This window comes from Alligator mississippiensis, chromosome 15 (assembly GCF_030867095.1).
Source record: "Alligator mississippiensis isolate rAllMis1 chromosome 15, rAllMis1, whole genome shotgun sequence".
NCBI classification, from domain to species: domain Eukaryota; kingdom Metazoa; phylum Chordata; order Crocodylia; family Alligatoridae; genus Alligator; species Alligator mississippiensis.
Genome location: NC_081838.1, coordinates 15622588 through 15675200, shown reverse-complemented (window position 1 = coordinate 15675200; position 52613 = coordinate 15622588). Strand labels below are relative to the sequence as shown.

The window sequence follows — 52613 nt, the reverse complement described above, 5'->3', positions numbered from 1 at the left end:
TACCCTTGGGGTGTCTCACTTCTGGAGGCCATGCTGCTGGAACCACATATAAGGGGTGCGCACCCCAGTACTCCTCAATCCGCTCGGCTTCTCCGTTTGCTCTCACTGGGGACTTTGGTAAGTCTCTGTTGTGTTATTGGAAGCTCATGCTGTGGCTGGGGTTATTGGGTCACTACGTTCTGTGGGAACAGCCTGCTAGATCAAAAGTGTGTTTTGCTTCAGGTTATTTTGTTAATGGCAGTGCTAGGCGTGGAGCCGGGATTTCATTCCTCCTCCTTGGAGTGCTTCATTTTCCGAAAGGGGTTTGAAGTCGTCATGTTGCCTCTGCAGAGATGTTCCCCACTGCAACCTCCTAAGCGTCCTACCTCCAAGGGGTTTTTCTTAATCCTATTAAATCAAGAAATTAATTAAATGAGTAAGTGGGAGTTCCTGGGTAGGGCTCGGGACAGGATAGAGGGTTGGATGGGAGAACAATCTGGGAGGAGACGGCTGCAATGGCTGAAGGGCAAAGGAGTAAGAGACGCCTGGAAGAAAGTCAAGGCAGGGAGAACAGCTGGAAAAGGGAGGGTAGGAGGAGATGGCATCTTTGGACCAAGTATTCACTGGTGAAAATCAGCATAGCTCTTTTGAGTTTAATGGGACTCATTAACAACCACCAAGAGTTGCACAGGAGAGTTAACTGAACTCCTGGCAAGCATGCGTGTAGCCTGCTAAGGTTGGGGGAGCTGCAGCAGGGACACCATGTCTGTACAAGCAGAGCCAGTGGAGCCAATGCAGCTAGAACAAGAGGGGGAAAGAAGTGTTTGTGTCGCAGCACATGCATGGCTGCTGATTCATTAAACAGAGAGGCAAAAGGACGCACGGTTGGAGCCATTTGCAAGGCTGACCTGAAGTTTCCCTGGAGCAGTTCTGCGGGACTTGCTCACTCTATCCTATTGTGATAAGACTGTATCCCTGAAGCTGTGGGGGGGAGGCTAATTTTGGTTTCTAACAGAAAACCTTGGAATCCAAAATGATTATTTTTTTTTTTAAAGACATTTTCTCTTTGTCTTGCCCCTGCTCCTACTTTCAGGTTACTTTTCCTGATGTGTAGCCCATGTTGCTCTGGTGTCATCTGAGGCTGGAAATTTGTAACACAAAGTTTTGTGCTTAGTGTCTTGCAACCTCTGAGATCCTCTCTCTCTTTCAGGGTTGCCTCCATCACAGGAAGATGTCTTTCCAGCATCAGTGCAAACAGCCCTGCCTGCCACCCCTGATTTGTGGGCAGACGGTTCCTTCTCAACCGTGCGTGGCCCCCTGTAGTACCGTGTATGTGGATCCGTGCCCCCCGGGCTGTGTGAACCCATGTCCTCCCCAGTGCGTGGATCCGTGCCCCCCGGGCTGTGTGAAGCCGTGTCCTCCTCAGTGCGTGGATCCATGCCCACCGGTCTGTGTGAACCCATGTCCTCCTCAGTGCGTGGATCCATGCCTCCCGAAATGCCCACCCTCACAGCAGTGCTGCGCCCAAACCAAGCTGTGTTAGTGCTCCTGGAGTCATCGATGCCTATAGAAAAGAGTGACAGACCTACCTGGGATGCATTGAGCCTTCCCCAACTCTGCCTATCTCATGCTCTCCTTGCTTTAGGAATTATTTCTGTGAATATTTCCATTCCCCATCTTGTGCATAGTTTCTGCCATTAATATCTAGAGAAACAAGGGTCTTTCTTTGCATTGTGTCATTGGGAGGTGGCTCATGCTTGGAAGATGTCCTGTAATGCTTGGTTTGGGGTTAGAAAAAATCTTCCTCAGCTCTTCTTCTTTCTCACCTTGCCCTGTAATGTAGATGTGCAACAATAAAAGCTACAACACATGGCATCATGTTTCCTTGTGTTATCTTCTCTTTGTCCTTCTCAGAACCTCAGACCCAGACCCTCTTTCCTTGACTTTGTTCAGAAAAGGGCCCTTCTTTAGAAAGCAGCAGCTGGTGCCCAAAATAGACAAGGAGCTTTCTCTTAGCAAGGAAGGATGGAGGCAGCAAAGACTGAAACTAGCCTGTGGGCTTCCCCTGTGTTATGCAAGTTTGCATTCCCTCTTTTGTATCTCCTTTCATACGATCCTCTGGTTACAGTCTCAGAACTCCTCTGGGCCCAGCCAAGTGACTGGAGCCCTCCAAGCCTGGACCAGAGATCTCCTGGTACCACAAGTACCATGCAATGAAATTCATAGATTGTAAGGTTGGAAGGGACCTCGGGGGATAATTGGGTCCAGCCCCCTGCACCAGGCAGGAAAGATAACTGGGGTCAGGTGGCCCTAGTGAGGTGACCATCTAGTTTCCTCTTGAAGATTTCCAGGGTAAGCAATTGCACCATCTCTGGAGGGAGCTTATTTTGCAATCTAGACACCCTAGCTGTAAAGAAATTTTTCCTAATTTTGAGCCTGAAATGGTCTTCCAGGAGTTTGTGGCCATTGCTCCTGGTTTTCCCCAAAGGTGCCCTGGTGAACAAATGCTCACTGAGCTCTTCATGTACACCCCTGATGTAAGCCACTATCAAGTTCCCTCTCAGCCTTCTCTTTTTTAGGTTGAAGAGTCCCAGGTCCCTCAGCCTTTCCTTGTATGGCTTGCCGTGCAGGTCTCTGATCACATGGGTGGCTCTTCTCTGGACTCTCTCAAGCTTTATCACATCCTTGTTGAAGTGCGGCACTCAGTACTGGAGGCAGTACTCCAGCTGCGGTCTCACCAGTGCCGAGTAGAGTGGAAGAAGCACTTCCCAGGCTATTATTTGCCCTGTTAGCTACAGCATCGCACTGCCAGCTCATATTCCTGCTGTGGTCTACTATTACTCCCAGGTTCCTTTCATTCGTGGTGCTGGTCAGTTTGGCGTTGCCGAGCCTGTAGGTGTGTCGGGGGGGTTTTGTCTGTCGGTTGGAGCACTTTACATTTCTCAGCGTTGAACTTCATTTGATTCCAATCCGCCCAACTTGCCAGCCTGTCTAGGTCCACCTGTATCTGTAGCCTATCTTCAAGTATGACTATGCTTCCCCATAACTTGGTGTTGTCTGTGAATTTGGTCAGTGAGCTCTTCACCCCCACATCCAAATCATTGATAAAGATGTTGAAAAGCACTGGACCAAGCGCTGACCCCTGCGAGACACTGCTGGCTACTTCTCACCAAGATGACACAGATCCATTCATTAGGACTCTCTGGGTCCTATACAGACAGCTTCCTACACACCTGTTGATCAGTTAAGCCCGCAGTCCTCCAATTTTCTCATGAGAATATTGTGGGATACCAGATCAAAGGCTTTTTGGAAGTCAAGGTATACCATGTCAACCCCCTTTCCCTTATCTAGGTGGTGAGTTACTTGACCGTAAAAAGATGAGGTTGGTAAGACGAGACCTGCCTGTGATGAAGCCATGCTGGCTGTCATTCAGAATCCTACTTTCTGCAAGTTTATTGCATATAGACTTCTTGATGAATTTTTCCAGGATCTTCCCTGGGATAGAAGTTAAGCTGATAGTTACCTGGGTCCTTCCTCCTCCCTTTCTTAAGATGGGCACATCATTTGGCCCTCTTCCAGTCCTCAGGGACCTCTCTGGAGCACCAGGAGTTTTGGAAAAGTTTCGCCAGCAGTCCTGTGATGACTTCACTCAGCTCTTTCAGCACCCTTGGATGAAGTTCATCCGGCCTGCTGACTTGTATATGTCTAATTTTTTCAAATGAGCACACACCAGTTCTACAGTAATAGTAGGAAAGCAGCCATTCCTAACCCTGCTCGTTCTGTATCCACTCTGGCATGATTTTGCCCTTGGCCCGGTGAAGGACCAAAGCAAAGTAGTCATTCAGCAGTTCAGCTGCTGATACAATCTAGCTGTTTGAGCCACTGCTGATGCATCACCCTTCCTCCTAGAATTGAAATGACAGGGATTAATAATATATTTCACAATCACTACCGGGCTGACATATCTTTATTTGAAAGCTTAAAATGGAACAAAAACAGCCCTTCATTTTTTTTTTCTTTACCTGGTCATGATTTAAGACATCCAAGGACTCTCTTGTGACATATTCTAGTTTCCTAGATGTTGCTGTTGTTCAGGTGAAGCTGTGTGGGGTTTGATAAAAGACTTGGGTCAAAGCACAGTGTCGTCTTTTGCTGTAATACAGGATAAAGTGAGACAGCAGGAGACACCAGCTGTATTCTGCAGTTATCCCATACTTAAAGATCATCATCCCCACATTGAGTTCAGCCTCTCCTCTTTGTTCTTTCCTTTAAACATAAGAATTGATATTAAAAAAATTACAAAGCAGAGATAAGGTTCATTCCCTACATCACCACTTCTCTTCCTTTGCATCCCCTCCTATGTTTTATCAATCCTTAGGGTTTTATGAGGTGGAACCAGGGATCGTGGCAGCTCCCACCACCGTGGGGATCCTCTGGGAAGTGCTACGCCAAACATCTGCCCTGGTGGTCTTGAATCGTGGAAGCAGAAGCCAGCAGACAGTGCTATCCTACAACCCCTCCTTTCCATCTCTTCACAACCACCTGCAAGAAACTCTTAAAAAATATGAGTTGCATCTCCCTCTGGTGGTGGCAATGACCTGGGAGTGGGATAATCTGATGTCTCCAGCTAACAAGCACACTATTTTATGACAAATGGTGGAAACCTGGGTTGTGATGCCATGGTCCTTCAGTTCTACCCTGATGAGATGTGTTTCCTGAGTGTTTGCTTCTCTGTGGGTGCACAATCCCCTCTCTACTCCCAGTTATATGCTTCATGCTTTGAATCCACACAGATTTTGGCATCTGAAGCAGTTCCCATTTTCCCTCTGGTCCGATTCCCCTGCTGGAAAGAGGATGCATCCCAAATCATTGCTCCTCATCTAACCAGGAACACAGTGTGGAGACAGAGTATTTCTTGACTAGCTAGAGAGATATAGGAATAAAACTATCAGGAGTCAGCCAGTGCCATGAAGAACTTTTATTTCAACATGGTTGCACTTAACAGGTATGAAGGAAACACTATGGAATGATTCAAGGTCACATATCCCCATATCCACATCCAGCCTGAAGGGGGAATGCCAGGAAGTTAAGATAGAAAGTCAATTAAAATATACACAGATTTTAAGATGTCACTTAGAACAAATTAATGTAGGGTTCAAGAGCAGAGCTATGAAACCACCACAGAAACACTTTAGGAAGCAAGGAGAGAAGAGAAGCAGATGTGAAAGAAGCTGAAGGGACATGCTGGGACTTGCTGGCTTGCTCTTTGTTTCTTGGCGATGGATGCTGCCATGGTGGGTTGGGGCATTACCCTTCACTTCTGTGGAGGTCACTGTTGCTGAGGACACTGTGGTGGAGGGCACTTCTGGTCCGGACACTGTGGTGGAGGGCACTTCTGGTCAGGCCACTGCGGGAGAGGGCACTTCTGGTCAGGCCACTGAGGTGGAGGACACTTCGATGGAGGGCACTTTGGTAGAGGACACTGCGGTGGAGGACACTTCTGGGGAGGAATCACTGGTGGAGGACACACAACCTGCTTGCATTGCTGCTGGTTGGGGTAAGACATGGTTCTTCAATTCAGAAATGCCTGAAAAGGAAAGAAAGCACAGCACTGGTGAGCCATCACCATCCTCCATCATGCTGCCCTTTCATGTAGCCACACAAAGACACAAGTAAGCAACCCATCCACCATACCACCTTGTCCATGTTAGATTAAACCTGGTGCTGAAGCTGGCTACTGGGCTCTAGGTCCTTTCTCAGTAAAGCACCATCAAAACTGATGAGACTGAAGCTCACATGTGCAAAATGAAAGTATTCAAAAGCCCAGGAACATTGGTTCAAATGCCTTCCCTGGAAAAGGAAAGGGGCTTGAGCACATGCCGAAGGCGGAGCACATCCATAAGTGAATGCTAGGCAGGGTTCTGTCCTTTAGCTCCTTTCCAAGAGGGCTGTGCCTTTGACTGATGGCCCAGACTGCAAACCCAGCTGAACCCCACAAGCACAAGCTTGGGTAGCATTTTCTCTCCATCTCACATGTCCTGACAAGTGAGATGGACAGAAAACAAACAGCCCTTCCTGTAATTTTTATAGGAATAAGGTTAGAAGAAAGTCTGAGCAATCACTGGCAGCATGAATGCGAGAGAGACTTACCTGTCAAGCGAACAGGAGGGAGTGGATGTGGAGTCAAGTGGATAAGGAGGCGCAGGGAGGGAAAGCTTTCATAGGCCTTCTGGCCCCGTCACCAGTATATGATGCCATTGATGAATCAGATGGTGATACCGGGCAGCTCTCACCCACATCCACTCCACCAGCACTTCCTTATTTCCTTGTTTGCATCATACTATGCCCGAAAAAAGTCCAGCCCACTTTTCCTGGTGGTATCCTGACATGTATCATTGATCTCCTCCCTGCCTGTCCTGTTTTGAAGGAAGAAGAGATTTAAAGAGGACTTGCTCATAGTGGCTGCTCCGAATACTCCTGGTTTCATTTCTGCAGGACTTTTGCAGGGTGTTGTAACCAGGCACTTGTGCCCTCCTGGCTTTGGTTTCACCTTTGACCCCTCTTTCCTTGTCCTGCACGCAGTCCCCTGCATGGAGCCCTGGCTGGTGGGAGAGGGGGCCAAATCCCAGCCCACCCTTAACCGCCCCTGTGCAGCCAGAGGAAACAGTTGCGCCCCTGGGGAAGCTTCATGCACACCTGACTGAAGAACTAAGGAATTAGACTTATTTTGTGTTGAGAAGAGAAGACTGATGGAGTTTGGGGGGGGGTGGGGGGGCGGTTATAGCAGCCTTCAACTCCCTGTAGGTTGTCTCCAAAGAGGACGGAGTTGGTAGCATCTCAGTGGTGGCAGATGACAGAACAAGGTGCAATGGACACCCGTAGCAGCAAGGGAGGTGGAGGTTAGATATTAGGAAGAAGTTTCTCACGAGGAGGGTGCTGAAGCACTGGAATGGGTTACCCAGACAGGTGGTGGCATCTCCATCCTTTGGAGGCTTTTCAAACATTGATAGAGAAAACCTTAGCTCCTGTTTCGCCCCTTCCTGCTTCATTTTCAATCTAACCCACCATCACCTGTAGACATGCACCTCTAGTGCTTCCTCAGGGGCATAGGAGCATTTCCTCTGGCTGCACAGGGGAGCTAAGGGTGGGCTGAGCGGGGAATGACAGAGCAGGACACAAAGTGGGGACAAGACTCTCAAGTCCATATTTCCACCCGTCATCACCAGCGGTGGAAGTGGGCAGCACTGCTTTGACTTCCATGGGGCTGTGCAAGTCCCACTCACTGGGATTTCCCCTCCTGTCCTGCCAGGCAGGGCTCCATGCTAGAGGCCATGTGTGGGACAAGGAAAGAGGGGCCAAAAGCTGAACCACAGCCAGGAGGGCACGAGCACCTGGTTACAACACCCTGCAAACAGCTTGTGGAAACACAGCCATGAGTTATTCATGGCAATCACTATGAGCAAATCCTATTTAAATATCTTCTTCCTTTAGGGCAGGATACTCAGGGAGGGGAAAAATGACACATATCAGGATACCAGAAGAAAAAATCAGGCAAAGCATGATGCAAACAAGGAATTCAGGAAGTGTTGGTGGAGGGGAGGCGCATGAGAGGCGCTGGTGTCTCTATCAGACTCATGAAGGGCATCATAGCCTTGTGGTGGGGGTAGAGGACCTGTAAAAGCTATCCCTCCCAGTGCCTTCCCATCCGCTTGACTCCACATGTACTCTCTCCTGTTTGCTTGACAGGTAAGTCACTTGCATTCGTGCGGCTGGCAATCAGTGTCTTTCTTCTGCACTAATTCCTATAACATTTACATGAAGGGCTGCTTGTTATTGTTTTTAAAGCCATGTCAGCATGTGTGAGATGGAGAGAAGATTCTTCCAATTTCGTATTTCCTAGATATTAGGGCTGGAAGGGACCTCGGTAGATCATCGAGTCCAGCCCCCTGCCCAAAGGGCAGGAAGTCAGCTGGGGTCACATGATCCCAGCAAGATAAGCATCCAGTTTGCTCTTGAAGGTGTTCATTGTAGGCGCTTGAACCACCTCCGGTGGCAGGCTGTTCCAGGCCTTGGGGGCTCGGACAGTAAAGAAATTCATCCTTATGCTCAGCCTGAAACGGTCTTGTAGTAGTTTATGACCATTTGACTTAGTCATCATCCCTAGGGGCTTTCTGGTGAACAAACGTTCCCCCAGATACTGGTGGTCACCCCTGATAAACTTATAGGTGGACACCAGATCACCCCTGAGCCTGCGCTTTTCCAGGCTAAAGAGCCCCAGGGCTCTCAGCCTGTCATCGTAGGGTCTGCTTCCCTGACCTCTGATCATGCGCGTGGCTCTTCTCTGGACTCTCTCAAGCTTCTCCACATCCTTTTTGAATTGTGGAGCCCAAAACTGGACGCAGTACTCCAGCTGCGGCCTCGCCAAGGCCAAGTACAAGGGGAGAATGACGTCCCTGGATTTGCTCGAGAAGCATCTATGGAAGCAAGCCAGTGTTTTGGTCGCTTTACTAGCCGCAGCATCGCACTGCAGGCTCATGTTCATCTTGTGGTCAATGATGATCACCAAGTCTCTTTCTTGCGTAGTGCTAGCCAACATAGCACTGCCGAGCCTATAAGGATGCTGTTTGTTTTTCTTCCCAAGGTGGAGAACCTTGCATTTATCAGTGTTGAACACCATCAGATTCTCGTCCACCCACTTGCTGAGCCTGTCCAGGTCAGCCTGGATCATCCGCCTGTCTTCTGGTGTGGATGCTTTGCCCCAAAGTTTGGTGTCATCGGCGAACTTGGCCAGTCCGCTTCTGACTCCAGTGTCCACATCATTAATGAAGATGTTGAACAGCATGGGTCCAAGGACAGAGCCCTGGGGGACCCCACTGGTTACAGCGCACCATGATGAGTGACTTCCATCAATTACTACCCTCTGGGTCCGACCACGGAGCCAATTTTATAGCCAGTGGATCGTGGAGGAACCAAGGCGACAATTGGCCAGTTTCTCCAAGAGGTGATCATGGGAAACCAGATTGAAGGCTTTTTTGAAGTCGAGATATATGACATCAATCTCTTCTCCCTTGTTCAGGTGATAGGTCACCTGGTTGTAGAAGGAAATGAGATTGGTCAAGCAAGACCTACCTGCAACAAACCCGTGCTGGCTATCCCTTAAGATGTTGGTGTTGGCCAGTCCATTAAGGATGGCCTCCTTAATAAACTTTTCTAAGCTCTTCCCCGGGATAGAAGTCAGGCTGATGGGCCTATAGTTAGCCGGATCCACTTTCCTCCCTTTCTTGAAGATAGGCACCACGTTGGCCTTCTTCCAGTCTTCGGGCACTACACCAGAGCGCCAAGAGTTTTCAAAGATCCGCGCTAGAGGCTGGGCTATGATGCTCGCCAGCTCCTTGAGTACCCTGGGGTGAAGATTGTCAGGGCCGACTGACTTGAAGGTATCCAGCTTCTCAAGATGTTCCTTCACGAGGTCAGCATTAATGGAGGGCAGGGGATCACCCTCACCCGGACTTCCCTGTCCCGTAGCGGGCATGGGCGTCCCATGGGACTGATGAAAGACCGATGCAAAGTACCTATTTAATAGGTTGGCTGTTTCCTGGGCGTCAGTTATCAGTTGCCCCATCTGGTTCAGCAGGGGTCCAATGTTGCCCCAGCTTTCCCTCCGGCTCCCCACATATTTGAAAAAGGACTTTTTATTGTCCTTGATGCTCAAAGCTAGCTGGAGTTCAGTTGCAGCCTTGGCTTTCCTGGTCTGCTCCCTACAGGACCGGACCAGTGCAGAATAATCCTCCTTGGAGGTGACTCCCAACTCCCATTCTTTGTAGGCCTTTCTTTTTAGCCTCAGGAGGTCTGTGAGGTCCCTGGAGAGCCAGGGGGGCTGCTGTGCCCTCTTGCTGCCTTTCCTCCGAGATGGAATAGACTTAGTTTGTGCATTGAGGATCGCTCCCTTAAGCAGCAACTACTCTTCTTAAACTCCCCTCTCCTTGTGGTCACGGTCCCTTAGGGCCTCACTGACAAGCCTCCTGAGCTTGTCAAAGTCGGCTTTCCTGAAGTCAAGGGCTTGCGTGTTGCTGACCGACTTGCCAGCTTTTCAGCGGATGGTGAAGGCAATCAGCTCGTGGTCGCTGTCACCCAGCTTCCCATCGATCACTAGGTCGCCCACTAGGTCATCCCCAGTAGCCAGAACCTGGTTGAGCAGCGCTTTGCCTTTCGTTGGCCCATAGATTTCTTGAGTCAGGTAGAGGTCATCCACGCATGAGAGGAAGCTTTGCGACCACTCAGATTTTGCAGAGCGATCCTCCCACGAGATGTCTGGGTAATTGAAGTCAACCATGACAGCCATGAGCTTGAGCTCATGAGTTTTCAACTAACTTTGCACTCTAGGCCATCAGTGCCAGGGCACAGGTCTCTTGGAAAGCAAGTAAAGGACTAAAACCCTGCCTATCATATCACTTATGAACATGCTCTACCTTCTGCACGTGCTCAAGCCACTCCCCTCTTCCAGGGAAGGCGTTTGAACATATGTTCATGTGCTTTTGAATCCTTGCACTCTGCACATGTGCTTCTGTCTCATCAAATTCGATGGTGATTTCCTCCGAAAAGGCTCAGAGCCCAGTAGCCAGGAGCAATAGCAGGTTTAATCTAGCATGGAGAAGGTGCTATGGCGAATGGATTGCTTGTTTTTGTCTTTGTTTGTCTACATGGAAGAGCAGCATCGTAGAGGAGGGCAATTGCTCATCAGTGCTGTGCTCTTTTTCCCATCCAGGCATCTCTGAATTGAAGAACTATGTCCTACCCCAACCAGCAGCAGTGCCAGAAGGTCGTTCATCCTCCACCTGTGATTCCTCCCCAGAAGTGTCCTCCACCGGTGATTCCCCCACAGAAATGCCCACCCCCCCAGATTCCTCCACCCAAGTGCCCCGTGCCTGACTTCCCCCCGCATAAGTGCTCTCCACCCCAATGGCCTCAGCAGCAGTGCCCTCCGCAGAAGTGAAGACTGATGTCCCAACCCACTGCAGCTGTATCGACATCCGGGAAAGCAAGAGCAAGCCAGCAAGTCCCTGTGTGCAGCTTCTTTCACATCGCTTGCTCTTCCCCCTTGTTTCCCAGGCTGTTCATGTGACAATTTCCCAGATCTTCTCTTGTACCCACGTGCCATCCTGTTCTAAGTAGTTCCTTGAATCTGTGTAGGTGGCAATAGACTTCACAATTAAGTCTCCTAGCATTCTCATTCTTGAAGGAGCTGGGTGTGGAAATACAGGGCCAGGCTTTAAATTATTTCCCAGGGTTTCCCACCTATCTTGCATTGTGAGTTCAGTCCAATAAAAGTTTCCCCTCGTGGCATCTGCTGACTCCTGGTGTCTCTCTAAACCTACAGATCCACGGTGTCCTCTCCATTGCCCCCTCCAGCACAGGCTTCCCTTAGCTGCTCTGCACAAGGCAGTGACTGGAGCCTCATGACCATGGTGCAGTGTGCACGGGGCAGAGGGCATCTGAATGCTGAAGCAGAGGAAATGTTTTGTCCAAGGCTGTTGCAGGAGCACATGCCAGGTGCTGAATGAAGAGTGCTGGTCTCCCAGGCAGAGCCAGGGACCTTAGCACATCTGGCTCCTTCACCTCTGGCACCTACTGCTCTCCCTGTCTGGCACTTCCATTCACCAACATTTTCCGTTCCCCACATTCAGTAAAGGAGATTTGTCTGAAAAGGCCAAAAAGGACATCTGCTCCCTCCCCTGAATCACTGCAGCCACACATCAAGCTCTCTTATCCTGGTGGCTAGTTGAGGAGTGCTAGGACAAGGAATCAGTGCACGTGGAGACTCATGGCCTCTGCACTGGGGAGCTCAGTAGAGGCAGAGAGTGGGAGATGAGGACACTGCTCGTGGCCTGTGCCCCTGCAAGGCCTGGGAAGCTGTGGGGTAAAGATGCCTAGATGGTGTATCAGAACGCCCCCTTTCTACATTTCCCTTCTGGACATTGATATAACACAAGCCCCTTCTTGCCTGCAATTCTACCTCCCTTCCCCCACGCACACAATTAGTGCATTTCTTTTTCTTCTCAGTATTGGCAGATACCTAGCACACTCATTGCATGGGTGTGGCAAGGCTCAGAGCAAGCCAGAAAGCTGAAGTGGCTTTCTGTAGGGGAAACCTAGAAACTACATCCACATATCAACTAAACTCAGTGTCCCTAAAGAAAACAAAAGAACTAAAATATCCACTGCAAAGACTGTCAATATATCCTGTGCTAAGCTAACTCACTTACTGTCCCCAGTAGCCTTTGATCCTCACTACCTCACATTGCATTTTGATATTTCTTCTGTCTCATCTTTACCATGGCTTTTTATATTTTATACTTTTAAAATTTTAAGGAATGCACTCCCTGTAGAATGAAGTTCCACCCTGGACCACTGTTAAAACTTCATTGACATTGTAATTTTAAAGTGATAAAATCTGTTATATTGGCTGGTCCCTTGGTTGAATGCAAGTGAATGATGGTCATCAGTAGACAAGAGCCCAGCACAATGAACTTCATTTTAAGCCGATCAAGCTAAAGAACTGATTCCTGGAAGTGAGCACCTACCCAGCTGACTATTCCTGCAACCCTTAACAATACCATTGTTTATGAATCAAAATCACAAACTGACTCCCAAAACTGCCCTACCAGCAGGCAAGACCCCTATGACTAACAGCTGTCAGATACTACTCAAGACCCACGTGGCACAACCACCTCTGTATTGGGTAGCCAAGGTAATGCTGGGGGATCAGACAAGTCTGCCAGAAAGGGATAAAAGGCAGTGAAGTGTGACCCTCAGTGGTGCCCTCTCATCCAGCACCTGACCTACCGAGACAGAAGGACAAGCAGATGACCCCCTTCTGGAGAAGACATTGCCTTGAAGGAAGCTGACCCCAAACAGCAGACTCCAGGGCCTCGGGTAGGTAGATACACTGACACCAGTGCTCTCACAATCACTATAGCAGCTACTATACACTATGCTACATGGGTTTGAATGAGTGAGTGTATGTGTGTGTGTGTGCTAAGGTGACCAGTACCACCCATAACTGAAAGTTTGCATTTATGGTTTTATAGGTAACTTCACATGCTGTCCAATAAACTAGAATTTATGATGATCCTGTGAGTTGGTCCTTTCTAGCCAAAAATGGCACAACCTTATTAAACCCATTGCCCAGGTGCGTGGGCTGTGGCACATCAGGAAGGGGCAGGAAGCTGAGCAGGAGGTTGTGCAGGAGAGGGAGTTTGTAGTGGCAGTCAGGCAGGATCCTGGGGGTAATTTATGGCGCACTCACCTAAAAGGCTGCCCTACTGCTCCAGGGTCCCCTCTTCTATGCTCTTCTCTTATATCCTTTTAGGCCTAGTGATTTGTTTAGCCATGTTTGACCATTTTCTTTACTCGCTGACCAACTCAATTGTCACACCTGCAAAGATTCACACTATGGTTATTCAGAAACAAGCTTTGGCCCTTCTGCCTAGCAGCATGCCTGCAGCTTACCCTAGGCCCCTTGGAAATGGTTAAGGGTGGCAACAACCCCCTGCTCCAAGCAGGACCAGCCCCAACTACATCATCCCAGCATTTATTTAGCCAGGTCTTAAAAACCTCCAAGGATGGGGATGCCCCCACCTCTCAGGTTTCAGTGCTTTACTACAATCTTCATGGAAAAGTTCTTCCTAATAACCAACCTCTACTTCTGTTGCTGCAACTGGAGCCCATTGCTCCTTGTCCTGTCATCTGCCACTGTTGGCTACAAATGTCCAACTCGGGATCCTTAAAATTCTAGTTTATTAGGCAGATTGAAACACTGTAATGAGTTAAATCATAAACCTTGGGGCTGGTCCCCCCCCCAGACACACACATGCACACACATACACACACACACAGTAGCAAGCTACAGAGTCAGGTATACCTATCCTACAAGTGCTGGAATCTGCTGTCGATGGCCAGTCGAGGCTTCTTTCAGCGTGGTGTTATCCTCCAGAAGGGGGTTGACGACTGGTCCTTCTGGCTGGACAGGTCTGGTTGAGTTGGAGGTCAAGAGGGCACCGCTGAGGGTCACTTTTCACTTCTTTTTATCTGTCCTTGGCAGACTTTGGTGACTCCCCAGTTTTCAGGTTTGCCCAATCCAGGGGTCATTGACCCTTGTGGGACTTCCCCTCCCCCCCCCCTCGGTGGCTACTGGATGGCATCTGTCAGCCCCAGGGGTACTCCGCATGAACGTGCAGGTTTGGGAGTCCGTTGATGAAATTTGAATAGGGATCTGGGAGTGGTCGATGTGGAGATATTCAACCCAAAAGTTGGTCCCCGGCGTTGATTAACTCATGCCAGGGCTTCTAGCCCTTGATCAGTGACTTTTAGCGATTTCCCGGTTGTTACATTGTCTTCTATTGAGTTCTTCCCTTGGTTGATCTGCAGCTTCCAGGTGATAAAAGCTGTCTGCTACTATGTTACACATTCAATCACCTTACACATTCAATCACTGATTCACTCGCTCTTTCAGGGGCCAGCCTGATACAGGGAAGGCAGTTTGATTCCTGCCCTTGCTAACATTGTTAAAATGTATAATTTACTTATGAAACTAAACACATTCAGTTGAAAGTTGAAAAGTGAGGAGTATAATATATAAGCTACCAATGCCATGGCACACAAACAGATAAAAATACCAAAATACAAGGGGAGATACAAAATGCGCGCACACAAATTTTAAAACACAATTCCTTATCCTAAAGTGAAAGAGAGAGGAAGGAAGAAAAGGTAGAAAAAGAGAAACATATCCAAAGAGGGGAGAGCAAATGCAGGCAAGAGGAAAAGGGGGCTTTCTGCTACACCACCACTGAGATCAGTCCAGCTCCATCCTCTTTGAAGCCACCCTGCAGGGAGGTGGAGGCTGCTATTCAATCCCCCTCAGTCTTCTCTTCTCCAGACTAAAGCCCAGTTCCCTCAGCCTTTCCTCATAAGTCATGTCCCCCCACACCCACAACCATTTTACCACCCTCCACTTGACTATCTCGAAAATATCCACATCCTTTCTGTTGTGGGTGGCCCAGGCCTGGACCAAACTCTTCCCTGCTGACAATCTGCATCACCTGCTGAGCTCAGAGCAATGCTGTTGGCAGCGACGGCTGAGAGAGGATGGGAGAATGTATCTGCATGCAAGACCCCAGGTTGCAGGGCTGGGGACTGGCATCTGGAGTGGGGAAGAGACATAAGCAGTGGCCAGGGGTGCTGAGGTGCCCTGTGACAGTGGGGCAGCCATTTGGTGGGTGGCCCACAAATTACTACCCCCTGTGTCCTGCCCGAGAGCCACTCCAATCCCCCTCCCCTGCCTCATCTCCTGCTTAGCTTCCTGCCCCTCCCTGATGTGCCACAGCCCACGCATGCACCACAGCTTGGCCATCCTTGCCCTGAACCTGGGGAATGAGTTCAATGAGGCCGTGCCATCTGGGCCTGGTGCAGGACCCTCTATCTCCTGCATTTACGTGCCCTCAGCACCATGCACATAGCACCGTGGTCACGAGGCTTCAGTCACTGCCTTGTGCAGAACAGCTGAAGGGAGCCTATGCTGGAGGGGGCAGTGGAGAGGACACCGTGGATCTGTAGGTTTAGAGACACACCAGGAATCAGCAGATGCCATGAAGGAAAACTTTTATTGGACAAAGCTCACAATGTAAGATAGGAGGGAAACACTGGAGAATAAATTAAGGATTGGTCTGTATCTCCGTATCCAGCTTCTTCCAGAAGGAGAATGCCAGGAGACTGAATTGCAAAGTCCGTTGCCACCTACGCAGATTCAAGGCACCACTTAGAACAGGATTGATGCTGGGTACAAGAGCAGAGCTTGGAAGTGGTTGCAGGAACAGCCTGGGAAAAAAGGGGAGAAGAGCAAGGGATGTGAAAGAAACTGCATTCAGGGACTTGCTGACTTGCTCTTGCTTTCCCGGATGTTGATGTTGCCGCGGTGGGTTGGGGCATCAGCCATCACTTCTGTGGAGGTCACTGTTGCTGAGGACACTGCGGTGGAGGGCACTTCTGATCAGGACATTGGGGTGGAGGGCACTTCTGGTCAGGCCACTGCGGTGGAGGGCACTTCGATGGAGGGCACTTCTGGTCAGGACACTGGGGTGGAGGGCACTTCTGGTCAGGCCACTGGGGTGGAGGGCACTTTGATGGAGGGCACTTTGGTAGAGGACACTGCGGTGGAGTACATTTCTGGGGAGGAATCAATGGTGGAGGACACACAACCTGCTTGCATTGCTGCTGGTTGGAGTAAGACATGGTTCTTCAACTCAGAAATGCCTGGAAGGGAAAGACAGCACAGCACCGGTGAGTCACCACCATCCTCCATCATGCTGCCCTTTCAAGTAGCCACACAAAGACACAAATAAGCAACCCATCCACCATACCACCTTGTCCATGTTAGATTAAACCTGGTGCTGAAGCTGGCTGCTGGGCTCTAGGTCCTTTCTCAGCAAAGCACCATCAAAACTGATGAGACTGAAGCTCACATGTGCAAAATGAAAGTATTCAAAAGCCCAGGAACATTGGTTCAAACGCCTTCCCTGGAAGAGGGAAGGGGCTTGAGCACATGCTGAAGGCAGAGCACACCCAAAAGTGAATGCTAGGCAGAGTTCTGTCCTTTAGCTCCTTTCCAAGAGGGCTGTGCCTTTGACTGACGGCCCAGACTGCAAATCCAGCTAAAACCCGCAAGTACAAGCATGGGTAGCATTTTCTCTCTATCCCACATGTGCTGACATGGGTTTAGACAGAGGAACAAACAGTCCTCCCTGTAATTTTTATAGGATTAAGTTTAGAAGTAACTCCGAGCAATCGCTGGCAGCCTGAATGCAAGAGAGACTTACCTGTCAAGCGAACAGGAGGGAGTGGATGTGGAGTCAAGTGGATAAGGAGGCGCTGGGAGGGAGAGCTTTTATAGGCCTTCTGGCCCCGTCACCAGTATATGATGCCCTTGGTGAATCAGATGGTGATACCGGGCAGCTCTCATCCACATCCACTCCACCAGCACTTCCTTATTTCCTTGTTTGCATCATAATATGCCCGAAGAAAGTCCAGCCCACTTTTCCTTGTGGTATCCTGATATGTATCATTGATCTTCCCCCTGCCTGTCCTGTTTTGAAGGACTTGCTCATAGTGGCTGCTATGAATAACTCATGGTTTCATTTCTGCAGGCTTTTTGCAGGGTGTTGGAACCAGGCACTCATGCCCTCCTGGCTTTGGTTTCACCTTTGACCCCTCTTTCCTTGTCCTGCATGAAGTCCCCTGCATGGAGCTCTGGCTGGTGGGACAGGGGGCCAAATCCCAGCCCACCCTTCACCGCCCCTGTGTAGCCAGAGTAAACAGTTGTGTCCCTGGGGAAGCTTCATGCACACCTGACTGAAGATTTAGGGAATTAGACTTATTTTGTCTTGAGAAGAGAAGAGCGAGGGAGGGGGTTTATAGCAGCCTTCAACTCTCTGCAGGTTGTCTCCAAAGAGGATGGAGTTGGTGGCATCTCAGTGGTGGCAGATGACAGAACAAGGTGCAATGGTCACCAGTGGCAGCAAGGGAGGTGGAGGTTAGATATTAAGAAGAAGTTTCTCATGTGGACGGTGCTGAAGCACTGGAACGGGTTACCCAGACAGGTGGTGGCATCTCCATCCTTTGGAGGCTTTGAAAAACCTTGATACACAAACCCTTGGCTCCTGTTTCTCTCCTTCCTGCTTCATTTTCAATCTAACCACACCAGCACCTGCAGACATGTACCTCTAGTGCCTCAGGTGTGCACAATGCTTCCTCAGGGGCATAGGAGCATTTCCTCTGGCTGCACAGGCGAGCTAAGGGTGGGCTGAGCGGGGAACAACAGAGCAGGCCAGAAACTGGAGACAAGACTCTCAAGGCCATATTTCCACCCCTCCTCACCAGCGGTGGAAGTGGGCAGTACTGCTTTGACTTCCATGGGGCTGCGCCAGTCCCACTCACTGGGATTTGGCCTCCTGTCCTGCCAGGCAGGGCTCCATGCCAGAGGCCATGTGTGGGACAAGGAAAGAGGGGCCAAAAGCTGAACCACAGCCAGGAGGGCATGAGCACCTGGTTACAACACCCTGCAAACATCTTGTGGAAACACAGCCATGAGTTGTTCATGGCAGTCACTATGAGCAAATCCTATCTAAATCTCTTCTTCCTTTACAGCAGGATACTCAAGGAGGGGTACAATGATACATGTCAGTATACCAGAAGAAAAATCGGGCAAAGCATGATGCAAACAAGGAATTAGGAAGTGTTGGTGGAGGGGAGGCGCGTGAGAGGCGCTGGTGTCTCTCTAAACCACAAATCCACGGTGTCCTCTCCACTGCCCCCTCCAGCACAGGCTCCCCTGAGCTGCTCTGCACAAGGCAGTGACTGGAGCCTTGCGACCACGGTGCAGTGTGCACGGGGCAGAGGGCATCTGAATGCAGAAGCAGAGGGAGGGTCTTGCCCAAGACTGTCACAGGAGTGTGTGAGGTGCTGAATTAAGATTGCTGGTCTCCCAGGCAGAGCCAGGGACCTTAGCACATCTGGCTCCTTCACCTCTGGCACCTACTGCTCTCCCTGTCTGGCACTTCCATTCACCAACATTTTCTGTTCCCCACATTCAGTAAAGGAGGTTTGTCCCAAAAGGCCAACGAGGTCATCTGCTCCCTCCACTGCATCACTGCAGCCACAAAGCAAGCGCTCTTATCCTGGCATCCAGCTGAGGAGTGCTAGGACAAGGAATCAGTGCACGTGGAGACTCATGGCCTCAGCACTGGGGAGCTCAGTAGAGGCAGAGAGTGGGAGATGAGGACACTGCTCGTGGCCTGTGCCCCTGCAAGGCCTGGGAAACTGGGGGGGTAAAGATGTCCAGGTGGTGTATCAGAACGCCCCCTTTGTACGTTTCCCTTCTGGACATTGATATAACAGAAGCCCCTTCCTGCCTGCAATCCTGCCTCCACCCCCCCCCCCACGCACACAATTTGTGCATTTCTTTTTCTTCTCAGTATTGGCAGATACCTAGCACACTCATTGCATGGGGGTGGCAAGGCTCAGAGCAAGCCAGAAAGCTGAAGTGGCTTTCTGTAGGGGAAACCTAGAAACTACATCCACATATCAACTAAACTCAGTGTCCCTAAAGAAAACAAAAGAACTAAAATATCCACTGCAAAGACTGTCAATATATCCTGTGCTAAGCTAACTCACTTACTGTCCCCAGTAGCCTTTGATCCTCACTACCTCACATTGCATTTTGATATTTCAACTGTCTCATCTTTACCATGGCTTTTTATATTTTATACTTTTAAAGTTTTATGGAATGCACTCCCTGTAGAATGAAGTTCCACCCTGGACCACTGTTAAAACTGCATTGACATTGTAACAGTAAAGTGATACAATGTGTTATATTGGGTGGTCCCATGAGTGAATGCGAGTGAATGATGGTCATCAGTAGACAAAAGCCCAGCTCCAGGAAGTCCATGTTAAACCAATCAAGCTAAAGAACTGATTCCTGGAAGTGAGCACCTACCCAGCTGACTATTCCTGCAACCCTTAACAATACCATTGTTTATGAATGAAAATCACAAACTGACTCCCAAAATGCCCTAAAAGCAGGCAAGACCCCTATGAGTAACAGCTGCCAGGTACTACTCAAGACCCACATGGGACAAGAATCTGTGTATTGGGTAACCAAGGTGATGCTGGGGGATCAGACAAGTCTACCAGAAAGGGATAAAAGGCAGTGAAGCGTGACCCTCAGTGGTGCCCTCTCATCCAGCACCTGACCTACCGAGACAGAAGGACAAGCAGACAACCCCCTTCTGGAGAAGACATTGCCTTGAAGGAAGCTGACCACAAACAGCAGACTCCAGGGCCTCGGGCAGGTAGATATACCGACACCAGTGCTCTCACAATCACTACAGCAGCTACTATACACTATGCTACATGGGTTTGAATGAGTGAGCGAATGTGTGTGTGTGCGCTAAGGTGACCAGTACCACCCATAACTGAAAGATTGCATTTATGATTTTATTGGTAACTTCACATGCCGTTCAATAAACTAGAATTTATGAAGATCCTGTGATTTGGTCCTTTGTAGCCAACAATGGCACAACCTCATTAAACCCATTGCCCAGGTGTAGGGCAAGGATGGCCAAACTGTGGCGCGTGCGTGGGCTGTGGCACATCAGGGAGGGGCAGGAAGCTGAGCAGGAGGTTGTGCAGGAGAGGGAGTTTGTAGTGGCAGTCAGGCAGGATCCTGGGGGTAATTTATGGCGCACCCACCTGAAAGGCTGCCCTACTGCTCCAGGGTCCCCTCTTCTATGCTCTTCTCTTATATCCTTTTAGGACTAGTGATTTGTTTAGCTGTGTTTGAACATTTTCTTTACTTGCTGATCAACTCAGTTGTCACATCTGGAAAGATTCACACTATGGTTATTCAGAAAGAAGCTTTGGCCCTTTTGCCTAGCAGCATGCCTGCAGCTTACCCTAGGCCCCTTGGAAATGGTTAAGGGTGGCAACAACTCCCTGCTCCAAGCAGGACCAGCCCCAACTACATCATCCCAGCAAGGGCTTTGCTTAGCCAGGTCTTAAAAACCTCCAAGGATGGAGAATTCACCACCTCTCTGGTTCCAGTGCTTTACTACTATCTTCATGAAAAAAATTCTTCCTAATAACCAACCTCAGCAATAGCCACCCTGCAGGGAGGTGAAGGCTGCTATTCAATCCCCCTCAGTCTTCTCTTCTCCAGACTAAAGCCCAGTTCCCTCAGCCTTTCCTCATAAGTCATGTCCCCCCACACCCACAACCATTTTACCACCCTCCACTTGAATATCTCAAAATTATCCACATCCTTTCTGTTGTGGGTGGCCCAGGCCTGGACCAAACTCTTCCCTGCTGATGATCTGCATCACCTGCTGAGCTCAGAGCAATGCTGTTGGCAGCGACGGCTGAGAGAGGATGGGAGAGTGTCTCTGCATGCAAGACCCCAGGTTGCAGGGCTGGGGACTGGCATCTGGAGTGGGGAGAGAGTCCATGGAGAGACATAAGCAGTGGCCAGGGGTGCTGAGGTGCCCTGTGACAGTGGGGCAGCCATTTGGTGGGTGGCTCACTAATTACTACCCCCTGTGTCCTGCCCGAGTGCCACTCCAATTCCCCTCCCCTGCCTCATCTCCTGCTTAGCTTCGTGCCCCTCCCTGATGTGCCACATCCCAGGCATGCACCACAGCTTGGCCATCCTTGCCCTGAACCTGGGGAATGAGTTCAATGAGGCCGTGTCATCTGGGCCTGGTGCAGGACCCTCCCTCTCCTGCATTTACGTGCCCTCAGCACCATGCACATAGCACCTTGGTCACGAGGCTCCAGTCACTGCCTTGTGCAGAGCAGCTGAAGGGAGCCTATGCTGGAGGGGGCAGTGGAGAGGACACCGTGGATCTGCAGGTTTAGAGACACACCAGGAATCAGCAGATGCCATGAAGGAAAACTTTTATTGGACGAAGCTCACAATGTAAGATAGGAGGGAAACACTGGAAAATAATTTAAAGACTGGTCCTGTATCTCCGTATCCAGCTTCTTACCAGAAAGAAAATGCCAGGAGACTGAATCGCAAAGTCAGTTGGCACCGGCACAGATTCAAGGCACCACTTAGAACAGGATCGTTGCTGGGTACAAGAGCAGAGCTTGGAAATGGTTGCAGGAACAGCCTGGGAAACAAGGGGAGAAGAGCAAGGGATGTGAAAGAAACTGCATTCAGGGACTTGCTGACTTGCTCTTGCTTTCCCAGATGTTGATGTTGCCGCGGTGGGTTGGGGCATCAGCCATCACTTCTGTGGAGGTCACTGTTGCTGAGGACACTGCGGTGGAGGGCACTTCTGGTCAGGCCACTGCGGTGGAGGGCACTTCGATGGAGGGCACTTCTGGTCAGGACACTGGGGTGGAGGGCACTTCTGGTCAGGCCACTGGGGTGGAGGGCACTTTGATGGAGGGCACTTTGGTAGAGGACACTGCGGTGGAGTACATTTCTGGGGAGGAATCAATGGTGGAGGACACACAACCTGCTTGCATTGCTGCTGGTTGGGGTAAGACATGGTTCTTCAACTCAGAAATGCCTGGAAGGGAAAGAAAGCACAGCACTGATGAGTCACCACCATCCTCCATCATGCTGCCCTTTCAAGTAGCCACACAAAGACACAAATAAGCAACCCATCCACCCTACCACCTTGTCCATGTTAGATTAAACCTGGTGCTGAAGCTGGCTACTGGGCTCTAGGTCCTTTGCCAGCAAAGCACCATCAAAACTGATGAGACTGAAGCTCACATGTGCAAAATGCAAATATTCAAAAGCCCGGGAACATTGGTTCAAACGGCTTTCCTGGAAGAGGGAAGGGGCTTGAGCACATGCCGAAGGCAGAGCACACCCAGAAGTGAATGCTAGGCAGGGTTCTGTCCTTTAGCTCCTTTCCAAGAGGGCTGTGCCTTTGACTGACGGCCCAGACTGCAAATCCAGCTAAAACCCGCAAGTACAAGCATGGGTAGCATTTTCTCTCTATCCCACATGTGCTGACATGGGTTTAGACAGAGGAACAAACAGTCCTCCCTGTAATTTTTATAGGATTAAGTTTAGAAGTAACTCCGAGCAATCGCTGGCAGCCTGAATGCAAGAGAGACTTACCTGTCAAGCGAACAGGAGGGAGTGGATGTGGAGTCAAGTGGATAAGGAGGCGCTGGGAGGGAGAGCTTTTATAGGCCTTCTGGCCCCGTCACCAGTATATGATGCCCTTGGTGAATCAGATGGTGATACCGGGCAGCTCTCATCCACATCCACTCCACCAGCACTTCCTTATTTCCTTGTTTGCATCATAATATGCCCGAAGAAAGTCCAGCCCACTTTTCCTTGTGGTATCCTGATATGTATCATTGATCTTCCCCCTGCCTGTCCTGTTTTGAAGGACTTGCTCATAGTGGCTGCTATGAATAACTCATGGTTTCATTTCTGCAGGCTTTTTGCAGGGTGTTGGAACCAGGCACTCATGCCCTCCTGGCTTTGGTTTCACCTTTGACCCCTCTTTCCTTGTCCTGCATGAAGTCCCCTGCATGGAGCTCTGGCTGGTGGGACAGGGGGCCAAATCCCAGCCCACCCTTCACCGCCCCTGTGTAGCCAGAGTAAAAAGTTGTGTCCCTGGGGAAGCTTCATGCACACCTGACTGAAGATTTAGGGAATTAGACTTATTTTGTCTTGAGAAGAGAAGAGCGAGGGAGGGGGTTTATAGCAGCCTTCAACTCTCTGCAGGTTGTCTCCAAAGAGGATGGAGTTGGTGGCATCTCAGTGGTGGCAGATGACAGAACAAGGTGCAATGGTCACCAGTGGCAGCAAGGGAGGTGGAGGTTAGATATTAAGAAGAAGTTTCTCATGTGGACGGTGCTGAAGCACTGGAACGGGTTACCCAGACAGGTGGTGGCATCTCCATCCTTTGGAGGCTTTGAAAAACCTTGATACACAAACCCTTGGCTCCTGTTTCTCTCCTTCCTGCTTCATTTTCAATCTAACCGCACCAGCACCTGCAGACATGTACCTCTAGTGCCTCAGGTGTGCACAATGCTTCCTCAGGGGCATAGGAGCATTTCCTCTGGCTGCACAGGCGAGCTAAGGGTGGGCTGAGCGGGGAACAACAGAGCAGGCCAGAAACTGGGGACAAGACTCTCAAGGCCATATTTCCACCCCTCCTCACCAGCGGTGGAAGTGGGCAGCACTGCTTTGACTTCCATGGGGCTGCGCCAGTCCCACTCACTGGGATTTGGCCTCCTGTCCTGCCAGGCAGGGCTCCATGCCAGAGGCCATGTGTGGGACAAGGAAAGAGGGGCCAAAAGCTGAACCACAGCCAGGAGGGCATGAGCACCTGGTTACAACACCCTGCAAACATCTTGTGGAAACACAGCCATGAGTTGTTCATGGCAGTCACTATGAGCAAATCCTATTTAAATCTCTTCTTCCTTTACAGCAGGATACTCAAGGAGGGGTACAATGATACATGTCAGTATACCAGAAGAAAAAATCGGACAAAGCATGATGCAAACAAGGAATTAGGAAGTGTTGGTGGAGGGGAGGGGAGGCGCGTGAGAGGCGCTGGTGTCTCTCTAAACCACAAATCCACGGTGTCCTCTCCACTGCCCCCTCCAGGACAAGCTACCCTGAGCTGCTCTGCACTAGGCAGTGACTGGAGCCTTGCGACCACGGTGCAGTGTGCACGGGGCAGAGGGCATCTGAATGCAGAAGCAGAGGGAGGGTCTTGCCCAAGACTGTCACAGGAGTGTGTGAGGTGCTGAATCAAGAATGCTGGTCTCCCAGGCAGAGCCAGGGACCTTAGCACATCTGGCTCCTTCACCTCTGGCACCTACTGCTCTCCCTGTCTGGCACTTCCATTCACCAACATTTTCTGTTCCCCACATTCAGTAAAGGAGGTTTGTCCCAAAAGGCCAACGAGGTCATCTTCTCCCTCCACTGCATCACTGCAGCCACACAGCAAGCGCTCTTATCCTGGCATCCAGCTGAGGAGTGCTAGGACAAGGAATCAGTGCACGTGGAGACTCATGGCCTCAGCACTGGGGAGCTCAGTATAGGCAGAGAGTGGGAGATGAGGACAGTGCTCGTGGCCTGTGCCCCTGCAAGGCCTGGGAAACTGGGGGGTAAAGATGTCCAGGTGGTGTATCAGAACGCCCCCTTTGTACGTTTCCCTTCTGGACATTGATATAACAGAAGCCCCTTCCTGCCTGCAATCCCGCCTCCACCCCCCCCCCTCACGCACACAATTTGTGCATTTCTTTTTCTTCTCAGTATTGGCAGATACCTAGCACACTCATTGCATGGGTGTGGCAAGGCTCAGAGCAAGCCAGAAAGCTGAAGTGGCTTTCTGTAGGGGAAACCTAGAAACTACATCCACATATCAACTAAACTCAGTGTCCCTAAAGAAAACAAAAGAACTAAAATATCCACTGCAAAGACTGTCAATATATCCTGTGCTAAGCTAACTCACTTACTGTCCCCAGTAGCCTTTGATCCTCACTACCTCACATTGCATTTTGATATTTCAACTGTCTCATCTTTACCATGGCTTTTTATATTTTATACTTTTAAAGTTTTATGGAATGCACTCCCTGTAGAATGAAGTTCCACCCTGGACCACTGTTAAAACTGCATTGACATTGTAAGAGTAAAGTGATACAATGTGTTATACTGGGTGGTCCCATGAGTGAATGCGAGTGAATGATGGTCATCAGTAGACAAAAGCCCAGCTCCAGGAAGTCCATGTTAAACCAATCAAGCTAAAGAACTGATTCCTGGAAGTGAGCACCTACCCAGCTGACTATTCCTGCAACCCTTAACAATACCATTGTTTATGAATGAAAATCACAAACTGACTCCCAACATGCCCTAAAAGCAGGCAAGACCCCTATGAGTAACAGCTGCCAGGTACTACTCAAGACCCACATGGGACAAGAATCTGTGTATTGGGTAACCAAGGTGATGCTGGGGGATCAGACAAGTCTACCAGAAAGGGATAAAAGGCAGTGAAGCGTGACCCTCAGTGGTGCCCTCTCATCCAGCACCTGACCTACCGAGACAGAAGGACAAGCAGACAACCCCCTTCTGGAGAAGACATTGCCTTGAAGGAAGCTGACCACAAACAGCAGACTCCAGGGCCTCGGGCAGGTAGATATACCGACACCAGTGCTCTCACAATCACTACAGCAGCTACTATACACTATGCTACATGGGTTTGAATGAGTGAGCGAATGTGTGTGTGCGCGCTAAGGTGACCAGTACCACCCATAACTGAAAGATTGCATTTATGATTTTATTGGTAACTTCACATGCCGTTCAATAAACTAGAATTTATGAAGATCCTGTGATTTGGTCCTTTGTAGCCAACAATGGCACAACCTCATTAAACCCATTGCCCAGGTGTAGGGCAAGGATGGCCAAACTGTGGCGCGTGCGTGGGCTGTGGCACGTCAGGGAGGGGCAGGAAGCTGAGCAGGAGGTTGTGCAGGAGAGGGAGTTTGTAGTGGCAGTCAGGCAGGATCCTGGGGGTAATTTATGGCGCACCCACCTGAAAGGCTGCCCTACTGCTCCAGGGTCCCCTCTTCTATGCTCTTCTCTTATATCCTTTTAGGACTAGTGATTTGTTTAGCTGTGTTTGAACATTTTCTTTACTTGCTGATCAACTCAGTTGTCACATCTGGAAAGATTCACACTATGGTTATTCAGAAAGAAGCTTTGGCCCTTTTGCCTAGCAGCATGCCTGCAGCTTACCCTAGGCCCCTTGGAAATGGTTAAGGGTGGCAACAACTCCCTGCTCCAAGCAGGACCAGCCCCAACTACATCATCCCAGCAAGGGCTTTGCTTAGCCAGGTCTTAAAAACCTCCAAGGATGGAGAATTCACCACCTCTCTGGTTCCAGTGCTTAACTACTATCTTCATGAAAAAAATTCTTCCTAATAACCAAGCTCAGCAATAGCCACCCTGCAGGGAGGTGAAGGCTGCTATTCAATCCCCCTCAGTCTTCTCTTCTCCAGACTAAAGCCCAGTTCCCTCAGCCTTTCCTTGTAAGTCATGTCCCCCAGCCCCACAACCATTTTTCCACCCTCCATTGGACTCTCGAAATTATCCACATCCTTTCTGTTGTGGGAGGCCCAGGCCTGGACCAAACTCTTCCCTGCTGACAATCTGCATCACCTGCTGAGTTCAGAGCAATGCTGTTGGCAGCGACGGCTGAGAGAGGATGGGAGAGTGTCTCTGCATGCAAGGCCCCAGGTTGCAGGGCTGGGGATGGCATCTGGAGTGGGGAGAGAGTCCGTGGAGAGACATAAGCAGTGGCCAGGGGTGCTGAGGTGCCCTGTGACAGTGGGGCAGCCATTTGGTGGGTGGCCCACAAATTACTACCCCCTGTGTCCTGCCTGAGTGCCACTCCCATCCCCCTTCCCTACCTGACCTCCTACTCAGCTTCCTGCCCCTTCCTGATCTGCCACAGCGCAGGCATGCACCACAGCTTGGCCATCCTTGCCCTGAACCTGGGGAATGAGTTCAATGAGGCCGTGTCATCTGGGCCTGGTGCAGGACCCTCCCTCTCCTGCATTTACGTGCCCTCAGCACCATGCACATAGCACCTTGGTCACGAGGCTCCAGTCACTGCCTTGTGCAGAGCAGCTGAAGGGAGCCTATGCTGGAGGGGGCAGTGGAGAGGACACCGTGGATCTGCAGGTTTAGAGACACACCAGGAATCAGCAGATGCCATGAAGGAAAACTTTTATTGGACGAAGCTCACAATGTAAGATAGGAGGGAAACACTGGAAAATAATTTAAAGACTGGTCCTGTATCTCCGTATCCAGCTTCTTACCAGAAAGAAAATGCCAGGAGACTGAATCGCAAAGTCAGTTGGCACCGGCACAGATTCAAGGCACCACTTAGAACAGGATCGTTGCTGGGTACAAGAGCAGAGCTTGGAAATGGTTGCAGGAACAGCCTGGGAAACAAGGGGAGAAGAGCAAGGGATGTGAAAGAAACTGCATTCAGGGACTTGCTGACTTGCTCTTGCTTTCCCAGATGTTGATGTTGCCGCGGTGGGTTGGGGCATCAGCCATCACTTCTGTGGAGGTCACTGTTGCTGAGGACACTGCGGTGGAGGGCACTTCTGGTCAGGCCACTGCGGTGGAGGGCACTTCGATGGAGGGCACTTCTGGTCAGGACACTGGGGTGGAGGGCACTTCTGGTCAGGCCACTGCGGTGGAGGGCACTTCGATGGAGGGCACTTCTGGTCAGGACACTGGGGTGGAGGGCACTTCTGGTCAGGCCACTGGGGTGGAGGGCACTTTGATGGAGGGCACTTTGGTAGAGGACACTGCGGTGGAGTACATTTCTGGGGAGGAATCAATGGTGGAGGACACACAACCTGCTTGCATTGCTGCTGGTTGGGGTAAGACATGGTTCTTCAACTCAGAAATGCCTGGAAGGGAAAGAAAGCACAGCACTGATGAGTCACCACCATCCTCCATCATGCTGCCCTTTCAAGTAGCCACACAAAGACACAAATAAGCAACCCATCCACCCTACCACCTTGTCCATGTTAGATTAAACCTGGTGCTGAAGCTGGCTACTGGGCTCTAGGTCCTTTGCCAGCAAAGCACCATCAAAACTGATGAGACTGAAGCTCACATGTGCAAAATGCAAATATTCAAAAGCCCGGGAACATTGGTTCAAACGGCTTTCCTGGAAGAGGGAAGGGGCTTGAGCACATGCCGAAGGCAGAGCACACCCAGAAGTGAATGCTAGGCAGGGTTCTGTCCTTTAGCTCCTTTCCAAGAGGGCTGTGCCTTTGACTGACGGCCCAGACTGCAAATCCAGCTAAAACCCGCAAGTACAAGCATGGGTAGCATTTTCTCTCTATCCCACATGTGCTGACATGGGTTTAGACAGAGGAACAAACAGTCCTCCCTGTAATTTTTATAGGATTAAGTTTAGAAGTAACTCCGAGCAATCGCTGGCAGCCTGAATGCAAGAGAGACTTACCTGTCAAGCGAACAGGAGGGAGTGGATGTGGAGTCAAGTGGATAAGGAGGCGCTGGGAGGGAGAGCTTTTATAGGCCTTCTGGCCCCGTCACCAGTATATGATGCCCTTGGTGAATCAGATGGTGATACCGGGCAGCTCTCATCCACATCCACTCCACCAGCACTTCCTTATTTCCTTGTTTGCATCATAATATGCCCGAAGAAAGTCCAGCCCACTTTTCCTTGTGGTATCCTGATATGTATCATTGATCTTCCCCCTGCCTGTCCTGTTTTGAAGGACTTGCTCATAGTGGCTGCTATGAATAACTCATGGTTTCATTTCTGCAGGCTTTTTGCAGGGTGTTGGAACCAGGCACTCATGCCCTCCTGGCTTTGGTTTCACCTTTGACCCCTCTTTCCTTGTCCTGCATGAAGTCCCCTGCATGGAGCTCTGGCTGGTGGGACAGGGGGCCAAATCCCAGCCCACCCTTCACCGCCCCTGTGTAGCCAGAGAAAACAGTTGTGTCCCTGGGGAAGCTTCATGCACACCTGACTGAAGATTTAGGGAATTAGACTTATTTTGTCTTGAGAAGAGAAGAGCGAGGGAGGGGGTTTATAGCAGCCTTCAACTCTCTGCAGGTTGTCTCCAAAGAGGATGGAGTTGGTGGCATCTCAGTGGTGGCAGATGACAGAACAAGGTGCAATGGTCACCAGTGGCAGCAAGGGAGGTGGAGGTTAGATATTAGGAAGAAGTTTCTCATGTGGACGGTGCTGAAGCACTGGAACGGGTTACCCAGACAGGTGGTGGCATCTCCATCCTTTGGAGGCTTTGAAAAACCTTGATACACAAACCCTTGGCTCCTGTTTCTCTCCTTCCTGCTTCATTTTCAATCTAACCGCACCATCACCTGCAGACATGTACCTCTAGTGCCTCAGGTGTGCACAATGCTTCCTCAGGGGCATAGGAGCATTTCCTCTGGCTGCACAGGCGAGCTAAGGGTGGGCTGAGCGGGGAACAACAGAGCAGGCCAGAAACTGGGGACAAGACACTCAAGGCCATATTTCCACCCCTCCTCACCAGCGGTGGAAGTGGGCAGCACTGCTTTGACTTCCATGGGGCTGCGCCAGTCCCACTCACTGGGATTTGGCCTCCTGTCCTGCCAGGCAGGGCTCCATGCCAGAGGCCATGTGTGGGACAAGGAAAGAGGGGCCAAAAGCTGAACCACAGCCAGGAGGGCATGAGCACCTGGTGACAACACCCTGCAAACATCTTGTGGAAACACAGCCATGAGTTGTTCATGGCAGTCACTATGAGCAAATCCTATTTAAATCTCTTCTTCCTTTACAGCAGGATACTCAAGGAGGGGTACAATGATACATGTTAGTATACCAGAAGAAAAAATCGGACAAAGCATGATGCAAACAAGGAATTAGGAAGTGTTGGTGGAGGGGAGGGGAGGCGCGTGAGAGGCGCTGGTGTCTCTCTAAACCACAAATCCACGGTGTCCTCTCCACTGCCCCCTCCAGGACAAGCTACCCTGAGCTGCTCTGCACTAGGCAGTGACTGGAGCCTTGCGACCACGGTGCAGTGTGCACGGGGCAGAGGGCATCTGAATGCAGAAGCAGAGGGAGGGTCTTGCCCAAGACTGTCACAGGAGTGTGTGAGGTGCTGAATCAAGAATGCTGGTCTCCCAGGCAGAGCCAGGGACCTTAGCACATCTGGCTCCTTCACCTCTGGCACCTACTGCTCTCCCTGTCTGGCACTTCCATTCACCAACATTTTCTGTTCCCCACATTCAGTAAAGGAGGTTTGTCCCAAAAGGCCAACGAGGTCATCTTCTCCCTCCACTGCATCACTGCAGCCACACAGCAAGCGCTCTTATCCTGGCATCCAGCTGAGGAGTGCTAGGACAAGGAATCAGTGCACGTGGAGACTCATGGCCTCAGCACTGGGGAGCTCAGTATAGGCAGAGAGTGGGAGATGAGGACAGTGCTCGTGGCCTGTGCCCCTGCAAGGCCTGGGAAACTGGGGGGTAAAGATGTCCAGGTGGTGTATCAGAACGCCCCCTTTGTACGTTTCCCTTCTGGACATTGATATAACAGAAGCCCCTTCCTGCCTGCAATCCCGCCTCCACCCCCCCCCCTCACGCACACAATTTGTGCATTTCTTTTTCTTCTCAGTATTGGCAGATACCTAGCACACTCATTGCATGGGTGTGGCAAGGCTCAGAGCAAGCCAGAAAGCTGAAGTGGCTTTCTGTAGGGGAAACCTAGAAACTACATCCACATATCAACTAAACTCAGTGTCCCTAAAGAAAACAAAAGAACTAAAATATCCACTGCAAAGACTGTCAATATATCCTGTGCTAAGCTAACTCACTTACTGTCCCCAGTAGCCTTTGATCCTCACTACCTCACATTGCATTTTGATATTTCAACTGTCTCATCTTTACCATGGCTTTTTATATTTTATACTTTTAAAGTTTTATGGAATGCACTCCCTGTAGAATGAAGTTCCACCCTGGACCACTGTTAAAACTGCATTGACATTGTAAGAGTAAAGTGATACAATGTGTTATACTGGGTGGTCCCATGAGTGAATGCGAGTGAATGATGGTCATCAGTAGACAAAAGCCCAGCTCCAGGAAGTCCATGTTAAACCAATCAAGCTAAAGAACTGATTCCTGGAAGTGAGCACCTACCCAGCTGACTATTCCTGCAACCCTTAACAATACCATTGTTTATGAATGAAAATCACAAACTGACTCCCAACATGCCCTAAAAGCAGGCAAGACCCCTATGAGTAACAGCTGCCAGGTACTACTCAAGACCCACATGGGACAAGAATCTGTGTATTGGGTAACCAAGGTGATGCTGGGGGATCAGACAAGTCTACCAGAAAGGGATAAAAGGCAGTGAAGCGTGACCCTCAGTGGTGCCCTCTCATCCAGCACCTGACCTACCGAGACAGAAGGACAAGCAGACAACCCCCTTCTGGAGAAGACATTGCCTTGAAGGAAGCTGACCACAAACAGCAGACTCCAGGGCCTCGGGCAGGTAGATATACCGACACCAGTGCTCTCACAATCACTACAGCAGCTACTATACACTATGCTACATGGGTTTGAATGAGTGAGCGAATGTGTGTGTGCGCGCTAAGGTGACCAGTACCACCCATAACTGAAAGATTGCATTTATGATTTTATTGGTAACTTCACATGCCGTTCAATAAACTAGAATTTATGAAGATCCTGTGATTTGGTCCTTTGTAGCCAACAATGGCACAACCTCATTAAACCCATTGCCCAGGTGTAGGGCAAGGATGGCCAAACTGTGGCGCGTGCGTGGGCTGTGGCACGTCAGGGAGGGGCAGGAAGCTGAGCAGGAGGTTGTGCAGGAGAGGGAGTTTGTAGTGGCAGTCAGGCAGGATCCTGGGGGTAATTTATGGCGCACCCACCTGAAAGGCTGCCCTACTGCTCCAGGGTCCCCTCTTCTATGCTCTTCTCTTATATCCTTTTAGGACTAGTGATTTGTTTAGCTGTGTTTGAACATTTTCTTTACTTGCTGATCAACTCAGTTGTCACATCTGGAAAGATTCACACTATGGTTATTCAGAAAGAAGCTTTGGCCCTTTTGCCTAGCAGCATGCCTGCAGCTTACCCTAGGCCCCTTGGAAATGGTTAAGGGTGGCAACAACTCCCTGCTCCAAGCAGGACCAGCCCCAACTACATCATCCCAGCAAGGGCTTTGCTTAGCCAGGTCTTAAAAACCTCCAAGGATGGAGAATTCACCACCTCTCTGGTTCCAGTGCTTAACTACTATCTTCATGAAAAAAATTCTTCCTAATAACCAAGCTCAGCAATAGCCACCCTGCAGGGAGGTGAAGGCTGCTATTCAATCCCCCTCAGTCTTCTCTTCTCCAGACTAAAGCCCAGTTCCCTCAGCCTTTCCTTGTAAGTCATGTCCCCCAGCCCCACAACCATTTTTCCACCCTCCATTGGACTCTCGAAATTATCCACATCCTTTCTGTTGTGGGAGGCCCAGGCCTGGACCAAACTCTTCCCTGCTGACAATCTGCATCACCTGCTGAGTTCAGAGCAATGCTGTTGGCAGCGACGGCTGAGAGAGGATGGGAGAGTGTCTCTGCATGCAAGGCCCCAGGTTGCAGGGCTGGGGATGGCATCTGGAGTGGGGAGAGAGTCCGTGGAGAGACATAAGCAGTGGCCAGGGGTGCTGAGGTGCCCTGTGACAGTGGGGCAGCCATTTGGTGGGTGGCCCACAAATTACTACCCCCTGTGTCCTGCCTGAGTGCCACTCCCATCCCCCTTCCCTACCTGACCTCCTACTCAGCTTCCTGCCCCTTCCTGATCTGCCACAGCGCAGGCATGCACCACAGCTTGGCCATCCTTGCCCTGAACCTGGGGAATGAGTTCAATGAGGCCGTGTCATCTGGGCCTGGTGCAGGACCCTCCCTCTCCTGCATTTACGTGCCCTCAGCACCATGCACATAGCACCTTGGTCACGAGGCTCCAGTCACTGCCTTGTGCAGAGCAGCTGAAGGGAGCCTATGCTGGAGGGGGCAGTGGAGAGGACACCGTGGATCTGCAGGTTTAGAGACACACCAGGAATCAGCAGATGCCATGAAGGAAAACTTTTATTGGACGAAGCTCACAATGTAAGATAGGAGGGAAACACTGGAAAATAATTTAAAGACTGGTCCTGTATCTCCGTATCCAGCTTCTTACCAGAAAGAAAATGCCAGGAGACTGAATCGCAAAGTCAGTTGGCACCGGCACAGATTCAAGGCACCACTTAGAACAGGATCGTTGCTGGGTACAAGAGCAGAGCTTGGAAATGGTTGCAGGAACAGCCTGGGAAACAAGGGGAGAAGAGCAAGGGATGTGAAAGAAACTGCATTCAGGGACTTGCTGACTTGCTCTTGCTTTCCCAGATGTTGATGTTGCCGCGGTGGGTTGGGGCATCAGCCATCACTTCTGTGGAGGTCACTGTTGCTGAGGACACTGCGGTGGAGGGCACTTCTGGTCAGGCCACTGCGGTGGAGGGCACTTCGATGGAGGGCACTTCTGGTCAGGACACTGGGGTGGAGGGCACTTCTGGTCAGGCCACTGGGGTGGAGGGCACTTTGATGGAGGGCACTTTGGTAGAGGACACTGCGGTGGAGTACATTTCTGGGGAGGAATCAATGGTGGAGGACACACAACCTGCTTGCATTGCTGCTGGTTGGGGTAAGACATGGTTCTTCAACTCAGAAATGCCTGGAAGGGAAAGAAAGCACAGCACTGATGAGTCACCACCATCCTCCATCATGCTGCCCTTTCAAGTAGCCACACAAAGACACAAATAAGCAACCCATCCACCCTACCACCTTGTCCATGTTAGATTAAACCTGGTGCTGAAGCTGGCTACTGGGCTCTAGGTCCTTTGCCAGCAAAGCACCATCAAAACTGATGAGACTGAAGCTCACATGTGCAAAATGCAAATATTCAAAAGCCCGGGAACATTGGTTCAAACGGCTTTCCTGGAAGAGGGAAGGGGCTTGAGCACATGCCGAAGGCAGAGCACACCCAGAAGTGAATGCTAGGCAGGGTTCTGTCCTTTAGCTCCTTTCCAAGAGGGCTGTGCCTTTGACTGACGGCCCAGACTGCAAATCCAGCTAAAACCCGCAAGTACAAGCATGGGTAGCATTTTCTCTCTATCCCACATGTGCTGACATGGGTTTAGACAGAGGAACAAACAGTCCTCCCTGTAATTTTTATAGGATTAAGTTTAGAAGTAACTCCGAGCAATCGCTGGCAGCCTGAATGCAAGAGAGACTTACCTGTCAAGCGAACAGGAGGGAGTGGATGTGGAGTCAAGTGGATAAGGAGGCGCTGGGAGGGAGAGCTTTTATAGGCCTTCTGGCCCCGTCACCAGTATATGATGCCCTTGGTGAATCAGATGGTGATACCGGGCAGCTCTCATCCACATCCACTCCACCAGCACTTCCTTATTTCCTTGTTTGCATCATAATATGCCCGAAGAAAGTCCAGCCCACTTTTCCTTGTGGTATCCTGATATGTATCATTGATCTTCCCCCTGCCTGTCCTGTTTTGAAGGACTTGCTCATAGTGGCTGCTATGAATAACTCATGGTTTCATTTCTGCAGGCTTTTTGCAGGGTGTTGGAACCAGGCACTCATGCCCTCCTGGCTTTGGTTTCACCTTTGACCCCTCTTTCCTTGTCCTGCATGAAGTCCCCTGCATGGAGCTCTGGCTGGTGGGACAGGGGGCCAAATCCCAGCCCACCCTTCACCGCCCCTGTGTAGCCAGAGAAAACAGTTGTGTCCCTGGGGAAGCTTCATGCACACCTGACTGAAGATTTAGGGAATTAGACTTATTTTGTCTTGAGAAGAGAAGAGCGAGGGAGGGGGTTTATAGCAGCCTTCAACTCTCTGCAGGTTGTCTCCAAAGAGGATGGAGTTGGTGGCATCTCAGTGGTGGCAGATGACAGAACAAGGTGCAATGGTCACCAGTGGCAGCAAGGGAGGTGGAGGTTAGATATTAGGAAGAAGTTTCTCATGTGGACGGTGCTGAAGCACTGGAACGGGTTACCCAGACAGGTGGTGGCATCTCCATCCTTTGGAGGCTTTGAAAAACCTTGATACACAAACCCTTGGCTCCTGTTTCTCTCCTTCCTGCTTCATTTTCAATCTAACCGCACCATCACCTGCAGACATGTACCTCTAGTGCCTCAGGTGTGCACAATGCTTCCTCAGGGGCATAGGAGCATTTCCTCTGGCTGCACAGGCGAGCTAAGGGTGGGCTGAGCGGGGAACAACAGAGCAGGCCAGAAACTGGGGACAAGACACTCAAGGCCATATTTCCACCCCTCCTCACCAGCGGTGGAAGTGGGCAGCACTGCTTTGACTTCCATGGGGCTGCGCCAGTCCCACTCACTGGGATTTGGCCTCCTGTCCTGCCAGGCAGGGCTCCATGCCAGAGGCCATGTGTGGGACAAGGAAAGAGGGGCCAAAAGCTGAACCACAGCCAGGAGGGCATGAGCACCTGGTGACAACACCCTGCAAACATCTTGTGGAAACACAGCCATGAGTTGTTCATGGCAGTCACTATGAGCAAATCCTATTTAAATCTCTTCTTCCTTTACAGCAGGATACTCAAGGAGGGGTACAATGATACATGTTAGTATACCAGAAGAAAAAATCGGACAAAGCATGATGCAAACAAGGAATTAGGAAGTGTTGGTGGAGGGGAGGGGAGGCGCGTGAGAGGCGCTGGTGTCTCTCTAAACCACAAATCCACGGTGTCCTCTCCACTGCCCCCTCCAGGACAAGCTACCCTGAGCTGCTCTGCACTAGGCAGTGACTGGAGCCTTGCGACCACGGTGCAGTGTGCACGGGGCAGAGGGCATCTGAATGCAGAAGCAGAGGGAGGGTCTTGCCCAAGACTGTCACAGGAGTGTGTGAGGTGCTGAATCAAGAATGCTGGTCTCCCAGGCAGAGCCAGGGACCTTAGCACATCTGGCTCCTTCACCTCTGGCACCTACTGCTCTCCCTGTCTGGCACTTCCATTCACCAACATTTTCTGTTCCCCACATTCAGTAAAGGAGGTTTGTCCCAAAAGGCCAACGAGGTCATCTTCTCCCTCCACTGCATCACTGCAGCCACACAGCAAGCGCTCTTATCCTGGCATCCAGCTGAGGAGTGCTAGGACAAGGAATCAGTGCACGTGGAGACTCATGGCCTCAGCACTGGGGAGCTCAGTATAGGCAGAGAGTGGGAGATGAGGACAGTGCTCGTGGCCTGTGCCCCTGCAAGGCCTGGGAAACTGGGGGGTAAAGATGTCCAGGTGGTGTATCAGAACGCCCCCTTTGTACGTTTCCCTTCTGGACATTGATATAACAGAAGCCCCTTCCTGCCTGCAATCCCGCCTCCACCCCCCCCCCTCACGCACACAATTTGTGCATTTCTTTTTCTTCTCAGTATTGGCAGATACCTAGCACACTCATTGCATGGGTGTGGCAAGGCTCAGAGCAAGCCAGAAAGCTGAAGTGGCTTTCTGTAGGGGAAACCTAGAAACTACATCCACATATCAACTAAACTCAGTGTCCCTAAAGAAAACAAAAGAACTAAAATATCCACTGCAAAGACTGTCAATATATCCTGTGCTAAGCTAACTCACTTACTGTCCCCAGTAGCCTTTGATCCTCACTACCTCACATTGCATTTTGATATTTCAACTGTCTCATCTTTACCATGGCTTTTTATATTTTATACTTTTAAAGTTTTATGGAATGCACTCCCTGTAGAATGAAGTTCCACCCTGGACCACTGTTAAAACTGCATTGACATTGTAAGAGTAAAGTGATACAATGTGTTATACTGGGTGGTCCCATGAGTGAATGCGAGTGAATGATGGTCATCAGTAGACAAAAGCCCAGCTCCAGGAAGTCCATGTTAAACCAATCAAGCTAAAGAACTGATTCCTGGAAGTGAGCACCTACCCAGCTGACTATTCCTGCAACCCTTAACAATACCATTGTTTATGAATGAAAATCACAAACTGACTCCCAACATGCCCTAAAAGCAGGCAAGACCCCTATGAGTAACAGCTGCCAGGTACTACTCAAGACCCACATGGGACAAGAATCTGTGTATTGGGTAACCAAGGTGATGCTGGGGGATCAGACAAGTCTACCAGAAAGGGATAAAAGGCAGTGAAGCGTGACCCTCAGTGGTGCCCTCTCATCCAGCACCTGACCTACCGAGACAGAAGGACAAGCAGACAACCCCCTTCTGGAGAAGACATTGCCTTGAAGGAAGCTGACCACAAACAGCAGACTCCAGGGCCTCGGGCAGGTAGATATACCGACACCAGTGCTCTCACAATCACTACAGCAGCTACTATACACTATGCTACATGGGTTTGAATGAGTGAGCGAATGTGTGTGTGCGCGCTAAGGTGACCAGTACCACCCATAACTGAAAGATTGCATTTATGATTTTATTGGTAACTTCACATGCCGTTCAATAAACTAGAATTTATGAAGATCCTGTGATTTGGTCCTTTGTAGCCAACAATGGCACAACCTCATTAAACCCATTGCCCAGGTGTAGGGCAAGGATGGCCAAACTGTGGCGCGTGCGTGGGCTGTGGCACGTCAGGGAGGGGCAGGAAGCTGAGCAGGAGGTTGTGCAGGAGAGGGAGTTTGTAGTGGCAGTCAGGCAGGATCCTGGGGGTAATTTATGGCGCACCCACCTGAAAGGCTGCCCTACTGCTCCAGGGTCCCCTCTTCTATGCTCTTCTCTTATATCCTTTTAGGACTAGTGATTTGTTTAGCTGTGTTTGAACATTTTCTTTACTTGCTGATCAACTCAGTTGTCACATCTGGAAAGATTCACACTATGGTTATTCAGAAAGAAGCTTTGGCCCTTTTGCCTAGCAGCATGCCTGCAGCTTACCCTAGGCCCCTTGGAAATGGTTAAGGGTGGCAACAACTCCCTGCTCCAAGCAGGACCAGCCCCAACTACATCATCCCAGCAAGGGCTTTGCTTAGCCAGGTCTTAAAAACCTCCAAGGATGGAGAATTCACCACCTCTCTGGTTCCAGTGCTTAACTACTATCTTCATGAAAAAAATTCTTCCTAATAACCAAGCTCAGCAATAGCCACCCTGCAGGGAGGTGAAGGCTGCTATTCAATCCCCCTCAGTCTTCTCTTCTCCAGACTAAAGCCCAGTTCCCTCAGCCTTTCCTTGTAAGTCATGTCCCCCAGCCCCACAACCATTTTTCCACCCTCCATTGGACTCTCGAAATTATCCACATCCTTTCTGTTGTGGGAGGCCCAGGCCTGGACCAAACTCTTCCCTGCTGACAATCTGCATCACCTGCTGAGTTCAGAGCAATGCTGTTGGCAGCGACGGCTGAGAGAGGATGGGAGAGTGTCTCTGCATGCAAGGCCCCAGGTTGCAGGGCTGGGGATGGCATCTGGAGTGGGGAGAGAGTCCGTGGAGAGACATAAGCAGTGGCCAGGGGTGCTGAGGTGCCCTGTGACAGTGGGGCAGCCATTTGGTGGGTGGCCCACAAATTACTACCCCCTGTGTCCTGCCTGAGTGCCACTCCCATCCCCCTTCCCTACCTGACCTCCTACTCAGCTTCCTGCCCCTTCCTGATCTGCCACAGCGCAGGCATGCACCACAGCTTGGCCATCCTTGCCCTGAACCTGGGGAATGAGTTCAATGAGGCCGTGTCATCTGGGCCTGGTGCAGGACCCTCCCTCTCCTGCATTTACGTGCCCTCAGCACCATGCACATAGCACCTTGGTCACGAGGCTCCAGTCACTGCCTTGTGCAGAGCAGCTGAAGGGAGCCTATGCTGGAGGGGGCAGTGGAGAGGACACCGTGGATCTGCAGGTTTAGAGACACACCAGGAATCAGCAGATGCCATGAAGGAAAACTTTTATTGGACGAAGCTCACAATGTAAGATAGGAGGGAAACACTGGAAAATAATTTAAAGACTGGTCCTGTATCTCCGTATCCAGCTTCTTACCAGAAAGAAAATGCCAGGAGACTGAATCGCAAAGTCAGTTGGCACCGGCACAGATTCAAGGCACCACTTAGAACAGGATCGTTGCTGGGTACAAGAGCAGAGCTTGGAAATGGTTGCAGGAACAGCCTGGGAAACAAGGGGAGAAGAGCAAGGGATGTGAAAGAAACTGCATTCAGGGACTTGCTGACTTGCTCTTGCTTTCCCAGATGTTGATGTTGCCGCGGTGGGTTGGGGCATCAGCCATCACTTCTGTGGAGGTCACTGTTGCTGAGGACACTGCGGTGGAGGGCACTTCTGGTCAGGCCACTGCGGTGGAGGGCACTTCGATGGAGGGCACTTCTGGTCAGGACACTGGGGTGGAGGGCACTTCTGGTCAGGCCACTGGGGTGGAGGGCACTTTGATGGAGGGCACTTTGGTAGAGGACACTGCGGTGGAGTACATTTCTGGGGAGGAATCAATGGTGGAGGACACACAACCTGCTTGCATTGCTGCTGGTTGGGGTAAGACATGGTTCTTCAACTCAGAAATGCCTGGAAGGGAAAGAAAGCACAGCACTGATGAGTCACCACCATCCTCCATCATGCTGCCCTTTCAAGTAGCCACACAAAGACACAAATAAGCAACCCATCCACCCTACCACCTTGTCCATGTTAGATTAAACCTGGTGCTGAAGCTGGCTACTGGGCTCTAGGTCCTTTGCCAGCAAAGCACCATCAAAACTGATGAGACTGAAGCTCACATGTGCAAAATGCAAATATTCAAAAGCCCGGGAACATTGGTTCAAACGGCTTTCCTGGAAGAGGGAAGGGGCTTGAGCACATGCCGAAGGCAGAGCACACCCAGAAGTGAATGCTAGGCAGGGTTCTGTCCTTTAGCTCCTTTCCAAGAGGGCTGTGCCTTTGACTGACGGCCCAGACTGCAAATCCAGCTAAAACCCGCAAGTACAAGCATGGGTAGCATTTTCTCTCTATCCCACATGTGCTGACATGGGTTTAGACAGAGGAACAAACAGTCCTCCCTGTAATTTTTATAGGATTAAGTTTAGAAGTAACTCCGAGCAATCGCTGGCAGCCTGAATGCAAGAGAGACTTACCTGTCAAGCGAACAGGAGGGAGTGGATGTGGAGTCAAGTGGATAAGGAGGCGCTGGGAGGGAGAGCTTTTATAGGCCTTCTGGCCCCGTCACCAGTATATGATGCCCTTGGTGAATCAGATGGTGATACCGGGCAGCTCTCATCCACATCCACTCCACCAGCACTTCCTTATTTCCTTGTTTGCATCATAATATGCCCGAAGAAAGTCCAGCCCACTTTTCCTTGTGGTATCCTGATATGTATCATTGATCTTCCCCCTGCCTGTCCTGTTTTGAAGGACTTGCTCATAGTGGCTGCTATGAATAACTCATGGTTTCATTTCTGCAGGCTTTTTGCAGGGTGTTGGAACCAGGCACTCATGCCCTCCTGGCTTTGGTTTCACCTTTGACCCCTCTTTCCTTGTCCTGCATGAAGTCCCCTGCATGGAGCTCTGGCTGGTGGGACAGGGGGCCAAATCCCAGCCCACCCTTCACCGCCCCTGTGTAGCCAGAGAAAACAGTTGTGTCCCTGGGGAAGCTTCATGCACACCTGACTGAAGATTTAGGGAATTAGACTTATTTTGTCTTGAGAAGAGAAGAGCGAGGGAGGGGGTTTATAGCAGCCTTCAACTCTCTGCAGGTTGTCTCCAAAGAGGATGGAGTTGGTGGCATCTCAGTGGTGGCAGATGACAGAACAAGGTGCAATGGTCACCAGTGGCAGCAAGGGAGGTGGAGGTTAGATATTAGGAAGAAGTTTCTCATGTGGACGGTGCTGAAGCACTGGAACGGGTTACCCAGACAGGTGGTGGCATCTCCATCCTTTGGAGGCTTTGAAAAACCTTGATACACAAACCCTTGGCTCCTGTTTCTCTCCTTCCTGCTTCATTTTCAATCTAACCGCACCATCACCTGCAGACATGTACCTCTAGTGCCTCAGGTGTGCACAATGCTTCCTCAGGGGCATAGGAGCATTTCCTCTGGCTGCACAGGCGAGCTAAGGGTGGGCTGAGCGGGGAACAACAGAGCAGGCCAGAAACTGGGGACAAGACACTCAAGGCCATATTTCCACCCCTCCTCACCAGCGGTGGAAGTGGGCAGCACTGCTTTGACTTCCATGGGGCTGCGCCAGTCCCACTCACTGGGATTTGGCCTCCTGTCCTGCCAGGCAGGGCTCCATGCCAGAGGCCATGTGTGGGACAAGGAAAGAGGGGCCAAAAGCTGAACCACAGCCAGGAGGGCATGAGCACCTGGTGACAACACCCTGCAAACATCTTGTGGAAACACAGCCATGAGTTGTTCATGGCAGTCACTATGAGCAAATCCTATTTAAATCTCTTCTTCCTTTACAGCAGGATACTCAAGGAGGGGTACAATGATACATGTTAGTATACCAGAAGAAAAAATCGGACAAAGCATGATGCAAACAAGGAATTAGGAAGTGTTGGTGGAGGGGAGGGGAGGCGCGTGAGAGGCGCTGGTGTCTCTCTAAACCACAAATCCACGGTGTCCTCTCCACTGCCCCCTCCAGGACAAGCTACCCTGAGCTGCTCTGCACTAGGCAGTGACTGGAGCCTTGCGACCACGGTGCAGTGTGCACGGGGCAGAGGGCATCTGAATGCAGAAGCAGAGGGAGGGTCTTGCCCAAGACTGTCACAGGAGTGTGTGAGGTGCTGAATCAAGAATGCTGGTCTCCCAGGCAGAGCCAGGGACCTTAGCACATCTGGCTCCTTCACCTCTGGCACCTACTGCTCTCCCTGTCTGGCACTTCCATTCACCAACATTTTCTGTTCCCCACATTCAGTAAAGGAGGTTTGTCCCAAAAGGCCAACGAGGTCATCTTCTCCCTCCACTGCATCACTGCAGCCACACAGCAAGCGCTCTTATCCTGGCATCCAGCTGAGGAGTGCTAGGACAAGGAATCAGTGCACGTGGAGACTCATGGCCTCAGCACTGGGGAGCTCAGTATAGGCAGAGAGTGGGAGATGAGGACAGTGCTCGTGGCCTGTGCCCCTGCAAGGCCTGGGAAACTGGGGGGTAAAGATGTCCAGGTGGTGTATCAGAACGCCCCCTTTGTACGTTTCCCTTCTGGACATTGATATAACAGAAGCCCCTTCCTGCCTGCAATCCCGCCTCCACCCCCCCCCCTCACGCACACAATTTGTGCATTTCTTTTTCTTCTCAGTATTGGCAGATACCTAGCACACTCATTGCATGGGTGTGGCAAGGCTCAGAGCAAGCCAGAAAGCTGAAGTGGCTTTCTGTAGGGGAAACCTAGAAACTACATCCACATATCAACTAAACTCAGTGTCCCTAAAGAAAACAAAAGAACTAAAATATCCACTGCAAAGACTGTCAATATATCCTGTGCTAAGCTAACTCACTTACTGTCCCCAGTAGCCTTTGATCCTCACTACCTCACATTGCATTTTGATATTTCAACTGTCTCATCTTTACCATGGCTTTTTATATTTTATACTTTTAAAGTTTTATGGAATGCACTCCCTGTAGAATGAAGTTCCACCCTGGACCACTGTTAAAACTGCATTGACATTGTAAGAGTAAAGTGATACAATGTGTTATACTGGGTGGTCCCATGAGTGAATGCGAGTGAATGATGGTCATCAGTAGACAAAAGCCCAGCTCCAGGAAGTCCATGTTAAACCAATCAAGCTAAAGAACTGATTCCTGGAAGTGAGCACCTACCCAGCTGACTATTCCTGCAACCCTTAACAATACCATTGTTTATGAATGAAAATCACAAACTGACTCCCAACATGCCCTAAAAGCAGGCAAGACCCCTATGAGTAACAGCTGCCAGGTACTACTCAAGACCCACATGGGACAAGAATCTGTGTATTGGGTAACCAAGGTGATGCTGGGGGATCAGACAAGTCTACCAGAAAGGGATAAAAGGCAGTGAAGCGTGACCCTCAGTGGTGCCCTCTCATCCAGCACCTGACCTACCGAGACAGAAGGACAAGCAGACAACCCCCTTCTGGAGAAGACATTGCCTTGAAGGAAGCTGACCACAAACAGCAGACTCCAGGGCCTCGGGCAGGTAGATATACCGACACCAGTGCTCTCACAATCACTACAGCAGCTACTATACACTATGCTACATGGGTTTGAATGAGTGAGCGAATGTGTGTGTGCGCGCTAAGGTGACCAGTACCACCCATAACTGAAAGATTGCATTTATGATTTTATTGGTAACTTCACATGCCGTTCAATAAACTAGAATTTATGAAGATCCTGTGATTTGGTCCTTTGTAGCCAACAATGGCACAACCTCATTAAACCCATTGCCCAGGTGTAGGGCAAGGATGGCCAAACTGTGGCGCGTGCGTGGGCTGTGGCACGTCAGGGAGGGGCAGGAAGCTGAGCAGGAGGTTGTGCAGGAGAGGGAGTTTGTAGTGGCAGTCAGGCAGGATCCTGGGGGTAATTTATGGCGCACCCACCTGAAAGGCTGCCCTACTGCTCCAGGGTCCCCTCTTCTATGCTCTTCTCTTATATCCTTTTAGGACTAGTGATTTGTTTAGCTGTGTTTGAACATTTTCTTTACTTGCTGATCAACTCAGTTGTCACATCTGGAAAGATTCACACTATGGTTATTCAGAAAGAAGCTTTGGCCCTTTTGCCTAGCAGCATGCCTGCAGCTTACCCTAGGCCCCTTGGAAATGGTTAAGGGTGGCAACAACTCCCTGCTCCAAGCAGGACCAGCCCCAACTACATCATCCCAGCAAGGGCTTTGCTTAGCCAGGTCTTAAAAACCTCCAAGGATGGAGAATTCACCACCTCTCTGGTTCCAGTGCTTAACTACTATCTTCATGAAAAAAATTCTTCCTAATAACCAAGCTCAGCAATAGCCACCCTGCAGGGAGGTGAAGGCTGCTATTCAATCCCCCTCAGTCTTCTCTTCTCCAGACTAAAGCCCAGTTCCCTCAGCCTTTCCTTGTAAGTCATGTCCCCCAGCCCCACAACCATTTTTCCACCCTCCATTGGACTCTCGAAATTATCCACATCCTTTCTGTTGTGGGAGGCCCAGGCCTGGACCAAACTCTTCCCTGCTGACAATCTGCATCACCTGCTGAGTTCAGAGCAATGCTGTTGGCAGCGACGGCTGAGAGAGGATGGGAGAGTGTCTCTGCATGCAAGGCCCCAGGTTGCAGGGCTGGGGATGGCATCTGGAGTGGGGAGAGAGTCCGTGGAGAGACATAAGCAGTGGCCAGGGGTGCTGAGGTGCCCTGTGACAGTGGGGCAGCCATTTGGTGGGTGGCCCACAAATTACTACCCCCTGTGTCCTGCCTGAGTGCCACTCCCATCCCCCTTCCCTACCTGACCTCCTACTCAGCTTCCTGCCCCTTCCTGATCTGCCACAGCGCAGGCATGCACCACAGCTTGGCCATCCTTGCCCTGAACCTGGGGAATGAGTTCAATGAGGCCGTGTCATCTGGGCCTGGTGCAGGACCCTCCCTCTCCTGCATTTACGTGCCCTCAGCACCATGCACATAGCACCTTGGTCACGAGGCTCCAGTCACTGCCTTGTGCAGAGCAGCTGAAGGGAGCCTATGCTGGAGGGGGCAGTGGAGAGGACACCGTGGATCTGCAGGTTTAGAGACACACCAGGAATCAGCAGATGCCATGAAGGAAAACTTTTATTGGACGAAGCTCACAATGTAAGATAGGAGGGAAACACTGGAAAATAATTTAAAGACTGGTCCTGTATCTCCGTATCCAGCTTCTTACCAGAAAGAAAATGCCAGGAGACTGAATCGCAAAGTCAGTTGGCACCGGCACAGATTCAAGGCACCACTTAGAACAGGATCGTTGCTGGGTACAAGAGCAGAGCTTGGAAATGGTTGCAGGAACAGCCTGGGAAACAAGGGGAGAAGAGCAAGGGATGTGAAAGAAACTGCATTCAGGGACTTGCTGACTTGCTCTTGCTTTCCCAGATGTTGATGTTGCCGCGGTGGGTTGGGGCATCAGCCATCACTTCTGTGGAGGTCACTGTTGCTGAGGACACTGCGGTGGAGGGCACTTCTGGTCAGGCCACTGCGGTGGAGGGCACTTCGATGGAGGGCACTTCTGGTCAGGACACTGGGGTGGAGGGCACTTCTGGTCAGGCCACTGGGGTGGAGGGCACTTTGATGGAGGGCACTTTGGTAGAGGACACTGCGGTGGAGTACATTTCTGGGGAGGAATCAATGGTGGAGGACACACAACCTGCTTGCATTGCTGCTGGTTGGGGTAAGACATGGTTCTTCAACTCAGAAATGCCTGGAAGGGAAAGAAAGCACAGCACTGATGAGTCACCACCATCCTCCATCATGCTGCCCTTTCAAGTAGCCACACAAAGACACAAATAAGCAACCCATCCACCCTACCACCTTGTCCATGTTAGATTAAACCTGGTGCTGAAGCTGGCTACTGGGCTCTAGGTCCTTTGCCAGCAAAGCACCATCAAAACTGATGAGACTGAAGCTCACATGTGCAAAATGCAAATATTCAAAAGCCCGGGAACATTGGTTCAAACGGCTTTCCTGGAAGAGGGAAGGGGCTTGAGCACATGCCGAAGGCAGAGCACACCCAGAAGTGAATGCTAGGCAGGGTTCTGTCCTTTAGCTCCTTTCCAAGAGGGCTGTGCCTTTGACTGACGGCCCAGACTGCAAATCCAGCTAAAACCCGCAAGTACAAGCATGGGTAGCATTTTCTCTCTATCCCACATGTGCTGACATGGGTTTAGACAGAGGAACAAACAGTCCTCCCTGTAATTTTTATAGGATTAAGTTTAGAAGTAACTCCGAGCAATCGCTGGCAGCCTGAATGCAAGAGAGACTTACCTGTCAAGCGAACAGGAGGGAGTGGATGTGGAGTCAAGTGGATAAGGAGGCGCTGGGAGGGAGAGCTTTTATAGGCCTTCTGGCCCCGTCACCAGTATATGATGCCCTTGGTGAATCAGATGGTGATACCGGGCAGCTCTCATCCACATCCACTCCACCAGCACTTCCTTATTTCCTTGTTTGCATCATAATATGCCCGAAGAAAGTCCAGCCCACTTTTCCTTGTGGTATCCTGATATGTATCATTGATCTTCCCCCTGCCTGTCCTGTTTTGAAGGACTTGCTCATAGTGGCTGCTATGAATAACTCATGGTTTCATTTCTGCAGGCTTTTTGCAGGGTGTTGGAACCAGGCACTCATGCCCTCCTGGCTTTGGTTTCACCTTTGACCCCTCTTTCCTTGTCCTGCATGAAGTCCCCTGCATGGAGCTCTGGCTGGTGGGACAGGGGGCCAAATCCCAGCCCACCCTTCACCGCCCCTGTGTAGCCAGAGAAAACAGTTGTGTCCCTGGGGAAGCTTCATGCACACCTGACTGAAGATTTAGGGAATTAGACTTATTTTGTCTTGAGAAGAGAAGAGCGAGGGAGGGGGTTTATAGCAGCCTTCAACTCTCTGCAGGTTGTCTCCAAAGAGGATGGAGTTGGTGGCATCTCAGTGGTGGCAGATGACAGAACAAGGTGCAATGGTCACCAGTGGCAGCAAGGGAGGTGGAGGTTAGATATTAGGAAGAAGTTTCTCATGTGGACGGTGCTGAAGCACTGGAACGGGTTACCCAGACAGGTGGTGGCATCTCCATCCTTTGGAGGCTTTGAAAAACCTTGATACACAAACCCTTGGCTCCTGTTTCTCTCCTTCCTGCTTCATTTTCAATCTAACCGCACCAGCACCTGCAGACATGTACCTCTAGTGCCTCAGGTGTGCACAATGCTTCCTCAGGGGCATAGGAGCATTTCCTCTGGCTGCACAGGCGAGCTAAGGGTGGGCTGAGCGGGGAACAACAGAGCAGGCCAGAAACTGGGGACAAGACACTCAAGGCCATATTTCCACCCCTCCTCACCAGCGGTGGAAGTGGGCAGCACTGCTTTGACTTCCATGGGGCTGCGCCAGTCCCACTCACTGGGATTTGGCCTCCTGTCCTGCCAGGCAGGGCTCCATGCCAGAGGCCATGTGTGGGACAAGGAAAGAGGGGCCAAAAGCTGAACCACAGCCAGGAGGGCATGAGCACCTGGTGACAACACCCTGCAAACATCTTGTGGAAACACAGCCATGAGTTGTTCATGGCAGTCACTATGAGCAAATCCTATTTAAATCTCTTCTTCCTTTACAGCAGGATACTCAAGGAGGGGTACAATGATACATGTTAGTATACCAGAAGAAAAAATCGGACAAAGCATGATGCAAACAAGGAATTAGGAAGTGTTGGTGGAGGGGAGGGGAGGCGCGTGAGAGGCGCTGGTGTCTCTCTAAACCACAAATCCACGGTGTCCTCTCCACTGCCCCCTCCAGGACAAGCTACCCTGAGCTGCTCTGCACTAGGCAGTGACTGGAGCCTTGCGACCACGGTGCAGTGTGCACGGGGCAGAGGGCATCTGAATGCAGAAGCAGAGGGAGGGTCTTGCCCAAGACTGTCACAGGAGTGTGTGAGGTGCTGAATCAAGAATGCTGGTCTCCCAGGCAGAGCCAGGGACCTTAGCACATCTGGCTCCTTCACCTCTGGCACCTACTGCTCTCCCTGTCTGGCACTTCCATTCACCAACATTTTCTGTTCCCCACATTCAGTAAAGGAGGTTTGTCCCAAAAGGCCAACGAGGTCATCTTCTCCCTCCACTGCATCACTGCAGCCACACAGCAAGCGCTCTTATCCTGGCATCCAGCTGAGGAGTGCTAGGACAAGGAATCAGTGCACGTGGAGACTCATGGCCTCAGCACTGGGGAGCTCAGTATAGGCAGAGAGTGGGAGATGAGGACAGTGCTCGTGGCCTGTGCCCCTGCAAGGCCTGGGAAACTGGGGGGTAAAGATGTCCAGGTGGTGTATCAGAACGCCCCCTTTGTACGTTTCCCTTCTGGACATTGATATAACAGAAGCCCCTTCCTGCCTGCAATCCCGCCTCCACCCCCCCCCCCCTCACGCACACAATTTGTGCATTTCTTTTTCTTCTCAGTATTGGCAGATACCTAGCACACTCATTGCATGGGTGTGGCAAGGCTCAGAGCAAGCCAGAAAGCTGAAGTGGCTTTCTGTAGGGGAAACCTAGAAACTACATCCACATATCAACTAAACTCAGTGTCCCTAAAGAAAACAAAAGAACTAAAATATCCACTGCAAAGACTGTCAATATATCCTGTGCTAAGCTAACTCACTTACTGTCCCCAGTAGCCTTTGATCCTCACTACCTCACATTGCATTTTGATATTTCAACTGTCTCATCTTTACCATGGCTTTTTATATTTTATACTTTTAAAGTTTTATGGAATGCACTCCCTGTAGAATGAAGTTCCACCCTGGACCACTGTTAAAACTGCATTGACATTGTAAGAGTAAAGTGATACAATGTGTTATACTGGGTGGTCCCATGAGTGAATGCGAGTGAATGATGGTCATCAGTAGACAAAAGCCCAGCTCCAGGAAGTCCATGTTAAACCAATCAAGCTAAAGAACTGATTCCTGGAAGTGAGCACCTACCCAGCTGACTATTCCTGCAACCCTTAACAATACCATTGTTTATGAATGAAAATCACAAACTGACTCCCAACATGCCCTAAAAGCAGGCAAGACCCCTATGAGTAACAGCTGCCAGGTACTACTCAAGACCCACATGGGACAAGAATCTGTGTATTGGGTAACCAAGGTGATGCTGGGGGATCAGACAAGTCTACCAGAAAGGGATAAAAGGCAGTGAAGCGTGACCCTCAGTGGTGCCCTCTCATCCAGCACCTGACCTACCGAGACAGAAGGACAAGCAGACAACCCCCTTCTGGAGAAGACATTGCCTTGAAGGAAGCTGACCACAAACAGCAGACTCCAGGGCCTCGGGCAGGTAGATATACCGACACCAGTGCTCTCACAATCACTACAGCAGCTACTATACACTATGCTACATGGGTTTGAATGAGTGAGCGAATGTGTGTGTGCGCGCTAAGGTGACCAGTACCACCCATAACTGAAAGATTGCATTTATGATTTTATTGGTAACTTCACATGCCGTTCAATAAACTAGAATTTATGAAGATCCTGTGATTTGGTCCTTTGTAGCCAACAATGGCACAACCTCATTAAACCCATTGCCCAGGTGTAGGGCAAGGATGGCCAAACTGTGGCGCGTGCGTGGGCTGTGGCACGTCAGGGAGGGGCAGGAAGCTGAGCAGGAGGTTGTGCAGGAGAGGGAGTTTGTAGTGGCAGTCAGGCAGGATCCTGGGGGTAATTTATGGCGCACCCACCTGAAAGGCTGCCCTACTGCTCCAGGGTCCCCTCTTCTATGCTCTTCTCTTATATCCTTTTAGGACTAGTGATTTGTTTAGCTGTGTTTGAACATTTTCTTTACTTGCTGATCAACTCAGTTGTCACATCTGGAAAGATTCACACTATGGTTATTCAGAAAGAAGCTTTGGCCCTTTTGCCTAGCAGCATGCCTGCAGCTTACCCTAGGCCCCTTGGAAATGGTTAAGGGTGGCAACAACTCCCTGCTCCAAGCAGGACCAGCCCCAACTACATCATCCCAGCAAGGGCTTTGCTTAGCCAGGTCTTAAAAACCTCCAAGGATGGAGAATTCACCACCTCTCTGGTTCCAGTGCTTAACTACTATCTTCATGAAAAAAATTCTTCCTAATAACCAAGCTCAGCAATAGCCACCCTGCAGGGAGGTGAAGGCTGCTATTCAATCCCCCTCAGTCTTCTCTTCTCCAGACTAAAGCCCAGTTCCCTCAGCCTTTCCTTGTAAGTCATGTCCCCCAGCCCCACAACCATTTTTCCACCCTCCATTGGACTCTCGAAATTATCCACATCCTTTCTGTTGTGGGAGGCCCAGGCCTGGACCAAACTCTTCCCTGCTGACAATCTGCATCACCTGCTGAGTTCAGAGCAATGCTGTTGGCAGCGACGGCTGAGAGAGGATGGGAGAGTGTCTCTGCATGCAAGGCCCCAGGTTGCAGGGCTGGGGATGGCATCTGGAGTGGGGAGAGAGTCCGTGGAGAGACATAAGCAGTGGCCAGGGGTGCTGAGGTGCCCTGTGACAGTGGGGCAGCCATTTGGTGGGTGGCCCACAAATTACTACCCCCTGTGTCCTGCCTGAGTGCCACTCCCATCCCCCTTCCCTACCTGACCTCCTACTCAGCTTCCTGCCCCTTCCTGATCTGCCACAGCGCAGGCATGCACCACAGCTTGGCCATCCTTGCCCTGAACCTGGGGAATGAGTTCAATGAGGCCGTGTCATCTGGGCCTGGTGCAGGACCCTCCCTCTCCTGCATTTACGTGCCCTCAGCACCATGCACATAGCACCTTGGTCACGAGGCTCCAGTCACTGCCTTGTGCAGAGCAGCTGAAGGGAGCCTATGCTGGAGGGGGCAGTGGAGAGGACACCGTGGATCTGCAGGTTTAGAGACACACCAGGAATCAGCAGATGCCATGAAGGAAAACTTTTATTGGACGAAGCTCACAATGTAAGATAGGAGGGAAACACTGGAAAATAATTTAAAGACTGGTCCTGTATCTCCGTATCCAGCTTCTTACCAGAAAGAAAATGCCAGGAGACTGAATCGCAAAGTCAGTTGGCACCGGCACAGATTCAAGGCACCACTTAGAACAGGATCATTGCTGGGTACAAGAGCAGAGCTTGGAAATGGTTGCAGGAACAGCCTGGGAAACAAGGGGAGAAGAGCAAGGGATGTGAAAGAAACTGCATTCAGGGACTTGCTGACTTGCTCTTGCTTTCCCAGATGTTGATGTTGCCGCGGTGGGTTGGGGCATCAGCCATCACTTCTGTGGAGGTCACTGTTGCTGAGGACACTGCGGTGGAGGGCACTTCTGGTCAGGCCACTGCGGTGGAGGGCACTTCGATGGAGGGCACTTCTGGTCAGGACACTGGGGTGGAGGGCACTTCTGGTCAGGCCACTGGGGTGGAGGGCACTTTGATGGAGGGCACTTTGGTAGAGGACACTGCGGTGGAGTACATTTCTGGGGAGGAATCAATGGTGGAGGACACACAACCTGCTTGCATTGCTGCTGGTTGGGGTAAGACATGGTTCTTCAACTCAGAAATGCCTGGAAGGGAAAGAAAGCACAGCACTGATGAGTCACCACCATCCTCCATCATGCTGCCCTTTCAAGTAGCCACACAAAGACACAAATAAGCAACCCATCCACCCTACCACCTTGTCCATGTTAGATTAAACCTGGTGCTGAAGCTGGCTACTGGGCTCTAGGTCCTTTGCCAGCAAAGCACCATCAAAACTGATGAGACTGAAGCTCACATGTGCAAAATGCAAATATTCAAAAGCCCGGGAACATTGGTTCAAACGGCTTTCCTGGAAGAGGGAAGGGGCTTGAGCACATGCCGAAGGCAGAGCACACCCAGAAGTGAATGCTAGGCAGGGTTCTGTCCTTTAGCTCCTTTCCAAGAGGGCTGTGCCTTTGACTGACGGCCCAGACTGCAAATCCAGCTAAAACCCGCAAGTACAAGCATGGGTAGCATTTTCTCTCTATCCCACATGTGCTGACATGGGTTTAGACAGAGGAACAAACAGTCCTCCCTGTAATTTTTATAGGATTAAGTTTAGAAGTAACTCCGAGCAATCGCTGGCAGCCTGAATGCAAGAGAGACTTACCTGTCAAGCGAACAGGAGGGAGTGGATGTGGAGTCAAGTGGATAAGGAGGCGCTGGGAGGGAGAGCTTTTATAGGCCTTCTGGCCCCGTCACCAGTATATGATGCCCTTGGTGAATCAGATGGTGATACCGGGCAGCTCTCATCCACATCCACTCCACCAGCACTTCCTTATTTCCTTGTTTGCATCATAATATGCCGAAGAAAGTCCAGCCCACTTTTCCTTGTGGTATCCTGATATGTATCATTGATCTTCCCCCTGCCTGTCCTGTTTGAAGGACTTGCCTCATAGTGGCTGCTATGAATAACTCATGGTTTCATTTCTGCAGGCTTTTTGCAGGGTGTTGGAACCAGGCACTCATGCCCTCCTGGCTTTGGTTTCACCTTTGACCCCTCTTTCCTTGTCCTGCATGAAGTCCCCTGCATGGAGCTCTGGCTGGTGGGACAGGGGCCAATCCCAGCCCACCCTTCACCGCCCCTGTGTAGCCAGAGTAAAAAGTTGTGTCCCTGGGGAAGCTTCATGCACACCTGACTGAAGATTTAGGGAATTAGACTTATTTTGTCTTGAGAAGAGAAGAGCGAGGGAGGGGGTTTATAGCAGCCTTCAACTCTCTGCAGGTTGTCTCCAAAGAGGATGGAGTTGGTGGCATCTCAGTGGTGGCAGATGACAGAACAAGGTGCAATGGTCACCAGTGGCAGCAAGGGAGGTGAGGTTAGATATTAAGAAGAAGTTTCTCATGTGGACGGTGCTGAAGCACTGGAACGGGTTACCCAGACAGGTGA

The 52613-nt window shown here is 50.6% G+C and overlaps 8 long non-coding RNA genes across 8 annotated transcripts; all 8 read right to left on the bottom strand.

Moving 5' to 3' along the window:
* Positions 1-4942: 4942 nt before the first annotated feature.
* On the bottom strand, positions 4943-6254 carry LOC109280862 (uncharacterized). The gene is made up of 2 exons (XR_002087319.2): positions 6130-6254; positions 4943-5566 (listed from the first exon to the last, which is right to left on the bottom strand). It is a non-coding gene; the product is annotated as an uncharacterized LOC109280862 (long non-coding RNA).
* Positions 6255-15619: 9365 nt separating this feature from the next.
* LOC132245615 (uncharacterized) lies at positions 15620-17066 on the bottom strand. Its single transcript, XR_009457323.1, has 2 exons — positions 16851-17066; positions 15620-16287 (listed from the first exon to the last, which is right to left on the bottom strand). It is a non-coding gene; the product is annotated as an uncharacterized LOC132245615 (long non-coding RNA).
* Positions 17067-21463: 4397 nt separating this feature from the next.
* Positions 21464-22882, bottom strand: LOC132245606 (uncharacterized). The gene is made up of 2 exons (XR_009457316.1): positions 22667-22882; positions 21464-22103 (listed from the first exon to the last, which is right to left on the bottom strand). It is a non-coding gene; the product is annotated as an uncharacterized LOC132245606 (long non-coding RNA).
* A 4399-nt stretch (positions 22883-27281) lies between these two features.
* LOC132245594 (uncharacterized) lies at positions 27282-28775 on the bottom strand. The gene is made up of 2 exons (XR_009457303.1): positions 28560-28775; positions 27282-27996 (listed from the first exon to the last, which is right to left on the bottom strand). It is a non-coding gene; the product is annotated as an uncharacterized LOC132245594 (long non-coding RNA).
* A 4399-nt stretch (positions 28776-33174) lies between these two features.
* Positions 33175-34593, bottom strand: LOC132245607 (uncharacterized). The gene is made up of 2 exons (XR_009457317.1): positions 34378-34593; positions 33175-33814 (listed from the first exon to the last, which is right to left on the bottom strand). It is a non-coding gene; the product is annotated as an uncharacterized LOC132245607 (long non-coding RNA).
* A 4399-nt stretch (positions 34594-38992) lies between these two features.
* LOC132245608 (uncharacterized) lies at positions 38993-40411 on the bottom strand. The gene is made up of 2 exons (XR_009457318.1): positions 40196-40411; positions 38993-39632 (listed from the first exon to the last, which is right to left on the bottom strand). It is a non-coding gene; the product is annotated as an uncharacterized LOC132245608 (long non-coding RNA).
* A 4399-nt stretch (positions 40412-44810) lies between these two features.
* On the bottom strand, positions 44811-46229 carry LOC132245605 (uncharacterized). Its single transcript, XR_009457315.1, has 2 exons — positions 46014-46229; positions 44811-45450 (listed from the first exon to the last, which is right to left on the bottom strand). It is a non-coding gene; the product is annotated as an uncharacterized LOC132245605 (long non-coding RNA).
* A 4401-nt stretch (positions 46230-50630) lies between these two features.
* On the bottom strand, positions 50631-52001 carry LOC132245619 (uncharacterized). The gene is made up of 2 exons (XR_009457334.1): positions 51834-52001; positions 50631-51270 (listed from the first exon to the last, which is right to left on the bottom strand). It is a non-coding gene; the product is annotated as an uncharacterized LOC132245619 (long non-coding RNA).
* Positions 52002-52613: the final 612 nt, after the last annotated feature.